Below are 69,942 nucleotides of genomic sequence, written 5' to 3' on the forward strand. Positions count from 1 at the left end.
GCTCAATTGTTCAAGTCGAGGCAGCTTCTTTGCAACATAGGTTCTTAATACAGTACAAGTGTGGTTTGCTTCCATTGTTATTCTCTATTTACTTTGCATACTCGATCCCCCCATCTCCATATGGTTTCCCTTTCAATAGCAACCCTGAACTTTGGTGTCTATTTGCAACATACCCAAGCATGTTCATGCACTTGGCAGCAGCAAAGCAAGAGGAGTATTGTTTGGGGATGAGACTGGTTGTTGGTACAAGCCTTAACTTTTCATTCATCAACGAATGAACATATGAGAAAACCATTGCAGGTAAACTTTCAAGATCCAAACTTAGTAAAGCAGAACAAAGGCAGAGCAAAAAACAAAGCAGAGAGTAGAGCTAAAATCAAAGATGAAATAAAAGCTGACAAGAGAGGAGCATGCCCTCTCATTTTATAAATAACTAGAGAGGAAGTGTGCCACCTCTTTTGCTATAAAAAAAGGGAAGCGTGCCACCTCTCCCCATCCTTCATATGTGGATTTGTTTTTTTGTCTTATTGTATAAAAATTTCTTAATTTCTAGAATTTTATTATTTTTGGGATTTATAAAAGGGCAGGAGATTCCTATTCATGAATTGAATATGTAGAGTTATATTCCTATAAGAGCTAGGAAATAGAAAGAAACTGCATGGTGAATGCAAAATCAAAGGGCAATAACACAAACACTCATGTGATCATAGTCTAGTTCATTATATCTTAAAGATCAGAGTGATGATTACTTCCATGTTATCAAAGAGAGAACTCACTAGTTCATGTGAGATATCCCTCGTTCATGTATTTTTTGGGCTTCAATTTCCAAAAAACACTAATCTTTGTCCATAACTGTTGGGATATCTCAAGGTGTATGCCTCAGGCACACCTTATGTTTCTATGTGTGAGTGCTAGAGGCACAGTTAGGTGCCCACAAGCACAGTTAGGTGGTGGAAAAGCCACATAGGATGATTGAGTGAATCTAGGAGCAGATTGAGGAGATGATTGTGGAGCTTTGAGGTCATCAGTGATGTCAGTGACCTTGTATGAGGTGCCTACTTAAGGACCTCTTTCTTCTTCATTCTATAAGCAAGTACTCTGATTTTGTGTCCACTCTACTCTTTCCTTTCAAGTGTTTCAACATGGTATCAGAGCCATTTCATCCCCCTTGAGCCCATTTTTGCCACATCGTCATCTTCTTCTTCTTCTTCTTCTTCACCATCTCTCCCTCTTCTCCAAAAATTTTGCTTGAGCTTGTTCTCCTTCAATCCTCAACCATTTCCCACACCCTTTCTGCTGTAGATCCCTCTTGTTAGGGCGAACTTCGGGCTGCAAGCAATTGGAGAACAACCCGCGTTGCTGGTCGCCATTGCAGAAAAGTCGTCGATTTCCTCTTCTGAGTTTTCTCTGCACCTGCTCTGTCTTTTCTTAATTCCTTCCAGGGCAAGCTTCTACATACCTAGAGCTACCTTGTGCTGAAAACTGAGCAGCAATGGCTGCATATTGAAGGAGAAAACAGAGAAAAACCAGTCGATTTTGTTCAAGAAGGTGAAGGCGACCTGACGCGTTTTTTCGCCTCTTCTTTCCAGAGGATCTACTGTGGTATACCAGCTTTCTTTTGCCTCAGAAAGCCCCCTTTCTTTTGCTTTGAAGAGTGTGCTGTGAGCCCTCCAAGTTCAGCTCTCTAGTTTTGACAGTTTTTACATGCTTTTGAAAATGATGCTACATAAAATGCTACTCTAGCATTTCTGGTCTTTTGAAGTTTTTAATAACTTCACTACAAGTGTTGCTTCAGTTTTGTTTTGACTTGCTAGACCTGGTTGTGATTGGAAAGTGGTTATTTCATCCACTTCTATGAAGCATATAAAAAGTAGCATCATTGTTTGAAAACTAGTCACTACTATTTGCTACATCAAGTGGCTATACTTTGGAAGTATTTCAGTTCTTTTTGCCTTGTAAGAGAGAAGACACTACCCAATACTTGGGTTAGAGCCTCTCATGGCTTGCCTATGCCAAATATGTGAAAAGCCAAAACATAAAGCAATGTCTTGTTATGCTACAAAGGATGAAAATGCCAATCTGACTTCCTTGTTGAAGATTGCCAAAACAATGGTTGCCAAAAAGGAAGCAACTTCAAAGAAAGAAAATGCAAATCTACTTACAGTTGAGCCTCCACAAGATGAGGCATCCTTTGAAGATTATGCATTATAAATCATCTCTATGTATGCTCCAGATCTCTCTTTTTATGTCAAGGTACTCAGCCTGGATAGTCCTCCAAAATGAATGAAATAAACTATTGTGTGTTGTGTGTTTTGTAAACACCTCTGGTCACCTTATGATGTAGGCCATGTGTATGTTTGTTCCATGGTACCTCCTACAGACATTGTGTGCATGTACATGTAGGGGAGATAACCATTGGAAGGTCTGTTTGTATCCCTTTCTGTTTACCTTACACCCAAGGAAACCCTTGCTAGCATGAGAACCTAGCCATAGATTTATCCTTGACCACCATGAGATGGCATGAGAAACTATGAGACTAGATGTATCCTTGACATAGCTTGAGGCATTCCCTTGAGGGGGGGTTTGTTGGGATATCTCAAGGTGTATGCCTCAGGCACACCTTATGTTTCTATGTGTGAGTGCTAGAGGCACAGTTAGGTGCCCACAAGCACAGTTAGGTGGTGGAAAAGCCACATAGGATGATTGAGTGAATCTAGGAGCAGATTGAGGAGATGATTGTGGAGCTTTGAGGTCATCAGTGATGTCAGTGACCTTGTATGAGGTGCCTACTTAAGGACCTCTTTCTTCTTCATTCTATAAGCAAGTACTCTGATTTTGTGTCCACTCTACTCTTTCCTTTCAAGTGTTTCAACAATAACAAATAATGAAAGCAATCCCCTTGATATTTACAGGGAGAATCAGATCCTATGGACCCAGTGTTGCATCTAATGTTTGAAATTTTCATAGTCCTTGTTCTACCTCCTTTAAAAAATATTCCACATTAGCAATGCTCCATAACAAAATAAAACTATGTGACACCTGCTTCAGTCATCAATAAATAAATGCAACTAGATGCAAGCCTATTGACTAATACAACCATATGTGTTCCTCATTACATGCTCCATAATAACAAAAGAATATAAAAGATTGGGCTTAGAACTAGTAACTTGATGTAATTGAGGAGAAAGCCTCGATTCTTGGAGGGATACAAAAAACAACTAAAAGCGATATATATAGAGGAACATTTACATTGCAAATTCAAACAAACAACCATGTAAGTTTCATCAAACACTCAACATAATGATATTCAATTTAGTGTGCAGCATATATTTAAGAAGTCTTTCTTAAGTGCCGTCAATGTTGACTTTGAGCTTAATGATATTCAATTTAGTGTGAGCATGTTATTGGTGGACCTCGTCATATGCTACTAGTTTTGTTGATAATGTGTTTTTCTAACTATTGTGACATTGTACTCAAAAGTATTGAAAAAAAGTAACTTGGATGTGTCTTCTTGTTCTATATTCCTATATCTTTTTAATAGGAGTACTATGGAGTTTAGTCACTTGTCACTTACATATATTTTTAATAGGAGTACTATGGAGTTTAGTCACTTGTTACTTTTCATAGAAGTTTTATTCCTTCTATAAGTTAATGCATATGTGAGAAGTGCTTTCACTTATGTAACATTTCACATAGACTGCATCGATCATATATTCTGGAAGCTCAATTGTAGGATGCTCTTCTGCAATACACTCTTCCTTCCTTGGTATTGCTTCATGGCATCTCTACCATCTCTCACCTCAATCTTTATATTGTTCTGGATCTACTCCATGCTCGTATCAAGTACACCCACATCATTCACCTCAATCTCTGCACTTGCTTGGTGCGTGTATCAAGTACACCCACGTTTAGTATTCTTTCATGTGTGGGGATAGAAATTTGAGCAAGAATCAAGGGCCACAAAAGTGAAAGTGAGTCCCCAAGAGAGAGAGCTTCTACTAATAACGATCAACGGAAAGGATGATGGAAATTAACGATCGACGGAATGGATGACGAAAATTAACAATCAACGGAATGGATGACAGAAGCTAGCTACGTCCACGGGTTTAACGAAGTTGATTGATCGATATATGTGATTGGTTAGGAATCGCTACGATCGATCGAGAAGGATTTAACAGATGTTTAATGAAGCAACCAAGGTTTCCTAAATACTATGATAATGACTATGCCAGAGATCATGAGACCAGGAGATTTTCATAGGGATATCCATTTTTCCTTGGTCAAGGTGCTATATCATGGTTGTACAACAAACAACCAACTGTTTCTTTATCTTCAATTGAAGCAAAATATAGGGCACTCACTACAAGTGCATGTGAGGCTACATGGCTCATATTACTATTGTCAGAAACAGATTACTTTGATGAGTTAAAGCCAACAACAATATAATGTGATAATCAATCGGCTCAAGCATTGGCCAAGAATCCAGTATACCAAAGCACATTAATGTCAGAGAGCACTTCATCAGAGAAAGAGTGGTACTTGGTGACATCACACTGTAGCATTGTGATAGCAAAGAGAATGTTGCAGACATCTTTACCAAACCACTCTCGATAAAGGGCTTTTCTAGAAACACTGAAAAGCTCTTGGTTTGACGCGGAGGAAGGACATGACAAAATATGTGTGCCTTAGGATATATGGAGCGCTCTAAGGTGGATGGAACCTATGTGGACTAGGAGAAGGTAAATGAACCATTTACTTTTGAAAGATTTTGAAAGATTTTTGCAGATAGGAAAGAAGGATGGGGAGGGAACTTGGTGGAGGGTAAACAAGTTGTGGAGAGAGCTATAGCAAGGGAGGAAGGGATTCGATGCATCATGGGCTAAAGAGAAGAAAATAGCAAGGGATTCTATGCATTGCGGATTGAAGTGAGGTGTCATGATGGCGAAGCTTCGCATGATTTTCCATCAAGAATGATTGGTATTTATTGACCATTCTCATTATAGAAAGGCAGTAAATACTGACCTTTGTAACCCATAATGTCAATATATATTGACCTTTGTAGGGTTCTATGTAGTCAGTTTTTACCGATACAATTAGGGTGTTTACTGACATAATTAGGGTATAACATACATAGAGTCGGTATGTTCGGAGCGATGGAACAAGGGATTTTTCTAGCTTTTGGGTAAATTTTGAAATTTCCAGGCTTTGACTTGGTTTTGTGTTGTGGTTTTGGAGGTGTGAATTGGAGAGGATGAGTGGAAGCTCATTAAATGATGATCCAATGCTCAGGAGTGTGGAGTGGCTTAGGGAGAGGTTGAAATGTCCTTGCACACATTGCAAGTGACAAGTTTGACATCAACGCCATATTGTCATATGCCACATGTAGGTATATAGGGAGCCATCACAAACACCAGCCGTTAGTGGTGGTAGTGGATCATTGGTAAGTCAACGGTATTTGAGTTCATGATTAATATTGCATGTGTATTGCACACATGCTCACTGACCTTGTATTTATACAAAACCATTGTACATGATGAGGAGAGCGGCCAAGGGAGCATGTGCATCTGTAGTTTCTCTTAATACCCTCCCCTCCAAGGGAGGAGTCTTTGTGTACGAGGATTTTGTATTGCTCAGGTCCCATGGATCCTGAGGATAGTTTCTCGGATGTGCGCATGCACACTTGGATCTTGAAGATAGTCTCCTGGATATGTAAGATGATGATGAGGGTATGGTGGACATGATGGATTCTATTTTTAGGAGCACGACATTACATGTAAACATGATTCTTGATTCTGAGATGGTGGTGTGGGAGTTGCAATCAATACGCTTGTATGAGGGTGCTGCATGTTCCTCTCGTATCAAGAAAGAAGTGAATGGTATTCTTCAGTACATCTTGGAGGTCTATTGGCAAGATCAAAATCTTGACTCCACCATCTTTACTAATATGTGTGTTGGAGTATACGTCTAGAATATCTAGTCTCTTCCATTGCTTCTCGAAAAAGTGTGCTTGCATACTACCTCCAAAAATTCCTAGAGCCTTTTCAATCACGCTTTCATTGATGCGGTAATCTTGTGACCTTGACAAACTAGTTGCCCCTCCTTTACGTTCACCTCCTGCACGATCTTGGTGAAGTTTTGGAGAGCATCCAAATTGGGGGAATAGCAAGAGAGGAGCTCCCATATGTCACGATTTCAAGATCAGGGGAGAAAAGGCTCTTGCACTGTGCTGTAGAGGGGGAGGAAAGATTTGTGAGGAGCTCTCAAACTATGCAGGGTCCATTATGAGAGGGGATAGAAGTTTCAAGAAGAGTGTAAGGAAGAAAGAAATGGTCAAGTGGGATAGAAGATGAAGCAGTGAAGGAAATGGAATAGTGGAGGCTTGAGATTGCAAGGGAGAAAGAAACATTCGAGAGGGATATACGAGGAAATGGAATATACGACCGCGATGATTGGCCCGAATTTTGAATAATTCAAGGCGGCAATATTGACTTGCATGGTAATGAATAATTAGAGGTGGTGGCATCTAAGATTCCTAGCCACGTCTGTGGTGGTTCACCCGGCTATTAGTTAATTACCAGCCACTGTAGTGGCCTGCAATTACTTAGCTTCTAGTTACCACCACCGAGCTTGCATGCATGATTACTATGAGTGCAGTAAATTATGGTAATGAGGGATTAGAGATGATTAGGCTTCATGATTTACTTTTGTGGGAATTACTACTTAATGGTGGTGGCTGTCATTAGCCACATCTGCCGTGGCTATGACTCCATCGTGCCACTGCTCACCCACCACCATGCTTTAGCATGCATGATCACTACGAGTGCAGTAAAAATTACCAATCATCGGGCTCGCATGCTTAGTAGAGGACTAGAGTGCATGGTAATGAGTGAAGGAATTATGAGTCAATGATCCCATCTAAGAAGAAGAGATATAACAAAATATGAGTCGATGATACCATCTTGAGAAGAAGAGATATATTGAAAGTAAGAGAACATACTAAGTTTAAAAATAAAAATGGCTACAACAAAGGTTTTCCTGTGAAAACATTCAAATATTTTATAGTTAGTAGGAAAGTGAAAGTCATAATTTACAATCTTTACCAAGTAGGGGACCAAGAATTGAAAAGAAACGGGTGCCTTTTGTATAAAAGTAGGAAGTTTCTAGGGTTTGCAGGGTTTTTTTTGCATAAAAATGATGTACATGGTTGCTAGGGTCTTAGTGGCCTCCCAAATATGATTTTTTAAAATATTATTTTTCTATATTACAAAAAAATAACCTTAATTGTTTCCACAAATGGAGTGGCAAGGGCAAGTGGCATTGGCAGGATGTCTTGGGTTTAAAATCATAAAATTTGGTTGGGTTTTGTACTCTAAACCCTAAACCGTATTTTTTATTCCCTAAAACTAATTGTATTCCATGTGGCCTGAATAAAAACCATAAACCTATTATTTTTCCTATGTTTCAAAACCATAACCCTAATTTTTTCCACAAATGGAGTGGTAGGGGCAAGTGGCAGTGGTAGGATGTCCTAGGTTTAAAATCATAAAATTTGGTTGGGTTTTGTATCCTTAACCCTATTTTTAATTCCCTAAATCATATTTGGGAGGCCACTGAGACCCTAGCAACCATGTGCATCATTTGTATGCAAAAAAAGACCCTGCAAGCCCTAAATCCAACATCGTGCGCCCAGTTTTTGCACTATGTCGGATTTAGGGTTTGCAAGGGGTTTTTTTGCATAAAAATGATGCACATGATTGCTAGGGTCTCAGTGGCCTCCCAAATATGATTTTTTGTAAATATTATTTTTTAATATTACAAAGCCATAACCCTAATTATTTTCACAAATGGAGTGGTAGGGGCAAGTGACAGTGGCAGAATGTCTTGGGTTTAAAATCATAAAATTTGGTTGGGTTTTGTACTCTAAACCCTACTTTTTATTCCCTACCAGTTGAAGACAAAGCAATGATTTTTGTTGCTAAAAAGGAACCTAGAATTATACTAATGATTTTGAATTACATGATGAAGCTAGCAAAGCTACATACCTTTTCCACCTCATCGCGGAGTGCATCAGCTATAGTGTCCAATTGGACTCCCTTTTATGGTTGGTCTTGAACTTCATGTTGGCTTGAGGTGCTAGCATCTTCACCTTGTTAGATATGCTCAATGCCCCACCCTCCTGGTAACCACCAGTGGTCCAAGGTGCTCAAGTTGTAAGGCCCCCATACGAGGAGAAGCCATGTGTGAGCCTGGGACATTGGATGGATCTTGACTTGCATGCCGAATGAGGTCTATCAATGAGACTATTGATGGTAGAAAGGTGACTGTGTGGGAGCCCCTTATTCTTGCTGGGGCCTGGGGGCCAGCTGGCCCCTAGCTGGGGGGTCCCAGGGGGTCAGCGGCCCCCCTGGTGGGGGTGTAGGGGCGGGAGCTCCTAAGGCGATGGTATAGGGAATATTCCATGGACGACTAGTCGATTCCACCCACTAGGTTGATTGGTCAGCTCCACCAAATAGGTCGACTAGTCGACCCCACTGACCGTTGATCCGACTACCACCCTCATAGCTATAAAGAGGCGACCTCCCCACTCCATTGTATCAAATCAGTTTAGATCAGATCAGACCTTCCAGCTAGTAGGTCTTCAACTAGTATCTGTCTAGATCACCATTTAAGCTCCACTGTGGGAGCCCGTGGGTGGATGGTGGAGCCATCATCTGTACTACATCAGTATTGAAGGAAAAGTTTGTTCCTCTCTAGTTTGTTGTGTACTCTCTATTCTTTGTTCAGTATCTGTTCCACTGCGCTGTGTAATTTAACACATCTCTCTCCCCAAACAATTCCCTCTGCAAATTCATGAACTGCTCATCGAACATGTTGTACTCTGGTGCGGCATCCTCGATTGCCTTCTGTGTTAGTTGGATTGCCTCCAGATCGGTGAGGCTCGAGTCATAAAAGCATGCAATCTAATCGATTGTTGGATTGACTGGAGCATAAAAGTCAATGACATCATCACAGGTGTCATTCGAGAGCCAACATAGCTCCTCATTTTCTAGAAGACCGGTTTCTTCCATCACCTTCCAATAGGATAAGGTATTCCTCACTCTCAATCCTGATTGGATCAACCGAAGCAAGGTGTGGCTTGGTTGCTGTTTCATCTGGATTATAGGTAGAGGATGGATATGCACGAGTTAGATATGAAGATAAGATGACCTCGCTTTCAGCTTGCTCCTTAGCTAGGTTAATAGCATGCTCCTCAGGCTCTAGGTCTAGGTTTAGGTCATCTCCTCCACCACTTGTGGGTGCAGGACCCTCGGTTTGCTCGCCAATATCCTCATCAAAATTGCTAGTCGCAACAAGGAGAATGGTAAGGGCTGCATCTCTCTCGATCAAATAAATTGGGGAAGATGAATCATCCCTGATGGGAATAGCATACTTACGGAGAGAGATAGGGACATTATCCATGGCCCTACCTAGTGTCTTCTTGAAGTTAGCACTCTGGTTAAAAGAGCTCAAAATATCCAATGAAACCCATTGGTGAGGGGAGTCAACAATCGTGCGACAGATTGCCCATGGATAAGTCTATCAAAAAACTGAAGAGAGGGATTATCAATAGGAAGGAGAGCTCTCAAGTATGACTCAAGATGGAATGACTTGCAGAAGATAGGATAAACCTAATCTGCAGAGGCATGGGAATCAGTGGATGAAATCCATTGGTCAAAAGCCTCTCTAGGGGAAGACATGAGTGTAGGAGGATGCTTGAGAAGATGAAAGAGGAGGCTGTGGAATGCAAGGTTACTCAAGAGTGGGAAAATGAAAATGTGAAAATGACCTTAGAAGTGTACTTATAAAATGGGAATTGGCCTTAAAAATGCTCTTAATCTCGCTTTATCATTCATAGACCATAGAGAGCCATCAATCTAGAGATGCAAACTTCAACAACACTTTTTATTATTTTATTTCTATTCACACATGTAACAATGCCTCATTACCACTTTGTTGAAGCAATAAGGATCCAAGAAACTGGATATTATGAAATACCCTCCATCATGTCTCTATTATCTCTAGAGTATGGGGGCGGTTACAATTCCTACAAAGGATACTTGTCTCATCCCTAAATCTAACTTTGCAATTATCAAGTCTAAAATAATAGTCTTGGGGAGGGCTTGCTATTGCCAGGTGTAATCTTTCCTGATAAATCGCATGGTCCACTTCTCTTCCAATTCCAACATTAGATCAGGATGACCTTGCCAATAAATTAATACCTCGATAACAAGACTCTGAGTCCCATCACGCAAATCATCGTCCATTGCTTCCCATTGTAGGTTCTTCCATCTAAACCTTCTATATGTGAAAGTCATGTAGAGATTTTTCCTTCCAATGAAATACATGTAAAATTTGGGATCTGTTAATACATACTATCCTGATCATTTTTTATACAAACAAGAATTGTAAGATTTTCTCAACAAAATATCACATCTGAAGTGTTCAATTGACATTGTACTAAATCTTCAGCATGACATGTTCTTGTTGTCCATCCATTGTCAAATAGCTCAGACAGATGGTCCAATTCTAAGCTCTTGCAAGTGTAAGTAATCTTTTTTTCCTTAATTGCCTACAACTTGCAAAGAAATCAACAAAGCATGGAAATGGAAGAAACCAGCTCAACCTAGCATTTCTTCCACTAGTAGTTGGCTTCATAGCATTTCTCACATAATTAAACATTCTATTTCTATATGATTCACTTATCTCCATGCTTGGAAGCAGCAATTTTGGACTATCAAAAGAGGGCAAGGGAAAAGATTCTAATTTACCATACTATCCTTCTTCATCTGGCACAATGAACATTGAGTCATAGAAGAAGATCCCATCCGTTTTTAATTCTGATGGTGTGTGACCTTCATACTAAAGACTCCCAATCTCAACATGGAAGACATGCAACACCCTAGTTACGCATGCTGTAGGCTCCCACTCATTGTAAGTAGATGGATATAAGTCTATAAAACAAATACAAGGCATAAGACAGTTGTATCAAAGTCCCCAAATAAATGCAAATACTCTAAAATGCAAATGAAGTACTAGTACACTTTGAAAAACTTACAATTAGGCCTATGATATGGAAGTCCTCCATTCAGATGCACGTATATGTTTGCATGGGTAGAGACATGCTGAATATATACCTGTGTCACTGTGTTACTGCCACGAGAAATTTTGAAATCTAAGATCCTTCCCTTCCCATGTTTGGAGATGTCCATTGCATCCTTCCGACCCACTTTGTAGCACCTACGATTAGTGGGTTGCATTGTGATCCAAGAATAATTCCTGTAGAGCTGAGGAATCCATTCCGCATGCTCATCCTTAGCATTCTTCAATACAACATACTGTAAACTACTTCTATATCTATCATTTTCTACTTCCATAGTTTCTACCCTTGTACCATATGATTAAAGTTAGCTCTTTCTACCTCTTTTGACTTCCATAGACCCTCAAAATTTATGTCTTCTCTTCTCTCTTTCTCTTTCTTTGTAGGCCTCTCTCTCTCTCTCTCTCTCTCCCCCCCTCCTTCCCTCTCTCCTTTAGCTAAACCTCTCACAAAACACAACAAAATATTATTTCAAAAAACATAGAATACTTCTCTCTCTCTCAGTCTGTCTTCCAAGGTAACCCTCACACAAAACAAACATCAAATTATTTTGAAATACTTAGTTTACGATATGCTCTCTTCTTGCTCTGTTTCTCCACAAACAAAGAAAACATTATCAATATCATATCACTCTCTCTGTCCCTCCCAAAACTCTTTGGTTAGGATCTCTTTTTCTTCCTTCTTTCTCAAATACTTCCAAAACCTAGTAGTTTGAAATACAATCTCTATCCTCTCCCTCAATCATCCCCTTAACAGAAGAAAACATAGTAGTTCAAAATATAATCTCTCTCTCTCTCTCTCTCTCTCTCTCTCTCTCTCTCTCTCTCTCTCTTTTCCCTTCCTCTCTCTACCCCTCCCATACTAGCAAAGAAACAAATGACTATTTTCTGTCTCTCTCCTATTGCAATCTCTGAGAGACATGGGACTTGGCCCAACTTTCATCTCTTATATCCAGGTCTTGCTGTCTAATGCTTCAGCTAAGGTATGAATTAATGTGGAGAGATGTCCTCTCCCTTCCCTCTGAAAAGATCTATCAAATAAGGGTGTCCTATTGTCCCTTTACTTCGCGCTATAGCAGCAGTTGCTCTTGGTTGGCTACTCATGGATAAAGTCCAACTTGGTACTCTAAAGGGTATAGAAATGCTTTCAGGGAAGCAGCTTGTGATGTAGCAATTTGCAGATGATACTAACCTCATTCCCAGAAACTCACCTCAAACTGTACGAGAAGTGTTGAAATGCATTGAAACATTCTTTACTCCTTCTACATCTCAGATCAACCATAGTAAAACTAGATATTACACTCTTAGTGGTGAACAAGATGAGCTCCAGCAGTTGGGCTACAAAATTATTCCTTAAAAGACTATCTTTAGACTATTAGGCATCCCTATGGGCTTTGATTTGGGCTTTAATTTGTCCTTGAAGGATAGATGGGAATGGGTTCTCAGTAGATTTAGTGCCAAGATAGAGAAGTGGAGAGGATATCAAGCCAACTTAGTAGGAAGAAGAACGGTTCTCAACCATTGTTTTTACCATATAACCATTTTTTACCTCTCCTATTGGCATCTAAGTCAAGCGGGGCTTGACAAACATTCTTCCTTTGGGGAGGGATGGGCAGAATTGCAAAGGTAAGATGGGTTTATTGCACCAAATCAAAACTTGAAGGAGGCCTTGGAGTAGTTGATATAAAAATGTCAATAGCAGCAGTAGTAGTAGCAAAGCTCTGTACATGGATAATTAAAGCCCTTCTAAACCTTGATCTTGATTGGGCTTTGTTGCTTGCTCTAAATCTTGCCTTAGACCAATGAGGGCCAAAGGTGGAAGAACTACCCAATCCTGTCTATTGTCTTCAACCCAAAACCCTACTACACCAAAGGCAATCCACTGTGGAAATCCCTTTGGGCTGCTTTTGAATTGATTAAATCTCAGATTCAATTCTCTGGAAAAGGCTCTTTAATGCATCTGGACTCTATCTGTGGGCTTCAGTAATCCACAGAAGTGTTGTCCTAGATAATGCTGATAATGGAAAGGGGGTTCTGTTCTTATCTACTCTCTGGAGTTTAGCTTTATACAAGCTCCTCATTTGTTTTCCATTCCTACTCCTAGTGAGGGGACATGGTCCAAGTACTCAACTCCAGATGGAAAGCCCATGACTCCCCTCAGACGCAGAAGATGAGATTCTTTTTGATCTGGGACAAGGAAATACTTGAGAAGATGTCTACTCTTTTCTGGATTATCATGCATTCATTCAATTTCACAACCATTGTGGGAGTCAAAGGGAGAAAAGCAATGACAAAGTCAGAGTTAGGGGTAGATAGAGCGAGTTGGAAGTAGAGCAAGAGCAAGAAGAAATACAACAAATCAAGAGTAAGGAGTGGAGCGAGCAAAAAGATAGTTTGGAGCATGTGCTCCATGGCTTTTATAATGTGTGAGCATGCCCATCCTTCAAAAGTGGTATTTACTTTGTCCATCCTCAAGGAAGTGGTTGTTGATGCTTCATTTGCATGCTTCTTTTGACATGAAAGTTGAGGGGGTAGATGTGTGCAAATGGAACAAATCTCAAGTTACTTAATAGGATGTGGCAACTACTTCACCCATGCCCAAGGAAGTAGTGGTAGTAGAGGCTCATGTTCCACGGAATTTTATCTATCCACCGTGAGTGCCAATGTAAATCTAGTCTATACGCATGGCTAAGTGCCGACCGTGGTTAGGCTTAGAGGCACACAAAATAGGGATCTTGATATTTATGGAGGTGGAAGAGAATGTTGGATCTAGACATTGAGTGTCCTCCTGTAACAAGAGAAAACCCTTTCATTCATAGGGTTGTTGTATGGTGTTCCTTCCACATCTCTCGGTTTTGGGGAGCTCTTATGCATATGTAGTTTTTGAGAAGTTTTTGTCTTTGATCATCTTCTTCTTCACACATTGTGCACAATGTAGTGTTCGGCAGTGCATGGCAGGGGGCAAGCGATAGCCTTCGACACTAGGCTAATTAGCATATGTCCTTGACAAATGTGTTGGCATTTTAGGGGTGCCATGGTGTTCTCCTCCTTTATATTAGTGTTGGGGTAAGGTTTCCCATCAACGCTTAACCACCACCTATCCTTTTCTTCCAAAGTTTTCCTATTGGGGATTTTTCTCATTAACAAGGCGATAAGTATATAGTGGTGGCAGATGATTGTGTCGCCAAATGGGCTAAAGCACATGCCTTAAGGGACAGCACAATTCAAAGCATAGCAAGGATATCTTGTGTAGGTTTGGATGCCTTATTGAAATCAATTTGATGATACAAATCATGACAATGGAGTTCCTAATTCAACACAAGTATTAAGAAGTCTACCACTTACTATCCAAGACAAATGGTCAAGTGGAAGCCACGATCAAGGTGATCACAAAAATACTTCATAATGCCATGAATGAAAACCACAATTATTGGATACAAGGGTCAATGCAAGCTTGGGTGTAGCCATTTTTGGTGAGGTTCAGGGCATTTTTTGTATATAGGTATAATGCCTGACCCCTAATTTATGCATTGCGCAACATAATTCTACAAAATTTGTCTTCAAGTTGTAGTATACATTCCAATCTTGAACATAAGACCAAAAAATTATGGAATAAATATTTGGAATGAGATCATTAAAGCATTATAAGTGCTATGTTGCATGTGCAGCATGTATCCTGAAGAGTATAGGATATAATAGTTTATTCAAAAACATCAAAATCTTATTTTGCACATACATGCAACCAAGTAATCATTCAAAAGTACACTATGTGAGCTTCTCCTCAACCCAAGGACACTCCTAATTGAGAAAGAAGAAGAAAGACTCCTTGCAAGCCAGTAGCAGTCCAAGCAGTTTGCAGATGCACACAATTGATCATTGCGATCAGAGCGAAGAACATGAGATGTGGTCTCACATTTGGTGGGAGCATTTGAGGTAGCAAAATCAGTCCATTCAGATGAATACCAGTCTCAAGTCTTCACGAGCTTTTTCCTACACCCCTAAATTCATAGAGTGACACCAACATGGCTCTAGCGGTGATGTAGAGTAGAAGCAATGAAGAATCATCCCGATCCGAGAAGTCTTGGGCTTTAATAGAATGCAAGAAAAGGAGAGACAGCCAAAGTGCGAAAGTTATTGATTCTGGCACGAGAATACGAGAGTTTCTCAAGCAGTGGGATGAGCACATCATACACATGCTTAATACAACACAAGTCGGTGGTTGCCTAAGCCAGCAGGGTGGCTATCTATGAATGAGTTTTGGAATATAGTTTAATTGTTTAACTTAATTTCTAAACTGGGCTAGTCTGGAATTAATGTGATTGTTGAACAACAATGGATTTCACCATCCTAGTGGTTTTCTATGATTAGAGTTTTGGAATAGTTCAATTGTTTAATTTCTAAACTAGGATGGCTGGGACTTAATGTGATTGTCCTAAACAAGCCCAGTGGTTAGAACAACAATGTATTTCACAACAAAAAGAAACACCAATATATTGCTATTGTCTGACTGATGACCAACACAGTGGTTGAAATTGTTGTGTTTCCTAGTAGTTAAATATTAGTTAAGTTTAATTTCTAGGATTTTTTGGGTCGTATACCAATTAATATCTAAACCAGGCTAGCTTAGAATTGATGTGATTGGCTTGAACTAGCTCGATGGTTTGAATATCATGGAAATATTACCTAGTTGGCTTAGGTCAATAAATAGGAGTTATGTGATTGTCCTAAACCAACGTGGTTGAAACAAAAATATATTACACAAGCAAAAATAATTGATGACTAGCCTCTTCACCTTCAGCAGAGCTTTCTTGTGTTGTTGGGAGGGTCGAATTCTTAGTCTAACATTTTTGTACAGTCTTTAGCCTCTCCATTGTCTCCTCCATCGACTTCCCAAAAATTCAGATGCAGCAAGCTGGTCTGGCCTTTGTGAGTACAATAATGTATAGTGGTCTATCAGTAATCGACACTACTAATTTGTACAAATATCCTATTTTCAACTTTTTCTCAATGAGGCTTATAACCACTTAGCAATGGCTGGTGGTTATCCTCGTCAGATGTAATCTTTTGGGCTCTAAGGCTCTTAGCAATTGTCGAGTTTTTATAAATGTAATATCTATTCTTCAATTTTTGCTCCATGAGGCTCTTAGCAATTGTTAATGTAGATGTAATCTCTTTTGTTCATTTTTTGCTCGATGAGGCTCTCAACAATTGTTGCTAAGTTGTTATAAAGTGTCTTTAGATGTAATCTCTTTATTCAACTTTTACTCTCAGCAATGGTTGAGTTATTATACTCGTCGGGTGTAATCTCCTTTAAGTTTCAACTTTAATATAAATAATACTATTATCATAGTCATCGCTAGTAGTAGTTATTGTTGGTAGCTATTGTTGCTGATTGTAATCATTGCACAAGCAATTAGTGCAAAAGGAAACACATTTTCCTTGGTTTTAGGATTAACTGCAAGCAGCACTGAAATAGCTCCAAGAACCAACGTGGTGGTTGCAAGAAAATACTTTTCCTTTGTTTAAGATTAACTACAACTCCCAATAAAATAGAACCAACACATTTAGGATTAACTACAACCCTGTACTTATTTTTAGTAAATTCCAAACAACCACTGCACTTGTTTTAGTAAATTCCAAACAACCCCGAGTAATCCCAAACGAGGAAAAATGTAAATCCCAAACAGCAACCAGAGTTGTTTTAGTAAATTCCAAACAATCCCTAGTAATCCAAAATGAGGGACAATGCATGCCACTTATCTTGTACAACCACCAGAGTGGTGACCACAAATCCTAAACCAATGATTTATGGACCACCATGCTGGCACAATGTTTTAGAAAATCCCAAACAACCCCTAGCAATTCCAAACGCGGGACAATGCAGGCCACTTATCTTGTACAACCATGGGGCTGGTGAGCACTAGGAGGATTGTGTGTGTGTATGTGTGCACGCGTGCATGTGCAATTGTTAGAACAATGACTGCACTCAGGACCATCTAGTTCATAGCCTCATATTTTTAAGATCAACATTGCACACTCAGGACAAGGCTCATATTTACAAGATACAAATTGGAGTACTATTGTTCAAATGGACTGATGTCTATTCCAAGTGGGCAGCTCTAAGAGACCATCTAATTCACATGCTCAGATTTTGAAGATTGACATTTCAGAATCTTGGACCATCTAATTCGTAGGCCCAGATTTTTAAGATCTGCATTGCAGCTTGAATTTCCTTGAAACGGACTGATGTCTATTCTTGGGCATCTCTAAGAATGTGGACTATCTAAGCTCAATTGGACAATTAAAGCTACCGAGATTGCATCTAAACACCGGCCTTGCATGAGAGCAATCATGACCATCTAAATTCTCTGCCTTAGATTAGCTTGCATCAGGCTATTATAACAATGATTGTGCATGAGGGACCATCTAATTAATAGGCTCAGATTCGCATTGAGCCAAATTCAAAGTGTAAGAACAATAGGAAATCAGATTGTTTCAATTTTAGAATTTCTAGTTATAATGCCATTCGAAAAAAATTTAATTCATTTTACATTAAATGTATATTTAAAGTATATTTAATTTAGTTTAAAATATTTTACTAAATTAAATATACTTTAATTATATGTGGAAAGAATCAAACATATATATATACGTGTGTGTGTGTGTGTGTGTGTGTGTGTGTGTATGTATAAAAGAGAAAAAATGAAGGATTTTTTTATGTCTATCATTTCATCAATTTATTTTTATTTATTTTATCTTAGTTTAAAATTTGTGTTTAAATACTCTCATGAGTTTGTAATTTTTATTTAACCTTTAATTTTTAATTCATTTTACATTAAGTGTATATTTAATTTAGTTTAAAATATTTTGCTAAATTAAATATACTTTAATTATATGTGAAATGAATCAAATTTTGTTTATAACTCTTGTCTTGCAGGTAACCTATTAAAATGAATATCCTTTGTTGGAGTAGACCATCTATGAAGGCTAGTGGAGTATAGTAGATGGCATTTCGAGCTACAGGCATCATTGTAAATGGAGAAGGCCCATGAGCTATTGCTACCTGCTAGTCAGCCAGCTGTTAGGCTCTTGCTCAAGCTAATTGGGAGTCAGTTGTAGAAGGTTGTGGTGCTTAGGTTGTTGAAAGGCACTTGGAGAGGCTTGAAGACTCGTCTGCAAATTTGCTCGGGTCATCAAAGGGCTGGCCGTTTTGCAAGATGGGCTATAGAAGCATTTGTAGAAGGTCCTTTTGTGTGAGTCTTGGAGGCTCATCTACAATTTGCTTGGGTCGTCAGAGGGCTGGCCCTTCAAGCAACCCCCAAATTTTCCCAAGAAGAGACAATGTGTGGTATGGGGTATGCGTAGGCAACCACCCCACCAATGACTGCTCACACCTAAAAATGGCAAGCTAGTGTTTGTTATAAAAATGGATGAAGCACAATTGGTAAAAGAGCACAGGCTAGAGAGGGTGAGCATTTGTATTATGAATGACGCCTTGCATTTTGCTCCTAGGAAGAAAACCGATCTACAAGTGTGCTACTTTTTGCATAGACCAGCTCGTTTCCTGATCTTGTGCAATTTGGAAAGATTAGTATATTGCTCTAGGAGTCACTTTTTTGTTTGACCTTAATGACGAGCTCTCCGATGCACCTACGTGAGTAGCGGCTCTCATAGTCCAAAATGCTCACTCACAGATGCCTCTCTGAAGTAGTGTATGCAGCTCATCGAACACAACCTGCAAGGCCTCTCCACCATCTCTGCCAAATGGCCTTTGATGGCCAAGCCCCTCTCCAAACAAGCTAATCCGCAACAGTTCTGCTTGCATAGCTGACCTTTCTACACATCTCATAATACGTCTCAGCCACACAACAACTTCTCACAACAGTGCTTTCCACAAGCTCTATGCTCAGCCGACCACACTGAGCTCTTCCAACAACAATGACGGGCTCATGGGTGATGACCTTCAACCATCCAACAACTCGGCAAGTAGTAGCCTCCTACAGTAGCTCGACTGCCTCTCCAATAGCCTCCATACCTTCAAGCTTCTCCAACACGTAGCAAGCAACTTCTTCTGCACTCCGTTGCCATTTCGTCGCTGTCTCACAAAGCCTACCTCTGCAACCATAGCCAAGCTCCTCTGCCATGAGGAAAAGCCATGTGGTAGCAGATAGGGTTGGCCTTATCCTTGGGTTTAGTCAGTGGTCAAATTTTGGCCACGTGGTAACCCAATCTACCACGTCAGCAGAGCCAGGTCACCCATGCCACATCGGCTAATCCTAGTCACCTGCCATGTGATATGGCACTACCATGTCAACAGTGCCATGTGTCTTGCCACATCAGCAAGCACAGTCCTCTACCACATCAGCAAGACACCTCAGCATCCATGCCACATCATCACTGCCACATGGTAGTCCCCTGATAGGCACTCTTACCCTTGGCAAAAGCACACACAGTCCACTACATGTGAACAGCTGATTGCCACATCACCTCATCAGTGCTCCACAGGAACACCACTATGCTTAGCACCCCTTGCTAAGCACAATGCCACATCATCATTGCATGTGACTCACAGTGCCACATCATTGCATAGTGATTCACCTAGTAGCACAGAATCCGGTCTTTCATCCAAAGACCAAACACATTGAGGTCAGGTACTATTTCATCAGGGAGGTACTTGAGGACAAGCGCTACCTAGGATTACTCTAGTGTCCAACTGGTTGAGCCTCACCTTGTAAGCAAGTAGGGAACCACCCAATCTATTTGTTTCTTAGAATTGCACTTGAATTTACTTGGTGTGGATTTGCTCATTGATTCAGTGCATTATTTGTGAAGCCTCAAGAGGATTTAGTGCATCACATTTGAGTGGTACAAAGAGGAATGAGGACAATGTGATTGTTGATAGTATTGAGGATGATTGATAAACTGCTTCATCTCCTAGTAGTAGTGATTGTGATGGTAGGGGTGTAGATACAAAAGAGGATGTTACACATTCGGGTGGTACGAAGAGGAATAAGGACAATGTGATTGTTGATAGTATTGAGAACAATCGATAAACTACTTCATCTCCTAGTAGTGATTGTGATGGTAGGGGTGTAGATACAAAAGAGTGTTTTGAATATCTTTTGCATAATTGTTAGGCTACAAATACACAAAAGTACATAATAGACTAGAAATACACAAAAGTACTTCTTCCATTTTGATATGATGGTGTATAAGAAACTGAGATCATTTTAACTTTTTCCTAGGTTTAATGGAAAATATGCTTTTTTAATATTGAGTAGAATAAAAAACTTAAAATTTTATATAAATTTAGTAGAATAAAAAGCTTGAAAATTTTAAGTGTTTTTTTGTTAGACTGATGATAGGAAGTCATGTTTCCTAAAATGATTTAAAATTTTTTAATATAAATTTTCAAATTGAGTAGAATTAAAAACTTGATTTAAAAAAAAAGACCGATGATAGGAAGTCATGTTTCCTAAAATAATGTAAAATTTGGCACTTTTGGATGGTACAAAAAGGAATATTCTATTTGGTTCTCCTTTTGGCACAATAGTTCTCACTTTATCCACAATAGTGTTATTTACGCTTTTTGGTTGTATAGCTTAACCAAAAGTTCATATTTTTTAGAACATCTTTACACCAAAAATTGCTTCACTTTTCAATTCATTTGATAATGTTGGCGCAAACCATAAGGACTATGTATTGTGCTTTTTACAGTTATGTAAATGTTGACAATTTTCAAAATTGCTATGAAAAGTACTCTTAAATTTAGGCTTCTTTTTCACATGCTTTTCCTCCCCTAGTGATACATAAAGAAAGTATCAAATTTTCTTTTTAAAAGGAATATTTATAGGCAAATGGGTTTGAGGGAGGGCCCGAGGGTTCATGAACAAATATGTAAGATAGCATGTGCAATCAACAGAAGGGTTTTATTTTCTTGTGGAGTTATAGAAAATATACATATTAATGAGTATTAGATGTATATAAATACCCTTGAGCATGGGTTTTTATTATTTACCATAGTGAAGGGCCACATTTCCTCTAACAAATTTTTATTAGCAGACTTGATATATGAATAGGATTTTAATTTTGGAGGTGAGAGTCACTAAGTCCAAGAGATCTCAATCTAAATGGTGTTGGTGAAAAAACCCAACTAGGGTGATGATTAACCTTTTCTATCTTAAAAGCTTTTGATTTTCTGTCAAAATTAAATCAAAATTTAAATCAAGCGCTTGTAATTAGAACACGTGGTTCAAGGACCGTAAAGAAAAGGTGATTGGATGGGACGGCTAGACTCTTGAGGTTGTTAATAAGGACTCTATAGGTTTTCCTTCCTTCCTTCCTTCCTCGGGATTGCTTTCTTTGCAGCTTGCTATTGAGCTTCATGGCGTCCCTGAAACCCCTCACCTCAATCTTCATCTTCCTCTGCTTCTTCTCCTTCCTCGTATCAGGTACTACACACATATCTTAGTATCCTTTTATGCGTGGTGGCATCCATGGTAAGCCAATGGATTTACGTAGATTGTAAGCGCCCACGTTAGCGAGGATCGTCGAATATATTACATACTGTGAGCTAACAATCGAAAGGGTGAGGGGCCAGCTAGCCCTGACGTTAGAGCGAGTTTGATGCATCGCAATTTGGGCATGAATGGAAGCTTGTACGTAGCAGCTTGGGTTAAGATTGTAAGCGCACAAGATAGGGATGAGGATCCTCGAATTATATACATACTGTGATAACGTCGATCAAAAGGGCGAGGGACGTAGCCCTGCAATAGGGAGACGTTAATAGGGCGACCGAAATTTAGTCATCAATGGTTGTCAGTGGTTGTACGTAGATTGTGTGAAGTTTGTAAGCGCACAAGATAGGGACGATGATCGACGAATACAAATATCCTGTGCAGTGTGAGCTAACGATCGAACATTATGCTCGTGAATCAGCTTAAATCAAACGATATTGTAGATCAACTAACATCCATTAGTCAAGAAATTCGAAACCCTGCAGCAATACGGAGATGTAATTAGAGCGCGTTTGCTGGAGCCTCGAAGTTATTAATTCGTCGATGGATTTAACTGAATTGATGATTCTATACTATAATTCGCAACAACGAACGATAACGATTTGCATAACGAATAGAACGATTGATAATTCAATGGATGGATGGTTTCTGTGGATGCAGGAATGACATTCAATCTGGTGAATCGATGCTCCTACGTCGTTTATCCAGCCATCAATACAATCTCCTCTTCTCTGCCCGCAGCAGGAGGCACATTAACAATGTTGGGAATCCTCCCCGACAGCTCCAACCCCGTCCATGTCCCTTCCGATTGGACTGGACGCTTCTGGGGACGCACTGGTTGCAGCTTCAACGCCACCAATTACTTCGTCTGTGACAATGGGGACTGTCAAGGTAGCAACGGCCTGCAATGCCAAATCAACGGCACCTCTTTGCCCGTTACCCTCGCAGAATTCAAGCCAGGAGCATCCAACAATCTCTACTTCTACGCTATCTCTCTCGTTGGCGGCTTCAATCTGCCTCTCGCCATCTCTCCATCTCCCAAATCGCCCTCGAAGAACTCCAGTGCTCTCGATTGCGGAAGCCCCTCTTGCATAGCCGACGTCCTTCACTATTGCCCTGCCCAGCTGCGAGTTTCCCACAATGGCGACACCTTCGCATGCTCCAGCGCATGCAACATTTTCCAAACGGACCAATACTGCTGCACAGGAAATTATAGCTCCACCAGCGCTTGTACGCTTAACAACTACACTCGAGTCTTCAAGAATCTGTGCCCTACGGCCTATACTTATTCCCACGACGATGCATCATCTGTGTTCAATTGCTCTGGTTCCGATTTCACGATCACCTTCTGCCCGGGTGACGGACAGCCTGGAGACTCGCTTCGTCGTGTCCTTAATGCGATTGTGGGAGTATGTGCAGGGGTTATAATCATTGTGGGAGTTATCTTTGCGCGTTTGAGATCGACAAGGAAAAATCGACGGAAAAAGGAAGAAGAACTAAACATTTCCGACATTGGTCATCAGAGGTTTAAGTACAAGGAACTCTATTCTGCCACCAGGGGTTTCAACCCCTCCGAATTACTGGGACAAGGGGCCCAAGGACAGGTTTACAAGGGCATTTTGAGAAGGGGCGGGTTACAAGTAGCAATAAAAAAGGTGGCTGCAGCTGAGAAAGGGGGCAGAGGAATGCGTGACCTCGTTTCTGAATTGCGTATCATAAGCGAGCTGAATCACCGAAATCTGGTGCGGCTTCAAGGATGGTGCAAACACAAAGGAGAGCTCCTGGTTGTGTATGACTATATGCCCAAAGGCAGTCTAGATAAGTTGTTATTCGCAAACAGCGAAATTATTATTGATTGGCATGTTCGATATAGGATAGTTTGTGGTTTAGCCAGAGCACTGTTGTATCTTCACGAGGAAGGGGGGAAACGAGTTGTGCACAGAGATGTGAAACCCAGTAATATTATGTTAGATGCCACTTTTGAGGCAAAACTCGGAGACTTTGGCCTAGCACGTGTTATTGATCCTGATGCTATTCCACGGTCCACAAATGCGGTTGGCACAATCGGCTACATTGCCCCAGAGATTGCCACTACTCGGCTTCCTACTGCAGAATCTGATGTTTTCAGCTTCGGTATCGTTGCTCTGGAGGTGGCATGTGGGCGTCCAAGCTTTCAGTTAGCCTTTGAATCTGGTTTCTATTTCTTATTGGAAAAGGTGAGGGACCTGAACAAACAAGGAAGACTAATGGAAGCAGCTGATGCACGCCTGGCTGGAGGCTTCGATGTTGATGAGATGGAAAGGCTACTTTTTGTTGGCCTGACTGCTACAGATTCGGATCCAGATCAACGCCCAACCATGAGACAAGTTCTTGCTATTCTAACAAAGCAAGCCTCGGCTGACTTAGAAGAGGTTGGTAACTTTTTGGTCATTCTCCTATGACGTCTTTCAACATCATTTTACACTGCATCCGTCATGGTGTGCATTGCACCACATATATTTTTGTTGTCAACTCGATGGTCCTTGAGTACACTAATGTCCTGCCATACTCATGCCTCGTGAGAGCGTGTTTTTGTCATTAGTGTTAATGCTTTTGTTATGTCGTGGGCTGTCATACTAGATTGATTCAGGTTATAGTATGCACTCTCTATGCAGTTTAGTTCCATCATCCATCCCCCATCCCCAGCAAAAAGACAAATTTATGATTAAGCTTTGAAATAGAATTTACAACTCAGCTGTCCACTAGGGCCTGTGCGGAGACCAATCCCTTGTAAGATACTTCATGAGCTTCTCTTCTCATTGCCTACAAGAACCCTGAAGCAGCAGCAGCGAGCTGATTGCGGGGCTATACAATCTACATATACCTCTCCTGTGATATGATTGACAATGTACAGAGGCCAGGTCTTACGAAAGGGTTTGTGACAATTAGATGTCTTGCAAGAATCTCCTGGACCTTGCTTTCCCGATAGAGCTCAAGGTGCAGATGATGTTAAGAGGCAGATGACTACCATAGGTTGATTCTCCTGTCTACCGATAAGTAGACTACTCGGATATGCCAGGTAGTAATACCGGCTATTGTCATCTTCGGGGGGGGGGGGGGGGGGGGGAGACTCTTTTGGGCTGGCTGCAGGTTCAGTCTCCTATCTACCGATAAGTAGACTACTGGGATATATACCAGCTATGGTCTCTGAAATGTCAGGGGGCAAGAGGCTCTCTTTAGTCGGTATAACCTGAGTGATCTCAAACTTGACCATCAAAATATCTAGAATCATGCCTACGACCTCATGCTGAAAATCTGCTCCGACTATGAAAATCTGGATTGGTTCTGAGTGCCTCTACAACAAAGAGAAATAGAAAGGGTGCTAAGGGAGCCCCTAGTATATAACGGGCAAGAAGACTACATCAATTTCAGTAACTGTGTGTAACCTGCCCACGACCTCATGCTGAAAACCTACTCCGACTATGAAAATCTGGATTGGTTCTGAGTGTAGCTGAGAGCCTCTATAACAAAGAGAAATAGAAAGGGTGATCAGGGAGCCCCCTAGGATCTAACGGGCAAGAAGACTACATCACTTTCAGTAACTGTGTGTAACCTGCCTACATATTTCCCATGGACATTATTACTATATTTTCTACTTTTATGCTGATGTTTATTTATTTATTGGGCACATGCTTACTGATCGCATGTATGAGAGTTCTTTCTTATCAAACCTTACACATCCAGCGGGACATCTTCTACAAATCCAATGCATTGGTCTTCTTCAATTCAGTGATCACTTATAACCAGGGTGCTTATACTATGAGACTTTACCATCTTAACATGGTAGTAGCACCTTTTTGTAGAAGGATTAGCCACAACTGACGTACAGCCAGTCACATTACGGTCACAGGATGATGAAAGTGGGTGGACTCCACCACATGGAGTTATTTCACAATCCATAGGATCGCCCAAGTTCTTATGACTTGATGATTATTTATTGGATCACCCAGCATGCCTTACGAGATTGGGATGCTCCACACATCCAACGAGTTGTCTTACTCACAGGGATTTATCAAGCGTCAAGTACAGTTAAATGTTCTAGGTCTAGTTGTGCATGAATTATGTGCATGGAAAGAGGGCTCATGGGGCAAAATTTTAAAAAGAGAATTAAAAACTAGTTAAGCTATTTTCTCATTATATAGGCTCGGAATATTTGATTAAATGAAGCCTAGTTTCATTTTTTCAACTACTTTATAGTTTGAGGGTTAGAGCAGGCCAAATTGCTTTTGCCACGTGATTCTTGCATGCTTGCTGTTGAGATCTTGGCTCCTCCCACGTTTTTTAAGATGCTGAAGTCCAGTAAATTCGCATAGAATCATCAGATGCCTGTTCTATTCACCAGGCACCTCCATAATTTACAGCTTGCTGCGGCTGTTGTGATGCCTGTTTTTACCTCGAATTGGAAGGACACCACCTGGATATTGCCTGGATGTAGTTTTAAAACCCCCTTCTGCTTGATGATTCAGCTCACATTATTCAGGCTATTTTGTTTCAGTTTTTATCTTTTGCAATTACTGGAATCAATTTCGTTCCAGTTTCCCAAAGACAGGTGTAGGTAAGACAAGTTCCATCAGATTTCTAGGGACTTTGGCACCTGTTTTGGGGTCAAATAGTGAAGGAGACAGGAACAGACTCCTTATCAATTGCAATTTGATCTAGAGCCCTATTCTAGTTTTCTAGATGTTCAATTCTGGCAACATCTGAATTTTGATTGGAGTTGTTTTCTTCTTTGCCGATGCTTTTTAGCACTGCCTTCCAGGCAGCTCTCTTGTTTCACTTTCTTAAGAAAGTGTCCCACACAGATGAGCGCCACGTGGTGGCTGCCCATGTCTTGCCTGCTTATTTGTCGCGAGCTCCGCCAAGAAGCTATGAGCAAGGCCTGGATCTGGCTGTCGCCCAGTCTAAGCTTGGCGCGCTCCATCCGATCCAGGATATGGTGTACCCTGAGCTTGGCAGTGGCGTGTCTTCGAAGGAAATTGGCACACAAGGTGTGCATCGAAGTGGAGCAGGTGTAGTTGGTCGTGGAGCAGGTGCCATCGATGTGGAGAGGCGCCTTGTAGGTCCATGGCAGGGGGCTCTTGGTAGTCAAAGGGCAGGTCCGTGAGGCCCGCCCGCTGCTTGGCGAACCAGTAATGGGAGAGCGGCACCTGGTCGTGATGGAGAAGCAAGCTGAAGCTATGGTAGGAATGGTTGGAGTGACCGTTGTGCAGGGTGTGTGGTGGCGTAGATTCATCGCTAGGAGTGCGCCAGTTGATGAATTTGATAGAAGAAGTGGGGAGTTGATAAGTAGCTTGGCCAGCTTCTTCCTATCGAGCTCCAAGAAGCAGCTACTGCAGCACAAGACGGTAGCCATGCCAGCTGCCTCCCACCTGTCCATGCATCCTCCAGCTGCTTCAGCTCTCAGAGACGACGACGAAAAGCGCATCAAGACGATCGTGATCCTGAGGTGGCACTGCCGGATGGATGGCTGCGGCATACCTCGGTAAGACGTTGCAAGGCACCGCCACCATCACCGTGCTGGAGGCACCCGACATCCCCAAACTAGGAGTCGTAGAGGCCAGCATCCCCAACCTCCAGACTGCCTTGTTCGACTTCCTCAAGATCCCCGGGGAGGAGTGGATGCGCAAGTGCGACTCCAGCTACAAAATGGTTGTCGGTTATGGTTGGAGTGGCTACTGAACAGCTGATGAGGAGGGATTGTGGGATGCACTGTACAAATGTACGCATGCGGAATTCGAAGGAAGGCGGAAAGAGAGCGTGCGTGAGAGAATGAGACAAGAAATATAGATTTGTGGAAAGAAGAGAAGTCGACTTGTATTATTCATGATTGAAGACGTTGATATAGGTGAACACAACGCGCATATGGTTGTAACTGATCATGTCGTTACATATCCTGAGTCCCGTCTCCTTTGGATTGAACTAAACATTAGGATTAATTAGAGCTAAACTAACTAGCTCCTAACACTCCCCCTTAACTCCTAATGTGTTGTTTGATCTTTAGCGAGAGTAGCCAGTCATGCCAATGGAGCGGCATCACTTCCAGTGGCTGGGGGATGGCAGTGACTTAGTCATTATGTCTGCTATCATTTCCTGTGTGGAGACATAATAAACTTTCTTTCTTTCTTATGCTTAGAAATTAGTTTCCTTCCTGGGGATTCCAACAAAGACATAAGAGAGCTTGAAGGTCCCGGAGTCGACATGATGTTTCACGAAGCGAAACTTAAGATCCACATGTTTTGTGCGATAACTCTGAGCCAGGTTATGAGCGATGGCAATGCAGGATTGATTGTCGCAAAGTAGGTTGAATGGTGCTTTCAATGGGAACCCAATCTCGCGAAGGATCCCTGAGATCCATAAGCCATCTGTGAGAGCAGAAGCAACTAAAATGTACTCAACCTCGGTGGTCGAGATCGCTACTGTGGATTGTTTCTTTGAGAACCATGTTATTGGTCCAGACACTATTTGATAGACATGTCTGGATGTGGACTTGCATGTGTCTGGATTGCCTCCCCAATCTGAATCGCACCAGCCCGTGAGGTTAACATAAACATTCGCCTTTGTAGGTGATGCCCACGTTCTGTGTGAATCGAAGGTAGCCAAACAGCCGCTTCATCGCATTCCAGTGCATTATGCCTGGATCTTGCATGTGCTAGCTCACTTGTGATGCTACAAAGGCTATATCTGGTCCGGTGCAGGTGACAAGGTATCGAATGGAGCCTTCAGCGTGACGGAACGGGATTGACTTCATCATTGCAGCCATCTTGTGGCGACATCGATTTGGTCAGCTTGTAATTTGCCTCCATCGGGGTCATCTAACGGGCTTATGTTATGGAGGGGTGAAAACGTCCGAAATAGGGCTTTTATTTCCCTCCTATTTCTCACGTTTCTGGGGTGCCACTCATTTTTACCTCCTATTTCGTATGTTCCATGACATAACAAAACCATCCGAAATTGCCCACAGCTCCTAGAGTCAGACGAAGCTCCTTCTTCAAATCGCTCCTACAGTCAGACGAAGCTTCTTCTTTCCCTTTTTGGAGCTCATCAGCTTCCCATCGATCCATCTCTTCCCATTCGTTAAACTCAACCACAGCAAAGCGTCCTTCCCATTCGTTAAACTCCGTCCTTCCCATCGATCCTATTTACCTCCCCCTTATTGGAGCTCCCCTTCCCTCCCACCTCCCTTTCCTGCACAATGCAGCTTCCTCCCCTGCCTTGCACCATTCTCTCCTACCAGAATTTCCCCATAGCTTCCCCCCGGTCCCAATCCGCATGTTGAATCTTCTTTGGAGTTGCGAGGAGCCCATTCGCTATCGACATTGTGTAAAATTACAGATGAAGCATGTGTTTCACTCTCCACTTGAGCTGCATCTTTGCGCTCAGCAACTTGCTGGACCTGGCGCAAATCTCCCGATGCCTTGAGCTTCAATGCATTGCCGAGAAGGAGCGTCAATTAGAGATGCTACTCACGCCCTCTGAAGTCGGAACCTTCACTCGACCTGCAACTATGCCAAACTATGCTCATGCCCTCTGAAGTCAGAACCTTCCAATATGCCTTCGTGCAATGAAATGGCACTAAGCTTGTTTCCAGCTGCAATGATGGTAGGATTATGATTAAAGGGGGAAGATGATTGCCGTGAGAACTCTACACGAAAAGCTAGGATACATGCACCCGTTCGGTCACATTGAGTACCTAACAGATATCAGATCATAAAAGGAAGAAGAGGCAACGATGTCCCAGAGCAACCACAAGCCTATGTTTGGCTCAAATTGGCACAATGCGAGTACAAAATTGAAAAAGAGACAGCAAGCATTAAATGTTAGGCTATGCAATGCATATGTCTAGCTCAAAGTGGTAGAATGCTCATTAACAAAAAATTCTGATGAACAGAAAATTGGAAGAGATATGCAAGCATTAAATGTCAGGCTATATGATGCATCTATGAGCTGTGTCTGGCTCAAAGTGGCAGAACGCTCATGAACAAAAATTGCAAGAGATATGCAAGCATTTAATGTGAGGCTATTGGATCTATGAGTTGTGCCTTGCTCAATGTAGCAGAATAAAGAGTAGCAAATAATAGCAGACATGCAGAGTTGAAATGGAAGGTTATGAAATCATGCAAATAGATGTAGCAAACAACAAGAGTTGATTGTCTTTTGATTTGTGAATGCCAACATTATTTTTGGTGGAATAAAGAATTTGCAAACTCAGCACATCTAGAGATGGACAAGGAAGATTTGAAGATCGTCATATTTTTGTTGCTTATGCTTCTATATCTCAAGAGAAGACATATGGTACTAAATGAAAGAATTACTGTTTTTGGAACCACGGTAATGCTCATGTCAACTATGGTAAATGTGAAATGTGTGTGGGTTCGTGATTTTCTGCTTCACCATACAGATTCATGGGAATTATGATTAAAGGGGGAAGATGATTGCCGTGAGAACTCTACACGAAAAGCTAGGATGCATGCACCCGTTCGGTCACATGGAGTACTTTTGGTCGCAATATCGATGTTCTAGGGCTACCTCTTAGTGGTTATGTTCTACTATCTTCCAAGCCTATGGATTTGAGAAAACCGAATTGGGACCCAATAAAAGAGTCATCTCTTAACGATGAAGGGTTGCCATTTTTCTATGGCGTCTTTCCCATGAAGCTCCAAGTTCTTTTGTGACCAAAGTATAGTGGCAAGGATCATACAAGAGGGACTTCGTATCATAACCCAATATTGGATGGAGGTGTATATCACATGGCCGTATGGTGAAAGGGCTAATAAAATTTCAAAGAAATTTGAGGACTTCCGTGGATTCCCTCGAGTGATAGCGTCTGTGGATGGAAGCCACATTCCTATTGTAAAACCTTCCTTGGGTGGCAATGAATTCTATAACTACAAGTCATTCCACTCCATAATCTTGATGGCAGCCATAGATATGGACCAACAATTCCTCGAGATTGACGTGGGTATGTGTGGCAGTATTCATGATGCAAAAGCACTTGCTTTATCCAAGATTGGGCGTAGGGGGATGGAAGGCAAGATAGCTCGCGAGGGATATTGGCTATTAGGAGATACAGCCTTTAATCCCCCAAAACCATGGTTGATGTGCCCTTACAAGAGATCCCATGGTCAACATACCGTTGCTCAAAGAGCTTTCAATTATGCCTTGAGTGCCACTCGTATATGCATTGAGCAGGCTTTTGGAAGCTTAAAAGCAAGGTTTCGAATTTTATTGAAATGCATGGAAGCAGATTTGAACACAAACGTACTCACAGATGCAAGCTGTTATACATTGCACAATATGTTTCTTGTCAAAAATGAAGTGGGAGATCCTTCATGGATAGAGGAGGCCAAGGTTCTCCTACATGTTGCAAAGTTGGGTAGTAAAAAAAGAAAGGAAGGAGCAGATGAACCCACACAGATGGCTGCAATCAAGACTGCCATTGCAGACGCAGGATTGGATGAGCTTCAATCATGTGCTATGAGATCGGGAATAATTAGAGATAACCTTGCAGAATTGTTTCTTCAAAAGAAACGAATGATGTCTAGGAATGCATTGGTGTAAACGAGGAAAGAATGCTTTCAAGTAATGATGCGGCTTTGTAATGTAATCGAATCTCATGGAGGTGGATATTTGGTTTGTCCAAATGGAAAAACATTGTTAGCAAAGAGATTAACAGTAATTGGTAGCCCTCGACTGATGCGTGAAGCTTTTATCAATGTTTATAATAGATCTTGAATTTTCACTGTGAATCAAATGATAGAATTTCATTTTGGCATTCAACATTTTGCTTCATACAAGATGTACTGAATTGAATAATCCACATGGCATGAAACATGTTAGAATGTTTGAAAGTCAAAATTGTGTTGCATCAAAATCGTGTTACAAGGAACCTTTCCAGGCCCGCCAACTTAGCATTCCAGGATATCTTGTTTGCCATCTTATCATTCAACAGCGGGGTATCTACTATCTTGTTTGCCATGTCATCAATCAATTTAGGAAACTTGGATCTGCCATCATGTTAGGAACCTTGAACCTGCGCCACAAGATTCATCATGGTAGGAACCTTGGCCTACCACAAGGTTTCTGCGCAGAAATCTGGGAAGATCAACAGTGGAAATGAATCCTGCATGGACAAGGGAACTCTGGAGCAGCTAGTGACTTTAAATTCTCCATTCGAAGGACTTGACTCTTGAGCAAGAGGCAAGGGGAGGATGAAAAATCGGAACAGAAATCGATCTGAGGAAGAAGAAGAGACATAAAAGTGTGATGGGAGAGATGGCAGATAAAAGCTAAACAAAGATTTTCTAACAGGAAAGCAATGATGAAATCAGAGCAAGGTGCCAAGGACGACCATCTTTTGGGCAGTTTTCTGGGAATAATCAACAAGCAGATTGATCGTCCAGCCACCAGACAATACTTTATCAATACTTCCTTTCCTTGCTGGGTTCCAGACAATCCAAGCAGGTCTTGTGCGGAGCTAGGACCCTTGGAACTCAGCCGGAACATTCAAGCATGCTGGAAGGCCGAGCAAAACGCAAAGCTTTTGCTAATGAGGTAAATTCTCACACAAAAAAATACACATATATGTACAGCCAAAAAAAAGTATTGATGTAGAAAAACCTGCCAATGATTGTGAGGTAAGGCACCCAAGACGCGCGTGTATGCTGTACCACCTGCTGTAGAGTCTTCCTCTCCGGTAGATGCCTCCTGTAAGCTTCAATAGCTACAAGGATGAGCCAATCTGTTCCTCCTTCAGAAATCAAAATACGCAGATTCCGCAGTCTGCATCTATTCCATACTAGCTCAACATAACCATCCGTGGATTTCGATGTGCAGTTTAATTTAGTGGACTTTGGAAGCCCGTATAGATTTTGCTGTTGGTCGCTTACAAAATTACGCATATTCTTCAGAAGCAATGGTTATGCGGTCCCTCTGTCAGATGACAACATTTCTGCTCTCCCTACGTCCGTCTTCGTGATGGCAACTCCTTGCATACATTGTTCACATACGAGTTAAATGACTGACCAAAAAACGGAGACACAAATCGACCTGTCCATAGCGGTGTTGAAAATATTACAAATCCCTCTATGAAACACGAAAGGCCAGAAGGAGGAGGTTGGAAAAGAGTAGAGAGCATACCGAAGACATCTGAAACGAGGAGGACGGTAGCCGTGGGGGAAGGAGGATGAACGACGTAGGAGAGGAAGGGGCCGATGGGCTCTTCTTTGCCAAAGCAGGAGTGTTGAGAGGCAGGAGCAGGATCACAGCACTGCGAACAGGGCAGTACCTCGATCTCGATCCAGTTTGATCGTCGTCTCTCACGGCAACAAAATCTGCAATCCAATCTCTTTTTCAGGTTGTCTCTCGCGAGGATGCCAAGCGCCTCAACGTTGTTGAATTCGACTTCCGATCATAGCCAAAGCCATCGAAAGCGCTTCCAAGGTCGTCGTCACCATTGGGCCAACTGAAGACGGGCCTAAATCCAAAGTGTCCTTCGATGATGCCTCCGAAGCTGCCAAGCTCGCCAACGTTCCCAACCTGGTCGTTGTCTACGAGCCCGGCACTGCTACCCCTAAGCAATAATCCCCTAGCCGGTCTCACTTCCTTCTTCAGCGACCTCTTCAACAAACCAGCTGCCTTGCTGCTTTCTGACTTCCTCTCCCAGATTGTTGACTCTGAGCTCAGGTACACTGTGCTGAAAACGAGCGTGACAGATGGAGTAGATGATGAGAGAGATCACGTAGCTGATGATCAGTAAGAACTAGAAGGCAGAATTTCGTCGCGACCCGCCTGATTGCATGAAAAGCTTCTGGAGGGTCTTACTGCGGCGGAGCTTGAATCCAAGCCGGTTGAAGGAGAAGAGCAGAAAAGCTGTCATGAGAACGGGGCACGGCAAGCTTCGACGCAGCACCAGGCAAGCTTCGAACAGGGCAGCAAGATGGGCAGGGAGCATGAGGAAGAGAGGGCAAATGCGGGAGAAGCGAGGGCAGGGAGAGAGGCCAGGGAGCATGAGGAAGAGAGGGCAATGCGGGAGAAGCGAGGGAGAGAGAGCATCAGACGGTCGTATTTTGGACGTATTTCCCGCATTACAGAAATACCTATTTCGGACGTTCTTCCCCCCCATGACATAAGCCCGTAAGGCTTTACGTCCATCATTTGGAATATCTTTAACATGCCGTGCACATAACGAGACTGCACGAGAGTTATTGAGCCAAGATGAACATTGCGTTGAATTTGTAGACCTAAACGGTACTGTGCTGGCCAATTGTGGGTCATCTCGAATTCGAGGGAGAGTTGCAGCTTTGTCTGGAGCAGAAAATCCAGGTGATTATTTGCAAGTCGAAGGTCGTGTACGTACGGACAGCCCAAGGATGCAAAACTGCTCCTTCGATCGCTTGATGTACACTCTTGAATCGGACAGTGTGCGCTTGAAACCGAGATCGAGCAGGAAAGTGTTGAGTCGATGATTCCACACACGTGGTGGAGAAGTAGGCAAGCTTTGTACTACTAGCCTATCGTTTCATAACCGGGGGGTTGCTGCATGAAGACTGGGAGGACACCATTCAGAAATGCCGTTTTGAGATCCATTTGGTGGAGATGGAGTCCTCTTGCAGCATAGATTGATCCGCGGGGACTCTATCTTGACCACTGGGGCATAGATTGATATGATGATCCGCGGGGACTCTATCTCGACCACTGGGGCATAGGTGTCGGTGTAGTCAAGACCTTTAATTTGAGTGAAGTCTCTTGCAACTAGACGCGCCTTGTACCTCGCCACAGTGCCATCTGCATTGAATTTTCTTTTGAGGAGCCACTTTCCGCCTATGATTTTGCGATTGGGAGGGGGGTCGACCAAGATCCAAGCTCGGTTCTTCGTTAGGAAGTCGAACTCATCGTCCATCGCTACGTGCCACCGAGGAGCTTCAAGTGAATGAAGTGCGATGGAGAGGGGAATGTGGTTGTCATGTTGGATTTCAACAGGGATGTGTGGAGTTACGACTGCACCAAGCGGGTGTGCAGTATCTCGAAATCGGGTGCTATATTGGCCCTTTGTTGATCTTGTGGACCGTCGAAGCGTTGAAGCTTCAAGAGATGGTGGATATCCGGCTCGGGCTGCATCTTGTGAGTACGGGTTGAGAGTTGGAGAGGCGACACGGAATTCTTCATCGAGGCATCAATCAAGGATTGACCATCTTGGGCGGTTGCGAAACCGGGGTCAGAGCCATAGTCAATGTCACTCCAATTAGGTGAGTCATCACCAAGTTCTAAGGTTGGGTCATCCCTTGGGTTGGGATCGTACATTCGGTTAGGTGACCCGAACGTCAAGTTAGTTCGACGATTGATCAGATCGTTGGTTAACCGGCGAGTTTGTTGGCCTTTGAGGGGCTGGATGCCATGTGGCGTTGGTCGTTAGAGAGGAGGGTTTGTCGGTGGGAGTGTACAGGTCCTCATCTTCCACGTCATCGACATGGTGTGCCACGTGGTCATCCCGCTGGAGGTCCTCTGCATGGTCGTCGTCTGGGTCGGCCTGCGGCGCTTCTTCTTCAGAGCCATCTTCATGAAAGATCATGGTGCGTGAGTAGAGCACCGTGCGGGATTTGGGGTCGTATCGCATGTACGCCTTGACGCCGTATGGATGGCCATAGCCAATTAGGATGCATTTCATGGCCTTTGGATCAAGCTTGCACCGCTTCTTGTCGGGGATGTGGGCGTATGCGATGGATCCAAACACCCGTAGGTGACTCAAATTTGGTCGATTGCCCGTCCAGCTCTCGTGAGGAGTGAAAGCTCGAAAGCGGCTGAAGGAGGCGATGTTTCTGGAGATACACTACAGCGGCAACTGCCTCGCTCCAGAAGGTGTGAGGGAGGTTTGCTGTTTGGAGCATTGAGCGTGAGGACTCGCTCCGTTCTGCGAAGGTGTGTCAGGGATCGAAATCTGACGAGTTAAACCATGCATGGCACAGTACTGATTTGTTGAATTCTTTGGAGCAGAATTCACCGCCCCCGTTGGTTCGGAGGACCTTCAGTTGGCGGCCGGTTTGGACCATAGCCTGCTTGTGGAATTCAATAAAGCGACGCACAAGCATTCAATAAAGCGACGGAATGCTTCGCTTTTGAATTTGAGGAAGTAGACTCGTGTGTACGAGCTAAAATCATCAATCAAGATGAAAAAATATGAGGCGCCACCAAGCGATTTGGTCTGCATCGGTCCGCAAAGATCACCATGCACCAGGTCCATCAATGCATCGGCACGAGTTCCATGGAGACCGTGGTGGTGAGGTGATGTTCCCCAGCACACAAGGTTCGCAGAACGTGTCTTGCGGACGATTCTTAGGAGGGAGCCCAAGCACTTGCTGGAAGGTGGCCAACTTCGACAGACTCTGAAAATTTGGATGACCAAGACGACGATGCCAGAGGTCTGCCGTGTCTTTCGATGAACTGGCAACAAAGTTGGCCACCTTGAAGATTCAGATGCAAATCTGATCATTGCAGATCAAGAATTATGGGTGGCTACAAATGATCATGCAAAGAATCAAGCATTCAATGTGAGCAATGGGGATGAGGTTGGAAATTTGGGCAGTGGTGGCACAGAGCTGCTTTGGTATAGAACGTTTAACAAGCTCCATTCCAGGGGCAGTCTCACATCTTTTGCTGAGATGATGAAAAGCAAGGTACGTCTGTGGGATGAGGTAGTGAGCAAGCCATCCAATGAAATTAACTGATATTCTGAACTTTGTGTTGCTCAAATTACTTACTGGAAAAAGCAAAGCAAGGAGTCTTGGTTCAAGGGATCCAGAGATAAAAAGGAATCCTTGCTCTATTGGTTTGATAGGATGAAGGAGAACAGACTGATTCCTTGATTTGAAAGAAGCTCCTCCAAGACTCTTCTTTGTTTAGCACAACCTGAGTGCTATTATGGAGAGTAAATTGTTTATTCACATGCTTTTTTTTTTTGTTGAAAAATAAGGTTTCCTAGGTGAAAAGACATCTAAAGCTAAATTAAACCATAAGCTCTAAATAACAATATGAGAGAGAGAGAGAGAGAGAGAGAGAATTTCTATGGATCCTTATGAGATTTCTTGCACACGACTGACATATTCTTCAATCACAATGAACGCAGCAAGATCAATATGAAACTTTGCCCTTACCACAATACATATTTGGCATTCCTCTTTTCCTTTGATTAGTTAGAGAACTAAATAGATCTGAATCTAAAATAGATCTTAACCTAAAGCACAAAGAGTTTTCCAAGATGCTCCAGAGGCATGAACAAAGCACATCCGTATATTACATGATCATGTTGCAAATTGTGTTGAGTTAGTTGTTTTACTTACGAGCAAAATATTAATATCATCTCTTAATAGGCTTTGTGTGGTAGATGTGAGCTTCCACAAATTACTTGGGTTAAGAGGCGTCTTTACAAGATTGTTGTGCAAATGTATGCATAACTTAGTGCAAATAAAGAGCATTCCAAAGCATGGTTATGATGTTTTTTGCATTGCCTTCTAGGCAGCGCTCTACCTTCATTTTTGAAGAATTTTGTCCCACACCTTCTCTTGCTGCCTGGCCCTTTTCTATTAATAGTCTCTCTCTCTCTCTCTCTCTCTCTCTCTCTCATAGTTTGCAAATCGCTTTGCATTTGTGGGCATTTCCATTATAGCACTCAAACTTGCTTCTGCACATGGGCGTTCTCATCATAGGTGCTGCAAAGTAGTCATCCGTTCTTCATCTTGACGATTGTTGCCTTTGGCAGAATATAAGGCAGTGCTCACGAGTACTTGTACTCAATTGTTTACTTTCGAACACAGTTTTCTGCTCTAGAATTGACGATTTCATGCTATAACAACTATTGGTCACTATTGGGTTCATGATTTTGGATTTTTTGGCACCATCTAGCATCTTTTTTGTTGAAGAATTCATTACTAGTCTTTAATTGAGACTTGGAGAGGGATATTGGAAGTTTTCCACTAGAATACGATTGTGGGTTCTCACTCATCTAATGCGGAAAGTGTTTGTGACAGTGTCTTCATGGAAAGAGGATGAAGAAATCGTGAGAACTTCGCATTCAACATATTACGTTAGCTGAGTTTTAGGAACTTGATTTAATTCCATCCTACAATTATAAAGGAGTGGATTTTAGTTCTTTGTTCTCCTAGGACTTGATAGGTTAAAAACTTTGTTCTGGAATACTGTTGTATTGAAATTCATCATTATTAGAATACAAACATATGCCAGGTGCTTCAGCTCTAGCAAGGGGGATCATTATTTGCACCCACACGGCCTCGCTTTTTCTGCATTCCATTCTCTCATTTATTTTCAGTTTTAAGACTGTATGGATGAATGCTGTGTTGTGGTTTAAATTTTTCGTTAATGGTTATAAATTCTTGTTTTAATTAAATAAATCCTTGAAAAGATGCTTCCACATTGACATGGAGTCCATCCTAACTACTGGGGTACGGAAGATGGATGCTAATGGAGAGAGAGAGAGAGAGAGAGAGAGAGAGAGAGAGGGGGGGGGGGGGAGAGAGAGAGAGAATATGATATGATTGTATTAAAACCTACCCACATACCACACAATTGCTCCCTTGATCTACCTCACATAGAAACCTATCCTGTGCATTGTGTGCTCCAAGATGCCCAATCAACCCGGTGGTTCTGAAAGTCCAGAAGGACGATGGCAAGAAGCTGCTCCTGCTGCTGTGCCCAATCCATGGCCTCCATCTTTATATGCAGTTGTTCAGGGTCTCTCTTGTACTTTGATCCAGTCAACCTCTAACAATATCCATATAGGCTTCCCCTTTCTCTATTGTTTGCTAATTTGCAGATAAAAATGGTAAACAACAGATGCATTCCCAGGTCAAAAACCTGTGCTTGCATTGAACCATGAAAGACCAATCCCACCTCGGACTGCAAATCTCTTTCCAAACTATCCTTGAAACCTGTATGTGAATGACATTCATGCTAGAACTAGATAGAGTTATGGAAGCTTCGCTTGTAGGTGTTTCTTTGGCTTGTCTTTTGTTCTGAAAATATGTGGGGTGTTCTCCTATAGGTGGCTTTGGATAGTTCCATAGACAATAATGAGCCTAGGACATGATGGAATACAAGAGCTTGTGGGGGTTAAAGGACAAACTCTTGGACCCACTTTTTGGGGGGAGAGTTTTTTGGTGACCTTGCAATGGGGGATGGCTTCCCTAGCACACAACTTCATCCTCTCATGGTGTTGACAAGAGGATGCAAGCTTCGTGGTTGCAGTGGGTAGGTGGGCAGATTATATTCAAGATGATGGTAGGTGGGTAGATGATATAGGGGCGATGCCCATCCATGATGTGGCAACACATGGAGGCAACTGCTTTGAACTTTCACTATAGCATTGATGACAACTGTAGTGTGGTGTTGTAGCCCATGGGTAGAGACAATGACTGGCTAATTTGTTTGGCAGTTGATATGGTGTTTTGAAATGTGTGGCTGCTTGTGTGTGTCACAATAGCTCATCCTAGTAGGTCATTCTTGTGCAGGTGGTATATGTATGCATATATATGTGTGTGTGTATGTGTGTGGCAGATGACTCCAATTGATATCACCCGTTGTGTCTATTCCCGTCCTCGTGATGTCCCACGCTTGTGAGCACAATCCCCCCTCTTGTGGTTTTCTGTCATGAGTACAAGCACGTCAATGCCTGCTTTAGTTGTTTCCTCATTGTAGCTTCAGCTTATGCCATGGGAAGAGCTGAACAAACCTCTGCTTCTTGTTGCTCAATTCTTGTTCTCGCTTAAGATAATAGAATATAGAATAGGGTATCTCACTGCTGTCTGCTTCTCTCAGCATAGTCATTGTGTTGACACCTTTTCGAGACCTAAAAACAACACAACAGCATATTGTCGTTACTAAATCTCGCTGCCTTCTTGAATATGGACTGATGTTCTCCAAAATGGAACAAGGACTTCGCACTTCATAGCCCTATGAACAAGAATCAACTTGCGTAGCTACATCCCATGCATAGCAGTAAACCTTGAACACTTGCATTACCACAACATGGATTATGGAGCTTGAAATTCCCAGAGAACTAACACAAACTACCTTTTTGCTGAGTACTCATCGGTTATAAGGATTATAAAGATTTCTCTATCTAGTACCAGTAAATCGCCATGAATTTGTATACCTTCTTGCTCTTTGATTTGCAGCTTCTTTGTTCCTCCTTCCTGCATTTGCATCTGTATTTCAGGCTCTGGCACATCTGTTTATCATCTTTTTGTGTGCTGCTGTTGTAACAGTAGAGATTTGCAAGTGATTATTTAATCAGTCTACTTGCTGCGGAGATGCTTGGAGGGTATTGATCGTTTGCCTTCCAGCAGCCTGCACCTTACTTGTGCCAACGCCATTGGTGCTGCTGTTAGCAGAAGGTCCGGCTTCGCTGTGATCCCTCCCAACCCCTGCTTTTGCTAGAAAATTTTGATGAGCACTTGTACGGTATTGTGTAGAGCTTTATTTCCTACATTTGCTTCTATCATGGGCATCCTTTATTAGCTTGAAATCGTGATATATTTGATAGAAGGAGATGAAATGTTAGAAACAGTGTTGAAATGACTGTTATAAAACAAAACGAGTATTTTGACCTGTCTACGACGGGATTGAAGCTTGCCTCTATTAGGTTTGAAGGTTGGGATCTAAGGTTATTTTTAATTTCAAGGAACAAAATGAGCTCGGCGGTCTACCTACATAGGATCACCTAGGGTCCAAGCTTTAGAATGGACGTCCCCGAGCTTTGGCTTGTTCAATAGATCTCTCACATCATAAATCTTCTCTTGCACGTAGACATTGGATCTTGCAAACTTAACACGGAGAGCCTTGGTTAGAAAAAGAATCAATGTATATCTGCATTGAAACTCTACAAATCACCTAATATATGCACATAATTTTAAGAGCAAACAATGACGAACTATATTTATGAATCCTCCAATTTATATGAAAGATCTTAATAGCCATGTGAAGGTATGCATCATCGGAAATTATTAATGGTGACTTAGCATCCAGCTCTAGTACACATGCTTTAAGTTGCTTTTGGAAGCTGCTTAGGTGATCATGCTTTAACTACGTTCTACTGCCTTCTCGCCAACAAACCAAAGTCGTCGTAACCTTGCAGCATAGAGCCCTCCCATTAAAGTTAATTAAACTATAAGATTGAATGGGCTTGCCTGTCATCCTCTCTTGCATGGACTCTTCCCTAATTGTTGCATCTACTTCCCCCTCACTTTTTGTCACTTGCCTGTTTGCCTCCTATCTTCTTGTTCAATAATAATTTATAAGTCATTATTGGGATTCCGCTAAAGTCCAAACTTCCTTTTGATGTGTCCACCGCCTTTGTAGGATCCCCTTCTTTCTTTTGTTCTTTTGTCAGTGACAACCATCCCCTTCACCTACACAATTCCTTTAATCCATGAAACATCAAGCCCAAGCTTTCATGGCAGTCAAAAAGCCTTATGTAAAGATTGTGCATCATTCGAGCAATTAGTATTCACAGGAGATCCTTTTTGGTTAGTTTTGTGAATATATAATGGCACCTAGTTTCGATTAGTTCGAAGGGTTCCTTGACCTCGGTGCGCAATGTTCTATACACGCCCCGTTGCATACAAAAACATACCACCTTGCAGATGATTGGAAACCCTGCGAATACATAAGGCCTCTCATCCTTGATCCTCACATAGAAATGCAACATACATAATCAATTATTAGCATAAGATAACCATAGAATTGCAGGAGGAGCCAAGTAGCCATACCCATAGTCCTTGGTCCTTCGGCTCGTGGCCCCATCAGGCTAATCAAAATCTCTCTCTCTCTCTCTCTCTCTCTCTCTCTCTCTCTCTCCACTTATCCATGTATATATATATATATATCTTTCCAAAAGCGATCAATATGATGTCATTATGATCAATTGAGAGACATTGTAAGCAAAGTGCAAATTTTAATTTTGCTGCCCAGACTTTGTTGTAAAACGTGATGGAATCTAGCTATATATAAATAAATTAATTAGTATATATATATATATATATATATAAAATATGATATTAAATTTATACTATACTGTGTAGATGCAGTAATATATTTTATTTAATCATAATGTAATATAATATATATCAAGTAATATATAATACTCTCTCTCTCTTCTCTCTCTCTCTCTCTAATTATAAAGGTAAATAAATATTTAGAATAAATATAATTATATATATATATTCGATATAGTGTATTATATTATATATATATATATATCATTTGTGTGTGTGTGTGTGTGTGTTTATATTTATATAGTCCGTTTTAAAATACTTTATAGTTAATATAAGTTATACATATAAATGTATAAATATAAACAAATACATATATATTTATTCTTATTTACATATATTTTTTAGGATCTAATATTTATATAATTTCTATGTATCATATATAGATGTATATATATATTATAAATTTATTTATTTATTTATATTTATTTAAATTCTATGTATCAGATATAAAGATAAATAAATATATATTTAGAATAAATATAATTGTATATATTTTATATTTATATATATAATAATTATAAATGTAAATACAAACAAATACATATATATTATACATATTTATGTAGAACCTCTCAAATAGATAGGGCCCCCTAACGATCCTAAAAATAAATTCAGTGAGGGGGGGCGCGGGGGTGCACGATTAAGACCTTACTCACAAATCGCAATTAAAACATCACAAATTGTTGTGCAACTTCTCTTGTTGCTCTTCTACTATAACTTTGAAGCAACGAAACAAGACGATTGGAGTTTGAAAGGAGAAAGATCCAAAGGCCGCCTCTCGCTAGATTACGATATGTCGCAATGTGCAATAAATGATAAATTCACCTCATCGTATTGAAACCTCACACACTCAAACATTGATAAATCGATTCGCTAAGTTTGCAGACAATTAGAACTAAAAACTAGAAACCTTATGCAACAAATTGCACTGAAATCCAATGTCGGAAGACAAAGTTATGGAATTTTAGAATTTACAATAGGCTATATTGTAAATAGCTTAATTTCTATGTACCAGCTTCATCAAATACCATCTTGGAGCAAGTTCACGTCACTTGGACCATTGAAATAGGAGTTTGGGGGCCAATCAGATCCATATTTAAGGACATCTTACAAGGGGAGAGGACATCTTACAAGGGGAGATCAGACCCATACCTAAAGTCAGCATAGGTATGTGCCTATACACAAATAGGGATGACATCAGGATCCTACCAAGTCTCAGATGTGAATAATTTGCTCTTATTGTTGATGTACACACTAGCGTGCTACATTAAGCAATTCGGTGCCCCATGTGCACACATGTATGGCATGTTTGGCATTTCAAATGTCGTTCCACCCTGTAATACAAATTTTGATTGCTTACCCACATGAAATCAACTTCAAGTACAAGGGAAGTATAAGATCCATGAGTAAGCTACACAATCCCATCATGCATGATACGTGAGGCATTTTTTTAATTGCATTTACTTGTCTCCATGGGCACACATCCAATATAAGGTAAAATAGGAATTACATTGGTGTGGCCCTAGTGTGCAGCTACCAACTCAATAATGGCGAAATGAAGAAAGACAAATGAGAAACAAGGCTCACAAGTAAACCATTCACCATCCTAGTGAATGTGAAATAAGAAGATGAGGGGAAATGCGTCCCTCTATATAGCATACATTCATGATAATATCCCAAGCTAGCAACATGAAAATATAAATATCTCAAACACAACCTCCCCCATACCACGAGTATACAAACAATCATGAGCTCATCTCATCTATGATCCACTTGCCATAAGAAAACAATAGTATCTCCCATCGACCCAGTCAAAGGACACATGCACACACTCCAAGAATGAGTTGAACCTCCTAGCTCGTAATCCCCTTAATCCAAGTATCTAAAACCCCCCATACAAATGTGGGAGCATGATAAACCTCCACATGCATTCCAATGAAACTCGTGTGTGACTAGGGACCCCCTAGGGATTAGTTTCATTAAAGCATCGCACGATTTTGGCCTTCTCTATCTCTATCTCTATCTCTTCTCTATCTCTTGGCGAGGGTGGCTCGGGGGAGGCTTGGGGCAGCCTTGGGGAGCTTCGGTAGGTTTTGGAGTTTCTCCACCGTTGGATCCAAGGGAGCAGCACGATGACGAAACGTGTCAAAGGGAGCAGTCACGCACCTGGCGCGTACGCGCCTGGAACACTGGAGCTTCGGGGGTCTGGAGTCTGGAGTCTGGACCATGAGTGGCACATCAGAGGGTCAGAACAGCCTCGCAACACGTGGTAGAGCAAAATATGGTGGCGTGGTTGCATAGGGTCAGAGGAGATTCAGTGGTGCATGACACGTGGCAAAATGCAGAGCGACGCAGGACACGACAGCGTAGAATACGATGGCACATAACGCGAGGCACAGGGGTAGAGGAGATTCTACGACGCACGATCAGGACACATGGTCGTACGGAAGGGCCAGAACAGATGGCACAGGGCATGGTGAGCAGATGGCACAGGGTGTGCTGACACGTGGCAATGTGTGGACTACGCAATGCGTAGTATGCAGGACTGATAGCGCACTGCGTAGTATGCAGAACTCACTGTGACATGTGGTGCCATTGATGTCGTGACTGACACGACTGACGGTATGGCTGATAGTGTGCTTGACAAATGGCCCGACAGATGACATGTGGCGCAGCGCGCATTAATGCTCGCCAACATGGGCCACCAGCGTGGTGAGATAGACGACCGTAAATGATGATGTGGTGCAATCAATGACTCCACATGATGTGCCGAGGCAACGATCTCACGACCGTGGCAGATTATAACCATTGAGAGAGAAGAGAGATGAAATATATATAATTATATTTATTCTAAATATTTATTTATATTTGTATTGATTATATATATGATACATAGAATTTGTATAAATAGAATATATATATATATATAAAATTATATTTATCATAAATATTTATTTATCTTTGTATATAATTATTAAAAAAAATTAAATATATATGTATTTGTTTATATTTATAAATTAGATATTATATATAATATTATATATTATAAATATTTATTTATCTTTATATCTCATACATAGAGTTTATATAAATATAAATACAAAAATATATATATATATATATATATATATACATATATATATTAGATTACCTCACGTGGCTTTACCGGTTAGAATGTCTTGATCAATGATACTTTTATAAACTATTCACCTCTCTTCATATAGTTAGTTTTCCTTGCTTAATATGTCCCCCCCTTCGAATGTAAAATTAGTATTAGTAGTGCCCCCTCCCACCACACACACAACCTAAAAATCTATTTCTCCTCCTTTAATAATATGTCCCCCCATGTAGAATAAAAATCAATTAGCATTAGTATTAATAGTAAAAGTATAGGTTTTGATAAAAGTCTTTTGGACAATACAACTTCACATGCTCCATTGATTGAACCTTTGTATTCTGCTCTTATTGATGATACGATAGCTCTATGATAGCATGACCCGTCTACAATGGGTTAGAGACCCACTCCGCTGAGTCTCAAGTGGGATCTTAAAATGTGTTCAATTTCAAGAAATCAAGTTTTAAGTTTCAAGACCCCCTCCATCGTAGTCATTGCTTGGATTGGCTCTATGCTCAATTTACTCAATGATTCAGCTAGATGAGTGGCTATTTGATGTTGCAGCTCCCACCACCTCTCTCCCACCTCTGCTGCTACTACAACTCCCACCACACCTCTACTACAACCCCCCGTCATCCCCTACTGCAGCCTCCCCCCAACGCCGTTGCTGCACCTTGCCACTGTCACTACTGTTGTAGCCCCCCTGCCATCACTGCTGCTGCATCCCTATGGTTGATGTTGCAGCTCCCCCACCACCTCTATTGCAACCCCCTCCTTCCTACCTCTGCCTCATCGGCCTATCCACCTCCTGCCCCGCTCTGCCTTGCCACCTCTCGGCTTGTCCACATCCCCTGGCCTATTCACCTCCCCCGGCTTGCCCACCTTCAATCTTCAATGTTCAGTGCCCTCAATGGCTGAAGGGATGAAGGGCTGTTTTCAGGCTCACTAGCCTTCACATCACCCTCTGATTGACCTGCAAAACAAACAGTTATCACTTCAAATGGGGAAAGGGGATAAGCAGAAGGAGAAAGGCAAAAAAGAAGAAAGAAATCAGAGACAACTGAAGCTAGAAGACATCAACACACGCCTGAATCGTAGTGGACTCGGTGTGGACACCAAGGGAATCACCAAAGATTCCACCTGATGCACGATTGTTGTCTCTCCCTGTGTTTACATCAGGTAACTGGACCGTGACATCAACACAGACTCTGTTGGTACAAACATGATGCCAGGCTCGCCACCTTCATCACCATCATTAGAGGCGCCCTATACAGGATCATAGTATTCACCATCCTTTCTCTCACCTCTACCTCTTAGCCAGGCGTCATTCCAGCCTACAACAAAGCTAGCTCAATCACCACCTACTATAATTCCCCATCCACCTACATTTATATAAGATCCCTTGCAATTTCAACTCCCACAGGGGCCAAACTACCCACCCCAGGAGCCACCAACCATTGGGAGTCACTGTTGATTGAGGTGCACATCATTCGGGCATGGGAGGTGGAGTTGACTCATTACACACAGTAGCAGGCCCACTTCAGTGAGGAGTAGGCTCGAGTTATATAGGCACAGGCTGAGCTTATACAAGAGCTTCAATAGGATATGATAGAGCTCCAAAAGAAGGTTACCACACTAAGGACAACCACGGGGAGAACACTAGGGACAACACAATAGAGGCTCAGATAGCCACCACACAGACGGCTATCATTGAGACATCCAAATGGGTAGATGTGGTGAAGAGGTGGGAACTTGGAAAGGCAACCGTCTCTGCTACTCTTTTGGAACAACAACAAAGGGCTAATAAGACTCTCAACATCAGAGTTTGGGGGATCCCATACACACATGCCATAGCAATGGACAAGGCGACTACTTTCGTAGCTACCACTCTAGGAGCATGTGATTGAGGGAGCCTGGCGAGTGGGGAGAGACCCCAATTGTGAACAGCCCCTCATCATCTACTTTTGAGACTCTCATGCATGTGTGGTAGTAATTTGACACAGATCAGTCCTATGTGAGCACCCCTCAATCTCCATGGATGAGGACTTAACACCACTACAAATTGAGGAGAGATGTGCCCTTCTATAGCAGCGGGATGCATCCCGCAAGGAGGGGAAGTGGGCCGTGGTTTGCGATGGACGACTCTTGACTGGACTCCATCGTACACGCCCCCCCCTTTGTCCTCCCACATAGGGAGACAGGTTGTGAGACTCAGAGCCCCGAGACCCTGACTTGTAGGGTTTGGAACATTAACGGTACTTCATGGTCAAATCCAAGGAATTTCTCAGAATCATACATAGGTTAGGACATAGCTTTCTATATTGAGACACACCAGAGTCCAAAGTGCCCTTTGCCTATAGTTAGTGGGTATACATGGGAGAAAGCCTATCGAGATGAGACCCGGGAGATAGGAGGAGTCCATGGATCGGGAGGAGTTGGACTGCTATACCAATCATCTCTGGTCAGGACTATCTCTATCGAGAGGCGAGACTCGCATGCTAGGCTCCTATGGGTTCAGATCAGGCGACCTCCCAGTCGGGACCTTTTTGTCGCAGTTTGCTACTTTCCCCCTCAGACCTCACACTTCGTGAGGGACCTACACGAGGGGGCCGAGACCCCTCAACATACGCAGTCCTCTACTTTGACATCATGGATTTCTCGAGCCATTGGGAAGTTCTCTTGGTTGGAGAGTTCAACGCAAGGAATGCACATGCCAAGTATCATTGCTATTATTTTGTGATGATTCTATCCTACTACCAGAGGTTGACATAGATGAGACTAGGATGTCTCCAGCCTTAGCAGAGACAAACGGGGACCACAGCCACAGCGTATGGGCATGCACTACTTGACATGGGCAAGATACACGATCTTATCATCCATTAACGACCTAAGCCATTGGCCATCCTCAAGTGGGTACATCTGCTTCCCCCATGGAGGAGGGTCTAGCATAGTTGACTACCTCATGGGATCTCCTTCCTTTATCTCTCACACCACTAATTTCTTTGTCTCACCACCACCACCAGGAGTAGATCCACTTATTTGTTCTTTAGTATCTCCACTCCGTTGTCCACATCACACACTTCGCCATCATTTACACACATTACCTATCATGACATACATTTAAACCACACACTCAAACTCAAGTACAACGCTTACCTTGTTGACCTACCTAGAGACATAGATCACACCTCGCTCTTAGAGGATCGAGCTGCCTTGCTCACACGATTTCTCCATGAGGCTACCCTACTTACCTTTCCATACACCGCTCGATCCATATGCCCCCCACCTCTCGATTTGGTACCCTACAATAGCTAGTACAATGATGACAAATGCAAGGCTTTATGTCGACAACTCCGACTCAAGACCAAGTATCATCTTTTCGGGGAGTTAGAGAAGGTACGTGAGTATCGCCGCCTGGTTCATTGGAAGAAGCATGCTTTCATCCACCGGAACGAAGAGGAGTTACTAAACTTTTTGTTCAGAAACAACTCTAAAGACTTTTGGTGGAGGTTCAATCGAACAGAGAACCCCATCCCCTCTCACAGATACCAAAACTTGGCATTCCTACGCATGCACAGTATATGATGTACATAACCAGCTAGCACCTGATCTCTTGTGCATACACCTCGTCCCATCTAATGTACACTCTTCACAACTGGTGGTGTCAAGCACGCAACACAAAAGCTTCACAATGGCCAAGTGAAATATCATGAGGGGCACTAACTTCATTGCCTATGGGATAGACAAGATGGCCCTGATCCTAGCAAAGCTTTTCAACGAAGCAGTGTGTAGTGGCTTCCCACACACTTGGATCCTTAACACATCACACCCATACACAAGGTCGGAGATCCCATGAGCCTAGAAAACTACACGACTATTATGATTGGACACGTTATGTCCAAAATCTATGCCTTAATACTTGATGTAGAGGTTAGTCTGGTGGTTTCAGAGCCATGGGACAAGCAGGCTCCTGGGTGGACCATGGGACCATGAACCATATTCTCACACTCAAAGGGGTCATTGAGGAGGCTAGGGAACAAAGATGGAGGGTCTATTGTATCTTTGTGGACTTTCGCAAGGCCTTTGACACAACACCGAGGGCCTGACTCATCAAATACCTACATGACTTCGGGTACGATCGCATCAAACTTGTGATACCATTCTCCAGGCGCTTGCTTAAGGCCATAGAGACTCTTTTTCAACTTGCAAACAAAATGCTCTTTGCCCTTTTCTTCAAAGCCTTCTGGCTATACCATGTAATGCAAATCCCCATGCAAGAAAGCTGTCTTGACATCCATCTGCATAAGCTCCATATCCGCTATTGCCACAAGTCCAAGTACACATCTAAGTGTGGTGATGTTCACAACTGGAGAGAATGCACATGTCTCACATTTTTCAACACAAATGCAGACCCATTTGCAAAAGAAAACTTTATGTCACCTGCTCCAACTATGTCACATGCATAGTTATTTCCAAGATGCACACAATATGTCTTTCCACTGTCATAAGTGAAGAACCATTCCCTATGGGGAGTAACATGGAATGAAGCACAAGAATCCAAAATCCAATCCTAGGAATATGCATCATCTGAAGTGGTAAGCAAGTCTGCAGGTAGACTAGACATGAAGAGAATGTCATTGTCACTCTCATCAATGATTGCATTAATCTCCTTGATCTTCATCTTTCCTTTGTCCTCCCTTGGACACTCTTCCTTCTTATTTACACCCTAATTTGCATTCTTTTTCTTATCCTTTTGCTCTCTTTTCAACTTGTAGCAATCCTTTTTCATGTGGCCCTTGTTGCCACAATGGTAACACTCAATGTTCCATGCCCTGGATTTGCTACAAGACTTCCCTCTTTCTTGGGACTTCCCCCTAAACTCTGATCTAACCCTTTGCACATTTAAGGTTGCATCTTGCTTGTTTCCATCCATAGACTTCCGTCTAATCTCCTCGGCCAGCAAGCTACCCACAACATCATCAAGCTTCAATACTCCACCAGGTGCAGTTACTGATAGCTGTATGAAAGGTATCCCATGAGGATGGCAATGAACATAAGAGAAATATTGCCTTAGTCTCCGCATCAAAATTCATCTTCTGAGCCTGAAGCTAGCTAAAAATAATATTGAATTCATTCAAGTGAGAAGCAATGGAGACCCCTTCCTTAATCAAACCACCTCTTCATGAGGTAAACTTTATTAGAGGTAGTTTCCTTCTCATAAGTGGCACATAATTTCTTCCACAAATCTTATGTAGAATACTCATTTACTACTATGAAATAAACTAACTCTGTAAGATGAAGTCTAATAGTAGACTTTGCTAATGCATCCAAGTCATTCCAATCATCCTTAGACATATCTACAGGCTTAGCTTCAATCCCTGCCAAGGGTTTAATCTGCTTCCTTTGAATAAGCACATCCCTTATCTGTTCTTTTTACAAAGACAAGTTTGTCCCATCAAAATTTTTAATGCTGAAAAACATTTTTCCAGACATGGGAGAGGATGCCATGATGCAAATGAAATAAAATTCCAAATGCTAGTACCTATAAGAGAGAAATCACACCAAATACTAGGTGCACCCAATATGTCTATCTTAATGAAGGATAGTGTCACCAAAACTCAAGGCTCAAAGCATCAAAATGCATCTGACTCATGTGCATATACTATGCATCCATATGAGCAAATCTAGCCCAAAAGAAAATATCAACCTGCAATGAAAAAACAATGGCAAACCCAATGCCAAGCCAATAAGAGCCAAATGCCTCAAGCATAAACACTGTCCATAGGCATAAGCATCAATAGTGTCTTATCCAAGAGATCTAGCACAACCTATGCATCCAGTGAAATGTGTCAAAGTTGTCCCTCAGCATAAAATAGCATCTATGTGCTAAACGTCCAACAATAAAGTATCCCACAAGGCAATTTGGGCCTATCAGCGCATCCAACAAGGATCGCAATGCATCCAAATGGCCTGTAAAGCATCCACTACAACCTAATGCAAACCACAAATGAGCGCACATGGCTTAGACTACAACCAAAGTGATTTGCATAAGATATATCCAAGAAATCACGGCCCCACGGCAATGACTGCTAGTGAAAATAGAACCTGGGATGTCTCAAAACATGGGCATCATTGCATAATCTAACTCAGCAAGACAATCTGCAAATATCTCTCTTCTGCCACAACTCCAAAATCTCATACAAGGATGGAGTAAGAGCCAATCAACCCTTGCATTTACTTGCAAAAATGAACCTTAGGAAACTTAACCTTAGCTAAAATGCCACATGGCAATCAATGAGAAGGTCTTGCAAACTTTGACAAATTTCCTTCAAAGAGATGACAAAAAAACACAGAGAATCACAACTCCCTCGATTCTTCACAGAATGGCAAGCAGCTTTGTAGATAGATGTTTCAGGCGGTCTCGGATCCAACGGGATAGACAGCTCTGCAAATGGAGGCCCAGATGTTGAGTTTCCACTCACACAGGAAATGATGGAATGAAGACGTCGGAGTAGACAGAGCTTCACTACAACTTCAGAACTTCACGGAATTGGAAGTAGCTTCACAAGTAGAAGTTTCGGACTACTCTGAATCCACTGGGAGTGTCTGAACTGCAAATGGTGGCGTGGATATGGAGATCCAACACACGAAATCTGCGCAGGAAATTGAATTTCATCACTTTTTGCAGAAGCTGTAACTTTTCACTGAAAACTCGGATGACAAAGATGTTGAAACGAAAAATGAAGTACTCAAAGTCTTCTCCAACTTTATTTCAGATATCAGGGTGACATTCAACATCTAGAGAAATATATCTTCATCACAAGACTCTCAGGTCTAAAATAGACTGTCTTTGTGCCTCAAAAACTACCTGCTGGCTTGCAAAAAACCACTCAAAGAACTTTCCAAAGGTTTTTGCAAGGTCTTTGCACTCTAGGATGCAAGTAAAGTCACCCAAAGAAGCTTCTCTGTCTTCCCACAAAGTTGCAACAGTAGACTTCAGACTCCAGGCTCACACTCGGGCTCAGCTAGAAATACCAGTTGAGATATCTGAACAACAAAAGTGGAATGGAAGAAGGTAAGAGAGAGAGGGAGAGCCAGAAGAGCGAGGCACACAAGTTTTGGTGGGTGCAGAACACCCTAATCTTCTATGTCATCCATATATATATGTGTTTGAGTATTGTACATAACCAGGGTTAAGGTACAGTGGCCTTTAACCCCCACACGGACAATAGAGGCACAAAGTACTTTTGGGGACGCACGAGATGCTGACCACGAAGCACGAACAGCTCACGAACAGTGACATAGAAGCAGCCACGACTGTGCTCTGTGGACAGTAGTTAAGGCATGGAGGTGGGGACTTGGGAGACAAGTGTGTAGAGGTTGCTTTGGGAAGCGAGCGAGCAAGTAAGGCATAGTAAAGCACATATGCGTAGAGGTGGCAAGGGTGCAGGAGCTAAGTGAATAGTTATGAGTTAGTAGGGGAGCGCGGAGAGTGAGGCAGGAGTAGCTAGGTGAGAGGAGGGGGTAATTTATAGGGGAGGGATATCACAGGTCGGTGATATTAAGGCAGAGGGTCGGGAGTCGGGGAGATGGAGGGCTAGAAGTCGGGTAGGTTTAAGGGTTAGATAATAGAGATAAAACGAATTAATTTTAGGGAGTTTTGAGAGTGCTCTCAACGGAAGCAAGAACGGAAGAGGGAGAGAGAGCGAGAGAGAGAGACAGAGAGCCACACAAGTTTTGGTGGGTGCAGAACCACCCTAATCTTCTTTTTCATTCATTTATATATGTGTTTGAGTATTGTACATAACCGGGGGTTAAGGCACAGTGACCTTTAACCCCCACAACCTCCCACTTAAAGGACAATGTGCCTTTAAGGGAGAACAACCTGTGAGCATACTATCCAATGCCCATCAATACACGACAATACTCAAACCGCTGACTAGGTAGACTCTTTGTTAGCATATCTGCAGGGTTATCATCTGTATGAACCTTGACAAGCTCTATGCGCTTGTCCTCAAGTACCTCCCTGATGAAATGGTACCTGACCTCAATGTGTTTGGTCTTTGCATGAAAGACCGGATTCCGTGCTAGCTGAATAGCACTCATGGAATCACTATGCAATGTCGGTACACCTGTATGAATCCCCAAATCTCCCACTAGCCGATCAAGCCATATAGCCTCCTTGCAACCCTCTGTGGCTGCAACATACTCAGCCTCTGTGGTAGACAAAGCAACGCACTTCTGTGCGCGAGACATCCACGACACTGCACCACCTGCAAAGGTGAACACATAACCAGAAGTGGATCTCCTACTATCCACATGCCCTGCATAGTCTGAATCTGTGTACCCAAGTACACGCATGTCTCCTTTACCAAAGCAAATGCACATCTCCTTGGTACCCTTCATGTACCTCATGATGCACTTAACTGCCTCCCAGTGCCTCTTTCCTGGATTAGCCATATACCGGCTAACAACTCCCACTGCAAATGCAATGTCTGGTCTAGTAGCTATCATAGCATACATAAGACTCCCAACTGCTGATGCATAAGGAACCTTGGCCATCATGGCCCTTTCCTCATCTGATTTGGGACTATCTGTATGACTCAGTTTCACATATGGAGGCAATGGAGTACTCACTGCCTTCCCCCCCTCCATATTGAAACGCTGCAATACTTTTGTAACATACTCTTTTTGTGAAAGCCAAAGGAGTTTCCTACTCCGATCACGCGTGATGCGCATACCAAGAATATGACCTGCAAGTCCCAAATCCTTCATATCAAAGGCCTCATGCAACTTGGCCTTTAATGCATCTAGCTCATAAGTATTCTTGCTAGCCAATAGCATATCATCCACATATAGTGCCAAGATTATCAGGCTATTATCCTTAGCCCTTTTAGTGTAGAGGCAGTGATCAATTTCACTCCTTCTAAAACCCTGGGACCGAATGAAAGCATCAAACTTCTGATACCATTCTCTAGGTGCTTGCTTAAGACCATAGAGACTCTTTTTCAGCTTGCAAACTAAATGCTCTTTGCCCTTTTCTTCAAAGCCTTCCGGTTGCATCATGTAAATGTCCTCATGCAAATCCCCATGCAAGAAAGTTGTCTTGACATCCATTTGCATAAGCTCCATATCCTCTACTGCCACTAGTCCAAGCATGCATCTAAGTGTGGTCATCTTCACAACCGGAGAGAATATCTCATCAAAGTCCACACCCTTCTCTTGCTTGAACCCTTTAGCAACCAAACGGGCCTTGTATCTAGGCACATCATCACCTGTGACCTTCATTTTGTAGACCCATTTACATGGCAATGCTTTCTTTCCATGTGGCAAAGAAACCAAGTCCCAAGTCTTATTCTTCATAAGTGAACTCATCTCTGATTGCATAGCATACTCCCACTTGCGTTGATCCTCACGCATCATAGCCTCTCTGTAGCAAGAAGGCTCCCCGCAATCAGTAAGCATCACATATTCTACCCCTGGAATAAACCTATCAGGCGATCTAGACACTCTAGATGATCTTCTCAAGGGCATTTCAACTTGCTGTCCCACTTGCATATCAGCCACATTTGGCTCATCATTTCCACCAATAGATGATCCATCATCTACCCTTGATTGTATACCTGTGGGAGTACTTGGTTGTACCATTTCTTGCACATTTGGTGCATGGACAGCTTGCTGTCTATCAACATATGCAGGTGGATTCACATCCTGGAAAGTGATTCTCCTCATTTCCACATCCCTCATGGGTGCCTTATGCATCTTCTTCTCATTGAAGACCACATCATGGCTGCGTATGATCTTCTTTGCTTCTGGATCCCAGAGACGATAGCCCATCTCTCCACTTTCACCATAACCTAGAAAGATGCATTTCCTAGACTTAGGATCTAGCTTCTTTCGAAGCTCTTTTGGCACATGTGCATATGCCTCACACCCAAATATACGCAAATGAGAGTAAGAGGGCTTCTTGCCACTCCATGCCTCTTCAGGAATACCACCATCCAAACTCTTACTAGGTGATCTATTGATCACATGCACTGCAGTCTTCATTGCCTCAGCCCAAAAACCACCAGAAAGACTTGCATTAGAAAGCATGCATTGCAACCTTTCTTGAATGGTACGGTTCATCTTTTCTGCAACTGGATTTTGCTCTGGAGTACGAGGGGATGTGAGCTCCCTCTTAATCCCACGTGTATCACAGAAATGCTGAAAGTCATGAGAGAGATACTCTCCACCATTGTCAGTCCGTAGGCATTTAAGCATTCTACCTGACTGATTCTCAACCAAGGCCAGCCATTTCTGAAATACCTGGAATACATCACTCTTCCGAGCTATAGCATAAGCCCACACTTTCCTAGTTGTATCATCAATGAATGTCACAAAGTATTCGGCCCCGCCTAATGACCGTGTAGGCATGGGACCACATACGTCTGAATGCACCAAATCAAGCATTTCAAACTCTTTCTTTCCCCTTCTTTTATGGGCTGATTTAGTCTGCTTCCCATAGAGACAGTGCTCACAAAATTCAAAATCAGAGAAACTCAAATGCGGTACATAACCCAAATGGCATAAGAGTTTCATTCCATTCTGGCTCATGTGCCCCAACCTGCAATGCCACAAAGAAGTGCTTGGCTGCTCGGTTATTGCAACAACATGATCAAATACCCCTGATACATGTAAGGGATACAAAGTCCCACACTTGGCACCCCTAGCCAAAAGCATAGAGCCCTTTTGAATTTTCCAACTTTGAAAGCCAAAAGTGGTGTGAAAACCAGCATCATCTAGCTGACCCACTGAAATAAGACTCTTGGTCAGCTTAGGCACATGTCTCACATGTTTCAAAACAAATGCAGACCCATTTGCAAAAGAAAACTTTATGTCACCTGCTCCCACTATGTCACATGCATAGTCATTTCCAAGATGCACACAACCTGTCTTTCCACTATCATAAGTGGAGAACCATTCCCTATGGGGAGTAACATGGAATGAAGCACCAGAATCCAAAATCCAATCCTGGGAATATGCATCATCTGAAGTGGTAAGCAACTCTGCAGATAAAGTAGACATGAAGAGAACATCATTGTCACTATCATGTGTGACTGCATTGATCTCCTCGATCTTCACTTTTCCTTTGTCCTCCCTTGGACTCTCTTCCTTTTGATTTGCACCCCAATTTGCATTCTTTTTCTTATCCTTTTGCTCTCTTTTCAGCTTGTAGCAATCCTTTTTCATATGGCCCTTCTTGCCACAATGGTAACACTCAATGTTCCGTGCCCTGGATTTGCTACGTGACTTCACTCTTTCTTGGGACTTCCCCCTGAAGTGTGATCTGCCCCTTTGCACATTTAAGGCTGCATCCTGCTTGTTGCCATCCATAGACTTCCGTCTAATCTCCTCGGCCAACAAGCTACCCACAACATCATCAAATTTCAGTACTCCACCAGGTGCAGAGTTAGTGACAGCTGTACGGAAGATATACAATGAGGATGGCAATGAACATAAGAGAAATATTGCCTTAGTCTCCGCATCAAAATTCATTTTCTGAGCCTGAAGCTGGCTGAAAATAATATTGAATTCATTCAAGTGAGAAGCAATGGAGACCCCTTCCTTCATCTGCAGCTCAAACAACCTCTTCATGAGGTAAACTTTATTAGAGGCAGTTTCCTTCTCATAAGTGGCACACAGTTTCTTCCACAAATCTTCCGTAGTCTGCTCATTTACTACTGTGAAATAAACTGACTCTGCAAGATGAAGTCTAATAGTAGACTTTGCTAATGCATCCAACTCATTCCAATCATCCTCAGACATATTTGCAGGCTTAGCTTCAATCCCTGCCAAGGGTTTAATCTGCTTCTTTTGAATAAGCACATTCCTTATTTGTTCTTTCCACAAAGAAAAGTTTGTCCCATCAAACTTTTTAATGCTGAAAAACTCCTTTTCAGACATGGAAGAGGATGCCATGATGCAAATGAAACAAAATCCCAAATGCTAGTGCCTGCAAGAGAGAATCACACCAAATACTAGGTGCACCCAAATGTGTATGCCACAATAGAGTGAAATATCACCAAAATTCAAAGCTCAAAGCATCAAAAGATGCATCTGACTCATGTGCATATACTATGCATCCATATGAGCAAATCTGGCCCGAAAGAAAATGCCAATAAGTACCAAATGACTCAAGCATAAACACTGTCCACTGGCATATACATCAATAATGTCTCATCCAAGAGAGCATAGCACTATCAGTGCATCACCTGCAATGTTTCAAAGCTGTCCCTCAGCATAAAATAGCATCCATGTGCAAAGCGTCTATAAAAATAGCATCCCACAAGGCAATTTGGGCCTATCAGCGCATCCAACAAGGACCGCAATGCATCTAAATGGCCTATAAATCATCCATTGCAACCCAATGCATACCACGAATGAGCGCACACTGCTCAAACTGCAACCAGAGTGATCTGCATAAGGTATGCTCAAGAAATCATAGTCCCACGGTAATGAGCGCTACTGAAAATAGAACCTGAGATGCCTCAAAACATGGGCGCCATTGCATAATTGGAACCAGCAAGAAAATCTGCAAATATCTCTCTTCTGCCAGAACTCCAAAATCCCAACCGATGAGTGAGAAATGGGAGTCAACACTTATCCACTGCCATGTGGCATAAATCTAAGGTTTCAAAACCTTAGTATGAAAAATGCATAACAGAGAGACGAAATCGAATACACAGAGATTTATAACTCTGAAAATCCTCCACCGAATCACGCAAGAACTGATAGGTAGGGGTTTTTGGGCGTCCGGAACGCAATGGGACAGACGGTTTTGGAAACCGTGGTCTCAATCACTAGGTCCAACACACGGACTGAAAAACGTTTTTGGAAACAGAGCTATCTGTAAACTCCACCGGAGTGTGAATGATGAGCAACATAGAAGTTTTAGGACCTCCTGAGTCCACCGGAACTGACAGATCTGCAAATGGTTGCTCCAAACTTGAGTTCCAACACCCGGGCAAAAAACGCAGGAACTGACACAGCGAGTCAGAAATCCAATGAAATGATCCCAGATTCAAGAATGAAGGTGTTTCCAAGCTCCTGAAGTAATGTGGACACCAAAAGCAAGCAATAGTTGCCTCTACAAGTCAATATGGAGTCTCTGTCATCGAACGGAACAGGGAAAAGCTCAAAAAATGACTTTTTTCTTTGAAAGCTCTTAACAGGCTCTCAAAACCACTTCGTAAAGCCAAAGTGACTTTTCCAAAGGTTCCTCCAAGGTCTCTGCACACTCGGATGCAAGTAAAGTCACCCACAAAGCTTCCCACAAAGCTTCTCCTTCCTCCCAAAGAGCTGCTGAGCTTCAAAGCATTCACGCACGCTCAGCTAGATCACCCGGGCTCTGATACCAGTTGAGAGTGCTCTCAACGGAAGCAAGAACGGAAGAGGGAGAGAGAGCGAGAGAGAGAGACAGAGAGCCACACAAGTTTTGGTGGGTGCAGAACCACCCTAATCTTCTTTTTCATTCATTTATATATGTGTTTGAGTATTGTACATAACCGGGGTTAAGGCACAGTGACCTTTAACCCCCACAAGTTTATTTATAAGGGGTTTAGGACTAATTAAGGAGGTTTTAGGGGTTTTAGGGCGGGTTATCGTATATAGGTTTTGAGAAGAAATAAGGGGGAGCAAAGGTAAAAATAGGGGAAATAGTAAAAATAGGAGAAATAAAAAATAGGAAAAAATAGGGGGAAAAAGGAAAATTTAAGCAAAATTAGGGGAAAATAAAGTAGAAAACTAGGGAAAATTTAGAGGGGGTGGGGGGATTAAACATGGAAATAAATAGGGGGAAGGGATAAAAAGTAAATTGAATGTAAAGTGGGAAAGGGATAGTAAGTGTGTGTGTATGTGTGAGAGAGAGAGAGGGAGAGAGAGAGAGAGAGAGAGAGAGAGGGGGGGGGGGTATTCTCAAGGATAAGAGGTGAAATATACCCACATCATGAGTACATCAAGGTTTATTGAGTGTGTCAACGTAAGGTTGCAGCCGGAGACAAATGCTATTGGCAAGACTTGTATGCTCATCTCCTACAATAGTAACACATTCCCAATCATAAGTGCCTTCATCATCTCACATGCTCCATATTTTAGTAAAAATTGGGGGGGGGGGGTATGCTCAAGGATAAGAGGTGAAAGATACCCACATCATGAGTACATCAAGGTTTATTGAGTGTGTCATAGTAAGGTCGCGGCTAGAGACAAATGATATTGGCAAGACTTCTATTGTCATCTCCCACAATCTTAACAATTTCCCAATCAAAAGTGCATCCATCATCTCACATACTACATTTCCAAAACATTTTACAAATCATGCACTCTCTCTCCTTTACAATGCTTGATTTAGCCTAGCCTAATAGCGTGGGATTATTTCATAAGAAAGGGTAGTTCCTACCTCAAATACTAGACTCTGTTGTAATTCCCTCATGTGGAAAATTGGATCCCCCTCAGGTGGGCATTGAATCAAGCAAATACATAAGGATAAACTCCTTGGTAAGGAAAAAATGGGTTAATTAATTTACCCATGCATCATGCTTTTTAAATTTTGTACTTCCTTAAACCCTAATTTAAAAGAACCCAATAATTTCTTTGGGCTTATCTATCTATAGCTGGTATTGTATTTTGTTGATACATTCATACAATAGAAGGATCACACCTAGTAAAAGATGGTAAGTCACTCTATATTGGTTACGGGACATACAGATGGAGGCAGTAGCCTAGACATCATTTGATGGAGCAATAGGTTTTCTAAGAGATTATCTCCCATTTCTAGTCATGATTTTGGACTAGTCGTAGGCCACGAAATATCTCCTTTTTCTAGATGGTGGTGTATGGAGGTCTATCTATTGGCCCATGGGTGTAGTAGTTGCACACAGAGATGGTAGATGCCTCCGTTGTGTGCATAGAGATATGGAAATTATCTCACATTGCCCCAAAGCGCAATGGGGTTGGATGGGTGCCCTCTAGATTGTTGCCATGACGCAAATGTTGGAGCAAGGCTTCACTTCCAATCTTGGCATGTCAAGAGGGGGCGTGGTGGCATCTGTGGTAATGAAAGGGCCGGTCTCTTTGGGAGATACAATGGGATCCATGTAAGTGGTTTTGGCCTGCATGAGTAGGACATTGGATAGGGTGGAGGAGGTGCCCTTGTTCTTGTACATGACACACATTGGTTGAAATCTACAACTCAAGGTGGCGGCTTGGACTCCCTTGAGAGAGCATCATTGGGTGAGCAACAAGTTCTACGAAGAGGTTGTCTCCCATTTTTGGTCATGACTCTAGACCAATGGCGGGCCACACATGATCTCATGCTTCTTTTAGATGGTGGCACATGAAAGTTTGCCTATTGGCCTATGGCTGGAGTAGATGCGTGTATATGGTAGATGCCTTTGTTGCAAATAGAGATCTTGAGACAATCCCGCATTGTCTTTGGGATTGCCCCGCAATGCAGAGGATTTGGATGGGTGTCCTCTAGATTATTACTAGGACACAGAGTTTACACCGACACTTCACTTAGGGGAAGTCTGCTTGGCTAATGGAGGGGGCTCACACCTTCTCCATTGATCCAGTCTCTCTAGTACAAAAGATCTAGGGCCAATGGATCTTCATGATAGAGGTGTAGGATGTGACTCCTCCCCTGCACCTGCACCCTTTGCCATCACCAAACAATAGTCTATGGGAGATGGTGTCTAGCATAACTCCTTGGAACATCTGGGTTGTTTTGTGATGGGAGGTCATTAGGTACTCCCAATAGCCACCCGCGTCACCACTTGACAGAAAAGCATCTATACCCTACACACCATTTGGGAGCACGAGACTTTCGAATATAGGGCGACCATCGAAAGTCAAAATCGTGTTTCTAAGGCTTGGACTGCAGGTATCTTTATGCTTTTATAGAGCGAGGTATTCGTTGTTCTCCACCTTGATTGTTAGCCCCTGCTCTAGAGATTCCCTAGGCAGTAAGCTAGGCTCTCTCGAAATAGACCGATTTTCTTCTCACACCCTTTATTTCCCATGATCAATGCCTTTCGTATTGTTGGTTGGGTTTTCAAGAATTAATAAAACGAGTAACCTAACTCGTCTACGACGGGCTGGAGACCCACTCCGCTGGGTTTCAAAGTTGCAATCATAGATTGCCTTTTATAAAATTTAAGGTTTCATTTATAAATTTCAAACTTTGAGGAATTTTAAGAAAAATTGTGAAAACACACACACACACACACAAATATTCAATAATTTTCAGTTTTCTTTCATAAAACCAAACTTCCAAACACAAACACACACAAATAGAACACTAAATATGAAAATTTAAATACATATCTTATGCACTCTCTCTCTCTCCCTCTCCCTCCCTCTCTCTCTCTCTCTCTCTCTCTCTCTCTCTCTCTCCCTCTCTTCCAACCTCGAGTTGACACATGTCCATAGGTGGGAATAGTTGACACATTAGCAGGGTGGTTATAAAGAGTTTGAGGTGTTTGCTTTCCAAACCCTCTAGCATTGTCTCAAGCATTTCAACCACAGTTTATGCATCTCAAGCATAACATCAACTCAAGCTGGAGTGCTTGGCCACTTACATTGACATAAACATAATTCTCTAATTCAAAGTTAGAAACTTCCACTTTAACTCGTAATATTCAACAGCACATTATGCAAGTTTGATGTCCTTGCAAAATTTTGGAGACAATGTTTAGAGTAATAGCAGCCACCACTAAACTAAGCATATACACTCCTCTCTCTCTCTCTCTCTCTCTTTATATATATATATATATATGTTTATCTAAATAAATATAAATATTAAAGTATTATATATGTACATATAAATGTAAATTTATTTTAAAACATATAAGAATTTATATTTATATATAAATATACATATTTTTGTTCGTATAAATCTATAAATATTAAAATATTTTTGTTCGTATATAAATATAAATAGTTTATATTCTCTCTCTCTCTCTCTCTCTCTCTCTCTCTCTCTCTCTCTCTCTCTTACTCTCTCACTCTATCCTCTCCTCTTTCTGCTCTCTCTATCTCTCTCTGTCACTTTGATCTCCCTCCCTCCCTCCCTCCCTCCCTCCCTCTCTCTCTCTCTCTATCCACTCCTCTCTCTCCTCTCTCTATTTCTCTCTGTCACTTTATTCCCTCCCTCCCTCCCTCCCTCTCTCTCTCGCTCTCTCTCTCTCTTTATATATATATATTATTATATATCATTTATCATTTATATATATATAGTATGTTAATATTTTAGATAATATAATATTATTATATAATAAAAGTTATTACATAATATAATATTGTAATATACATCAAATAATAGATAACATATAAGATATTCTATGTGTGTGTGTGTGTGTGTATAATATAATATATATTATATTGATATATATAGATATTCTCTCATCTCTCTCTCTCTCTCTCTCTCTCTCTCTCTCTCTCTCTTCTCTCTGTGTGTTCTCTCTTTCTCTCTCAAGCATACTAGGATGGCTCTAGCGTTACGTGACATTGAATCTACGGCCATGTCAACCCTCTGCACCCTATCCAATAGTTGTCTAAGACTGAGAGAGTCGGAGTGCTGCGCAACTGACGTGAGTCCCTCCCTTCAGCCCTCGCACCTCCATGTGCCACATCATCATGTTAACTACCTGAGTTGGACTATCAAAAGTTTCCACGCCACGTCATGCCATGTGCCAAATACCACATGGCCTCTGTGTAGGTTTCTGCTTTCGACTCGGTGATACCATGTGTCAGTCTCATGACCCTCACCTTAGCCCCTTGCGTCGCCCCAAGCGCTCTGGGGCCTGTGGCAACCCCACGCGCTCTTTGCTACCTGATCCAGCCATGCCATGTCGGCTCATAGTGCATGCTAGCCCCTGCGTCACGCAACCATGCCATGTGGATTGCATGCCTTAACTCTGTCAGATGCCACACCATCGCCATATCATCAGACTCAGTCGTTCGCTGATCGCGCCATCGCCACTCAGTGATTACAGCATCGAGCTGATGTGGCATCCGATGACTGTGCTTCTTCCCTGGGTGTGCCCTTTGGAGTCTGAACCCCCCTATGCCACATGAGACAATCTGTGCCTCTGCCCTCTATCATTCATTTATGCAGGTTTACAGGACTTCCTTGCCACATGATGCGTGCCCAGTCTTGCCACGTCACGATTGCCATAGCTTTGCCGCCAGTCTCGACAACCCTCTTGGCATTTACTCCCTCTAGTCCCGTGAGTCCCACCAGCATTTAATCCCTCTGGAATTCTGCCATGTGATACATCATACTGCATACTCCGTGTCAATGTGTGTGAGCAGGAGGAATGATGGCGGGAAGACTCTCTCGTGCCGACATGTGACACGATGGTACCACCCCCACAAATATCATAGTCACACAGCGCCATGTGGCAATCTCGCAATGCTACCCTCCTCTCCTTCAGTGATCAATCTACCCGCACATCTTCAGGTGGTCTCTTCTAGCCTTCTCCGAACCTCCCTCTGCCTCCCCGAACCTCCTCTCTCCCCGAACATCCCTCCTCCCCTGCCGAACCTCCCTTTTCCTCCCCCGAAGCTCCAAATCCTTGCCAGATCATCAAGTCTGGGATTAGCCGCCGTAAGTAATATAAGAGATAAGAGAAGTTCTTTTCTTTGGGGAAAAAAAACATAATAGTAGGCTGCTTGAGAGAATTTATGCCTCTAGGCCTCTTTTGGACCATCAACCTATCCAAAGCACAGATGCATACATTTAGCACCTATTAACTCCAAAAGAATTAGATGAGCCTCCTAGCTCTGCTCCATATGCCTACCCATCATTCACTATACATATGTGGTAGCATGATATTACTCCATATGCCTACCCATCATGCCAATGAAACTCGGTTGGCACATGGAGGCTGTTCAAAACAAGATAACCTTGTATAGAATAGCATCCAACAAGCTCAATTTAAATTCTACACTGGTGCATTGAAGCCCTTGAGATGGAAATGTACAAGCCATAAATAGATGGAATCCCCTATGTGTACTTAAAAAAATTAATAATAATAATAAAATACCGGGTATAGTGAGGGGGTATGTTAATAATAATAATAATAATAATAATTGGGTATATTAAGGAAATAATAGGTATATTAAGCGGGTGGCCATATTAAAAACTTGGCCTACAAAAGGGGCACTTTGCCCTAAGGCCTGCACTGCACGTAGCAAAGTTGTATCATCCAACTAAGATCCCAAAGATTACCCTAAACAAGCGCTAGGATAGTGACTCCTTGAACCCTGAACATATGTTTTATGATTTTATTCCTACATTCCCAAACAACAAGCATGGCTTGCACGCCCCTAAGATTGATGGGAGTCTTGCTATATCGCTAGCAAGCATCTAGCCCCACAGTAAAATTTCACCATCAACCTTGCTTTTTGAATGGTCACCTCCATCCATCTCCAGACTTCCCCCGTTATCACACAATTCTGCATCAAGTGATGAATGAGCTCCATTGATTTACCACATAATGGCACACTTGGCTCACCGGGAGGCATTTAGCAAGCTTGCCTCTCATCTTGGAGATGTGTGTCGAATAGCTTGACTCTTATGGATGACTGACGTGAAGACATAGATAATAGGAAGAAACTAGATCCTAGGAGCAAAAAGTGCATTTTTATTAGGTACAGTGAAGAGTGGAAGCGTGCCGACTTCAATGTCTTCAAATACCTTGACAAAGACTTCCACTTTTGCCTTCACCACCTCTTTTTGGCAAAATGTTTTTCTTCCGCAGTCATTGCATTTTCCCATGATACATTTGTGTGCATGAAGGTAGATCCAACTAGTTTTGCACACAATATGGACTGCTAAAGAGCCTTCACACTTTTGCCAACACGATTGAGGGACCCAATCTGACTAACATGTCACATGCATAGGAGCATGATGCTCCATGAAACCCAAAAACTTCCAAACTTCCCAAAACCTTAGTTTCCACCAAGTGGGGCTTCTCCTCAGAGCCCATTTACGATTCAATTCCAGTGCCCATGGAACGGTGACACATCAACTTAACTGATATCTTGCGAAGACAAGTCTTGCCCAATGCCCATTGGTTCACCCTCCAACCTGTGGCCAGTATAGTATGGCACAAATTTATCCTCTCTTAACAACTGCAAGGCCTTTTTGTTTTATTACAGTCGTTTCAACACGTGTTTCTAGCATCTGCCTGCAGTAACATTTCATCAGTGATCACAATTTCAAGCATGCCCATGATAGAAACAAAAGTAGGAAATAAAGCTCCACACAATGACAATCTCTCTATATATCGTACAATGGCTCATTACAAAAATAAAAGACAGATGTGCGAGAGCCTGAAATATAGATGCAAATGTAGGAAAGAGGAACAAAGCTATAGAAGCTGCAAATCAAAGAAAAATAAGGCATGTACCTTTATGGCGATTGATTGGTAATAAATAGATAATCTATATAAACCTAACACAGGCTTCGCTCTTGATAGCCATGAGTAGTAAACCTTGAACAATTGCATTACCACAACACGGATTCCCAGCTCGTGTATTATGGAGCTTAAAAACTAACACAAACCACCATTTTGCTGAGTACACGTCTGCAAGACATAGCTTGGACGTCCATAGAACACCTTCAGAATGCAGCCCAATCAACTCCAAAGGAATCATAGCAACAAAATGAAACACCAAGAAAGCCGTGCAAGCGCTGTGAAACATCAGTCCAGATACAAGAGGGATGCGAGGTATAGCAACCAGCGAGCCCCCTAAATATGCTGATGTGCTGCTTTTAGGACTCGAAAAGGTGCCAGCACAATGACTACACTGAGGGAAGCAGCAAGCAGTGAGATACCCAACTCCATATTCTTTCTTTCTTTTTTGCAATTAATTTTACTTAGCACACCCCTTAGGGGATGTGAGGGAGGGGATGAGGCCACATGATCGATATTCTATTGTTTTACGCGAGAACACGAAGTGAGCAACAAGAAGAAAAGGTTTGTTCAGCTCTTCCCGTGGCATAAGCTGAAGCTACGATGAGGATACAACTAAAGCATTGGCTTGCTTGTGGGATCGTGCTCACATGCGTGGGCATGAAGAGGACACACACACATGCACAATATATATGTGTGTGTGTGTGTGTGTGTACACACTTTTTTTTTGTAAGAACACAACACACATGTATGTATGTATACATCATACATATGCCACCTGCCCAAGAATAACCTACTAAGAGGTCAAACCCCCTTTCCCCCCCACAAGCTCATGTATTCCATCTTGTCCTAGGTTTATGGAGCTATCCAAAGCCTCCTAGTTACATGCATTAATAGCATGCTAGCTTGTGTCCTTATCCGTAGGTTCTCGATAATTGCCATGAGGAGGTTGGGCCACTCTTTCAAAACACACTACATCGAATATGGGAGGGTGAGTTGAAAGACATCTTAAATGCTACCAAGAAGGCCTTTAAATAGGCCTCCTAAGGAAGAGAGAGAGAGAGAGAGAGAGAGAGAGAGAGAGAGAGAGAGAGAGAGAGGAATTTTTGCTTTGTCGCACTGGCCAGCACAACATTTTTGCGCATACGAAGAATTGAACCCACACACACCGCATGACAAGAGCCTCCCAGGTTACCAACAAGTCTGCTTGCATCAAGCGTCAGAAACGTCGGCCCTAGTGGGAGTATAAGAGACACTCAAATGATGCAAACCGAATGCTGGTTGAGGCTCAGTGCAGCCATTGCTCCAGGATAACATAGAGTGCCTAGGCACACCCTATAGGAGCACACCCCAAATATTTCAGAACCATCATTCCTTGGCTTCTGTTGTTGAGTGAGTCCCAGTTTTGGATATTGATTTGGTTAGATGCTTCCTCCCTGATACAGTAGGTTTGATTGAATCCTACTTCACACCTATTCTCACTATTGGCTATTTCATCTTGATGATTTTATTGTTGGGCTTGATGGGATATGTATCTTTCTCAGCCTGCCAGCAGTGTGGTACTCTTATCTATGCACGGTTTATCTATGGCTTCTTCTCTAGCATCTAGAATTAAGTTCATATGATTTTGTCATCTAACAACATTGTTGGAGCGGGACAACACTAAAGAGCTTGAAGGAGGGAACCAATCAGTAGTGAGCCCATGTGTTGTAGTTGCAGCAGCAACAAGACAAGCCAAAAACATACATGTAAGGATTCTATTAATGTCATTCAGTTACAAGTTTCAAGGATAGTTTGGAGAGAGATTTGCTCAGCTCCAGCAGTTAGCAGCATCAATTTCAACAGCTAGCAACAGTACTTCAGTAGCCAAGGCATTCCGTCAGCAGTCTTCAGCCTCAACATCCCCAGCCTCTTAGCAAATGCACTGGTTCCGACAGAAACCTCTTCCTCAGCAGCCCACAAAACTTTCATAGCTCCTTCCCATAGGGTCCTCTCATGGACACACTTCCTTACAGTCCCAGCGATGTTCTCTCTCTCTCTCTCTCTCTCTCTCTCTCTCTCTTAATTAGCATCCATCTTTCGCACCCCAGTGGTTTGGATTGGCACCATGTCAAAACTGTACTTATGCAGAAGCATCTTTCCAAGGATTTATTTAATTGAAACAAGAAATTTATGACCAGTAACTGAAAATTTAAACCACTACACCATCATTCATCCAGTCTTAAAACTTAAAAAATGAGAGAATGGAACACAGAAAAAGTGAGGCTACATGGGGTGCGAATAAGGACCCCCCTTGCAAAAGCTCAAGCATTTGGCGTATATCTATATTCCAATAATGATGAATATTAATACACTAGTATTCCAGAACTAAGGTTGCAGCCTATGAAGTCCTAGGACAAAGAACTAAAAACCACTCCTTTCTAACTGTAGGAGGGAATTAAATCAAGTGCCGAAAACTCAGCTAATGGAACATGTTGAATGCAAAGTTCTCATGCTTTCTTCATCCTCCTTCCATGAAGACACTGTCACAATCACTTTCTGTGTTATGAGTTAGAAACTTAATCCCACAATCGTATTCTAGTGGAAAACTTCCAATATCCCAATCCAAGCCTAAGTAAAGACTAGTTCAACCAAAAAGATACAGATGGCGCCAAAATCCAAAATCATCGACCCAATAGTGATCATGAAATAATCAATTCTAGAGCAAATAACTGTGTCTGAAAGTGGAAAAGCATCAGCCAGGAAGAAAAAAACTCCAATCAAAATTCTAGATATACCAAAATTCATCTAGAACACTAGAATAGGGCACTAAATCAAATCACAATTGATCAGAATTCTATTCCTACCAATCGCAATTTGCCTGGGAGCAATCTTTCACTATCTAATCTCAAAACAGGTGCCACATTTCCCCAAAAATTGATGGAGCTTGTTTTAACTCCACCTGTCTCTGGGAAACACAAAAAAATAAAAACTGAAACGAAATAACCTGAATAGTGTAAGAATTACTGAATCGTCAAGGAGAAAGCGTTTTTCTCCACATCGTAGTTGATGTGGAAGATAAAAACTGCATGCAGGCAATATCTAGGTGGTGTCCTTTCAATTCAAGGTGAAAGCAGCCATCAAAACAGCATCAACAAGCTCTAGATCTGAAGTGCTTGGTGAATACAACAAGCGTCTAATGATCAGCGGAATCCAATGCAAATTTACTGTTCTGGAGTTCAAACCTTGAAAAACGCAGGAGCAGCCAAGATCTCAACAACAAAAGCAAGTGTGCTTCATATGGCTAGTTCTAACCCTAAAATTAATAAAAAGTTATATAAAGTAGTTGAGTTATATTCCTTTAATCAAATATTCCTAGCCTATATAGTGAAAAAATAGCTTTAGTAATTTAATTCACTAGTTTTTAATTCATTTTGTCCCATGACCCCTCTACCCATGCACATAATTAATGCACAATTAGGCCTAGAACATTTAATTGTATCCTAGGCTTGCTAAATCCTTTTAGTTAGGTATGAAAACCCGGTGGATGTGAGGACTTAGGCAATCCTATGTATTTTAAAATAACACCATGCAATGGAGTCCACCCCACTACACAAAGGTGCTACTACCATGTTAAGATGGTAAAGTCTCATGGTATAAGCACCATGGGTCAATTGATCAATAAATTGAAGAAGACCAATGCATTGGATTTGTAGAATATGTATGACCGGATGTGTCAGTTCTGGCAAGAGAGAACTCACATAAAACACTCAAGTGCACAATAAATAACTAAACATCAGCAAAAAATTAGTAAATATTGTAAAATGTCCATGGAAAATATGTAGGGATGTTACACACAATTACTGAGAGTGATGTAGTCTTCTTGCCCATTAGATGCCAGGGGCACCCCTTAGCACCCTTTCTATTTCTCTTTATTGTAGAGGCTCTCAGCTACACTCCGACCTCTTCCATAGCTAGAAATGATACCACCTTGTACGCGACGAGTGTGTTCACTCTTTTTTCATCATATTGTGTGGCATACTGCAACTACATTAACTAATGCAAATCTTTCAGCCTCCTCTCCCAAGAGATATGGTAAAGCGGTTGAGAAATTAGAATATGGTAATCGACATTTCAGAACTTACTACCATATCGCAGAAATTGGCATAGGATTATTGATTCAACATTATTCTTCTATTTGAAATTGGGTGACTATTAACTCTTATTTGTTGAACTCTCTACTTCTATAATTCTATGTAGACTTATTGTATTAACGAGTAGCATGACCCGTCTACGACGGGTTAAAGACCCGCTCCGCTGGGTCTCAAAGTGAGATTTTAAAATGTTTGTAATTTCTAGCAATAGAATTTCAAGTTTCAAAATCCTCCAGCATATGCTCAGTTTTACTGAACTATTCAGTTAGAAGAGAGGCAAAGCATTCGCACAACACCCACCCCCCTTCTTGCACACACACAAATGCTCTCTCTCTCTCTCTCTCTCTCTCTTCCTTTGATTGTGTCCCTCATGATGCACACGCACATGCACTAATCTCTCTCTCTCTCTCTCTCTCTCTCTCTCTCTCTATATATATATATATATATATATATATCTCCATTGTAAGTTTGCTAGAATTCTCA

At 42.0% G+C, this 69,942-nt stretch overlaps 4 protein-coding genes across 4 annotated transcripts in view; 3 read left to right on the forward strand and 1 right to left on the reverse strand.

The window, feature by feature from the left end:
• The first annotated feature begins 21,495 nt into the window (after positions 1 to 21,495).
• Positions 21,496 to 37,817, forward strand: LOC147884615 (PR5-like receptor kinase). Its single transcript, XM_087397838.1, has 3 exons — positions 21,496 to 21,587; positions 22,314 to 24,064; positions 37,712 to 37,817. Exons 1-3 carry the CDS (start codon positions 21,521 to 21,523, stop codon positions 37,742 to 37,744), a joined length of 1,851 nt encoding a protein of 616 aa, XP_087253964.1. The 5' UTR covers positions 21,496 to 21,520; the 3' UTR covers positions 37,745 to 37,817.
• On the forward strand, positions 33,007 to 33,738 carry LOC147884616 (protein PLASTID TRANSCRIPTIONALLY ACTIVE 16, chloroplastic-like; the record flags this gene model as incomplete). The annotated part of the gene is given in 3 exon segments (XM_087397961.1): positions 33,007 to 33,097; positions 33,100 to 33,269; positions 33,271 to 33,738. Coding segments are annotated over 3 exon segments (438 nt in total), but the record flags the coding sequence as incomplete, so codon positions are not given.
• On the forward strand, positions 36,128 to 36,550 carry LOC147884617 ((S)-8-oxocitronellyl enol synthase ISY2-like; the record flags this gene model as incomplete). Its single annotated transcript, XM_087397963.1, has 2 exons — positions 36,128 to 36,390; positions 36,460 to 36,550. Coding segments are annotated over 2 exons (354 nt in total), but the record flags the coding sequence as incomplete, so codon positions are not given.
• A 27,208-nt stretch (positions 37,818 to 65,025) lies between the features above and the next one.
• The window catches only part of LOC147884618 (PR5-like receptor kinase), a 10,747-nt gene continuing 5,830 nt past the window's right edge, over positions 65,026 to 69,942 (reverse strand). The window contains exon 3 of the mRNA XM_087398033.1: positions 65,026 to 65,094. Coding sequence (XP_087254159.1) covers positions 65,026 to 65,094 — 69 coding nt within the window. The remainder of the gene's footprint in view (positions 65,095 to 69,942) is intronic.

This window comes from Dipteris shenzhenensis, chromosome 26 (assembly GCF_047967505.1).
Source record: "Dipteris shenzhenensis isolate YYH24624 ecotype China chromosome 26, Dip_SZ_1.0, whole genome shotgun sequence".
Classification (NCBI taxonomy): Eukaryota; Viridiplantae; Streptophyta; class Polypodiopsida; order Gleicheniales; family Dipteridaceae; genus Dipteris; species Dipteris shenzhenensis.

Bases quoted from the DNA above. Each gene is read 5' to 3' on its own strand.
- LOC147884615 (XM_087397838.1), top strand. From the start codon at position 21,521: ATGGCGTCCCTGAAACCCCTCACCTCAATCTTCATCTTCCTCTGCTTC. The intron at 21,588-22,313 runs GTACTACACACA...CTGTGGATGCAG, and splicing joins CTTCTCCTTCCTCGTATCAG to GAATGACATTCAATCTGGTG. The intron at 24,065-37,711 runs GTTGGTAACTTT...TGTTTGTGACAG, and splicing joins CCTCGGCTGACTTAGAAGAG to TGTCTTCATGGAAAGAGGAT.